Source organism: Protopterus annectens, chromosome 10.part0 (assembly GCF_019279795.1).
Source record: "Protopterus annectens isolate FY-2018-M chromosome 10.part0, PAN1.0, whole genome shotgun sequence".
Taxonomy (NCBI): Eukaryota; Metazoa; Chordata; order Ceratodontiformes; family Protopteridae; genus Protopterus; species Protopterus annectens.
In genome coordinates, this window is record NC_056744.1 from 1778674608 (window position 1) to 1778746696 (window position 72089).

A 72089-nucleotide genomic window follows, 5' to 3' on the forward strand; every position below is an offset into this window, starting at 1 on the left:
ACAGAAACTTTCAAGGAACAAGTCTCAGAGAGGAAGAATGAGCAGACAGGTCAAGCGTCAGATGCTACTTGTAAAACCTGGGTCGACTACATAGATGTTTCCGTCTGCCACCAGTTGTATATATCCATATCTGACCATTAATATTTTTTTATTTAATTGCAATTTGTTAATACTATTAACATACTTTAAATTACTGTTTATAATGTTACTGTTTTATCAGGTTTCAGTTCTATATTAAGCTATTTTAAGTGAAACAAATGTGCTTTACACAAGCTTAAGAAAATCTAACATTACATTGCATTGGAATATTTCTTGTTACTTGACTAATAAGTATTTTCCTTTCAATGGACCAAAAAGTATATTCTTGGTATTATAGTGTGGGACGGTCTTTGTTTTCATGGGAACTGCTTATGATGTGACTATTTGTGCAAGTTTGTAAATAAACTAATTTTCCAAACAGTATATGGCTAATAGGTGAAACAGACAGGTGCCAGTGTCTACAAACAGGCATATAAGAGGTAGAAAACGGACGTCATAATTACATTTTATCACTAATAAGGTAATAATAAGGTAATAAGGCTCCACCTAAGAAAACAGTATGCAACTCTGGAGATCATTATCTGATTAATGACCCAAACAGGTAAGAAGGTTCCAAAATAAACACACAGGAATCATGTCATAGGCTACACATGACCAGGTGAAAAGGTATGAACATTTGAAGAAGAGAAAAAAGTAAAAAGGGAACCTGGCAAAATCATACAGATACCATGGAGGGAAGAGCATATGGCTTGTTTTCCAAAAGATCTGCTAGGAACATGGGAACAATACTAGGCGAGTAATCACAGGGACCATAAGTGGCCTAGGCATATATACCTTTAAGTCATTATACTTGGAAGTTGTTGCCACACTTAATGAGTACTTAATTGATCCTATCTCCCAAATCAAGTAGGGCCTTACATGATAACTCTAGTGTAAATTTATATCTGTCCATTCAATCATAAAAATAGCCTTAAAGCAGGCAAAGCAGTACTTTGCTTGACCCATAGTGGTAAAAGCCATATGCCCACCATTCCATCCATCCATCCATCTAGCCATCCATCCAGCCATCAGTCCAAAACTTCTTTTTCCCATTTTGCACATGGGCTCAGGGTGTCATAGGCTGGGAATATGTTGAATATGTTCTAGGAATCTCTCCATCTAACGAATTTTGTTTATTTGTTGGTATAGGTTTAGTTCCCTACTATGGTTGTTTGTGAAGCCACTGGTTTTGTGAAGAAGTAGGACTTGAAATAGGACAGGGTCTTATAAGATAAAAAGCAATATACTAGTCATCTCAGAGTAGCCAGTAGGCTACTGACTATAAGGAGTGTTGTGCTAATCTATGATGATAGCTGAAGGATCTAACGGAGTGTTGTGCTAATCTATGATGATGAAGGATCTAACGGAGTGTTGTGCTAATCTGTGATGATAGCTGAAGGATCTAATGGAATGTTGTGCTAATCTATGATGATAGCTGATGGATCTAATGGAGTGTTGTGCTAATCCATCAGGATAGCTGAAGGATCTAATGTCTTTAATATTGTGGTTAAGAATTGCTGGGGACTTTCCAGTTAAGTGATATGTCTGGATTTGTACATACCAAAGTGGACATTGTATTTGATTATGAATCTGATAAGGGAAGAATACAGTGTAAGGATGATGTCTTTGGATTGTGAAGATATTCCCTTGGAGATTAACTGCACCAGGTAGAAGGATTTCCTGATTATGGTTGAAGCATGATGACTGAATGAGAGAGAGAGAGAGTTGTCTAAAGGTATCTTATGATCATCTCTGTTTGCAGAGGAGGACTGTTTATAACACATAAGACAGAAGCATTTTTCTGCCTAGTGCCACTGTGCTGCACTTTGTCACATTTAGTTTGAGACTGTTCGTGGTAAATCAGGTCTGTGCATATTCCAGCCCTTGTTTGAGCAGTTTAGTATAAGCAGATGAGAGGAGAACTGTGCACAGTTTGCAGTCATCAGCAGACTTGGGCAACTGCACTTCAAGGACATTGGCTTGGATGTCTGCAGAATAAATGCCAAACAGGATTGGGGCCAGCAATGTTCCCTGTGGCACCCCACTAGTTACAATGTTACATTTAGAGAGGTCCCAGTGTTGATTTCCGTGTCACCCCACTAGTTACAGTGTTGCATTCAGAGAGGTCCCAACACTGATTCCTGTGTCACCCCACTAATTGCAATATTACATTCAGAGAGATCTCAGCACTAATCTCTGTGGCACCCCACTAGTTGCAGTGTTATATTCAGAGGGGTCCCAGCACTGATCCTAGTGGCACCCTACTAGTTAGAATGTTACATTCAGAGAGGTCCCAGAACTATTCCCAGTGGTACCCCACTAGTTACAATGTTACATTCAGAGAAGTCCCTGCACTGTTCGCAGTGGCACCTCATTATTTACTTAGTTTCAGATGTGCAAAAGTCTATTATTTTGCTATGTGGAAAACAGTACAGTGATGTCTATGTGAGACTCCTGTGTCTGCAAGGGAAAGATAGGCTTACAGGAAATACTGTAAATCAAGTCTTACAAGCTTTCAATATTCTATAAGTCACTCTACATAGATTTACAGTTTTACATTCAGGTAATATCAGCAAGTTTCAGTACTTGGGATATATTGGTTAGTCAGTTTGCAATCCAGCAGACAATGTAGGGGGTACACATTAAGTTTGGTGGATAATATCAAAAGCCTTGGTCAGGTCAAGATAAGATGTTTGACTAATCATCACTGTCCAGATCCTTCGTAACCTTTTCAAAGAAGGTTACAAAGAATTTTCGTAGGTTCAGGAAACAGGACTTCCCCTTCACAAAACCAAGTCTAGTGGACTAAGTTGCTTATGTCTGCATAAATGAGTTCTGCTATTATGCATTCCATGGCTTTGCATATAAGGCTGATGAAGCTGATGGGGCTGTAATTACCTGGGTCTGTGGAGGAGCCACCCTTGTCTAGAGGAGCCATAGTGGCTGTTCTCCAGGAGTCAGGGACAAACCCTGTAGATAGTCTGAGGATGAACAATTTAAGGAGAAGCTTGGATAGTTCATACTTAGCACCAATGAGAATGCAGCCTGGTATGTTTTCTGGTCACAAAGAAAAATTATTTTAACATTTCAAAGTGATTCTAAGACCCCTGTTCCAAGATAATTACAGAGGAAACTACATTTTCAGGGATAGTAAGGAGAGCTGTGTTGTAAGATATGTTAGCAGTACATTTACCTGCCAATATACTGGCTCTGTCCTTGGGAATGGAACGTGATGTTGTTATGGATGAACTCAGTGTAGTGTTGAACAATAACATTTGTAGTTTCCTTTGTTATCTGTAGAGACATTAAGTTCATTTTCTGCTATACATTTTTTAATAGAGGCCTTAAGTTTCTTGCTAGCATGTTTCATTGTGGTTTCATTGTGGTTTTGAGATGTTGGATGTGAACTTTTTACGACTTTTAATTATTTTCCAGCTTTTGCTATACAATTTATTACTTGGGAGTTCTACCAGAGAGGTTTATTCCTGAATTTAGAATTATATTTAGGGCAGATGGGTGCAGACTTTTATATGCAGCTGTTTAGATGCCTCTAATAATTGTGGAAGAATCCAATAGCTCTCGCATTTGAGTCCATTTGTGGTTGATTGTTAGGAATTTTGCAAAGGTCTTCTACAAGTTTATAGCTATATAGTAAACTAACAATTACCAGGGCCTTTATAAGCCTAGCTATGCAATCCAACTGTGTCTCTATGTATCATGGGAATTTATTGGGGGGGGGTTATGTTAGGAAGTTTATAGAGGTTATGTTGGGGGATGTTAATTTAGCCATTACTGTCTTCCTCTGTCTATCAGAGACATGGGGACCAGACTCAAAGTGAATTTCCAATTTCCCATCCATTGGTCAAGGTTATGCTTAAATAGGATTAGGAATGGTCTCTGCTTCACATGGATGGGGAATTTGTTCCTAAGCATGGAGATCCTCTGAGACACATATCTGTCTCACCATCATATCTTATTTATGCCACGAGCAAAATTTAAATCCTTGAATCGAGTGGTTTTGATGCTGTTCATTTTGCGGATGTGCAAAAGGTCCATCAGAGCTGGACCTGAGGATACCTTGTATGCTGGCCATAGATCACTTCTTAGCAACCTGTAGGAGACAGAGTATAAAGATATGGCTTTAAGGCAATCCATATAGGTTAGTGTTTTTCTACCATGGATTCTTCTGCTAAGTGGTCAACTGTTGCATATGTCAGGTCAGGTAAATGCTGAAGACGGGCATTATATTCAATGATGGGTCTGATAAAGGCCAAATAAAGTGGCACTATGATTTTTGTGGACCTGGATGTCACATCCTTACTTATAAATTGGGCAAAGTAGAATGATTTTCTTACTACCTTGGCCACATTGCTGGCTACATATGTTCCCAGATCCCTGACTACCAGGTTATTTTTTAGGGGTATCTTATTAATGGAGTAATTAGTCTGGGTAGCAGTTTTGCTAAAAGGCACTATAATGCATTTCTTGGCATTGAGTTTTAATCTGTAACTATGGCACCGATTATTTGTCTGTGTTAGACCCTCTTGTAAGATGTCTGTGTCATGGGGGTAATCTATGATAGCCCCCAATTTGTGGTCATCAATGAAACTGGTCAGTCAAAAGCCCTTGACATTACCCTTTTCCTCCTAGAAGTATATGACAAACCGGTGTGGTCCTGGCATACGTCCCTGAGGTACCCTGCTGGTGACTTGTCTCTTAGTGAAGATGGCATCAGCAATCTTAACTTCCTGGGTCCTGTCTGTGACCCAGCTGGCAATCCAATGCATTATGTAGGGGTATGGCCCAATTCAGAGGGTCTGTCTACTATATCCAAGTGGGATTTTGTATCAAACACCTTAACCTGGTCCAAGTAGGAGGTATGCACCATTTTCCATTCATACATTGTTTTGGTGACTTTCTCAAAGAAGTCCACCATGTTTAGTAGGCATGACCTTCCTTTGATAAAGCCAAACTTGTTTGGCTCCAGTGTCTGATGGTGTTTATGTCTTTCATGATCATTTCTATGATAATTCATTGCATGGCCTTGCATATTAGACTAGTCAGACTAATAGGTGTGTAGTTTCTGGGTTTGGGCAATGGTCCACCCTTTTGAAGTAAGATAACCATTGCAGTCCTCCATTTCTATGGATCAAAGACTGTTTGGAGGTTATAGTTGAAAAGTGACTCAAGTGGTCCTAATATGTCATGCTTCAAGCTATTTATTTATTTATTCAAGCTATCCTGGGATATCATAGGGGCCCATTCAGGCTGTGTTTTTGGCCTTAGAGAGTGCTGCCAGGACCTGCTCCCTGTTAATAGTTGGGGTTGTTATGTTAGTAGGTATTTCACTGGGGGGGGCAGGGGTGCATGAGGGTGATGTTTGAGATGAGTTTGTCAGCCAGCACATACGCTATGTCACTTGGTCAATGAACCATTGACCACACACATGTGCTGCCTTTATGTTTCAAATATAGCTGTAGAAGGCCTTGTGGTTGTCTTTGGCCTGTGAGGCTATCCTGACCTCATAATTGGCCTTGTTGGAGTTAATTAGTCCTCTTACTTTCCTGTTCTGTTTAATTAGACAGCTCCTATTGTTATTATGGGAGTTATCCTTCCTGATTTCAGCTATAACTTTTTTCATTTAGTTATATACATCATTAAGGTTAGGATTCCCGCAGTGTGGTTTGTTTTTAGAGGGGCATTGAATTTTGACAAATTATCGCTTAATATGACGTAGGTTTAGAATAGTTCCTAACTGTTGCAGGGTTTGTTGGGGGTTACTGAGTTGATTTTTATTTAAAAAATCAAAAAGTGAGGACATGACACTGGGGGGGGGGGGGATTGCAGCACTCTCCCATACTGGTGAGTACCAGACCACATATGTTTGAATCTCTGGTGAATATGTACACTATCTGTTCAAGGATATTTGTGTTAATTTATATTTATGTTAAGTTGTATTTGTTATAAGCTGAAGTACAATCATTAAGCCTGATAGAGAAGGTAACTGATTTGTGATCAAATTTAACCAGGATTGAGGAGATGTGCGGTGGGTTACCCTCTCAACTGTCCAGATTTTTACAGAATGTTCAGATTTTTGCCTCATATTGTAGTTTTGTTCTTCCAAAAATTTGTGGTTTTCTGGCAATTCACTGAGGACTGAAGATATTAAATAATGACATAGATTTGAGTTTCAGACATCATAGCCTTCAGAAAATACATACTAACTCAAATCTTGTTATTCTAGCGACATTCTATGTTTGTAGGAGCAATATTTAAAATCTGTTCTTTTGTCCCCCCCATCGTGTTAGGCTTTGTCCTGATTTCTTGTATAAGAGGTTGAGAGGTTTGGCTATAGGGGATGATGAGGTTAGTAAAGACCAAGTCATCTATATTAGAGCCCTTAGAGGGCAGTTGTATAATTATTCCAGTGCAATGATATTAGCAAAGTCTGTCAAACACTGACCATATTCATTTTAGGGGTGAAAGTGGGTCAGTCAATGTACAGGTAATCAAGGACCCCAAACAAATAGGTTTTTGGTTTGATATTTAACTCCTGAATGGTATTAAGGTAATTTCAAGGCACTTCATAGGACAGTGATGGAAGTCTATTTAGCAATTAAGTAAAAGTTGGATTTGGATATCCAGAAGCACCAAGTTAGGGAACTGGGTAATTTAATCACGTCTCAAAGGGCTGCTAAAGCCTTGATCATTTCTCTGCCTAGCACTGAACTATATACCTCTGTAATTAATCGTTAATTACAACCCAGCACCCCACTATATACTATTATAGATGTGCTGTGTGCCCCCACATACATTTTCCTACCTACTTAAAAGACAGCTACACCCTAAACACATCTCTTTTCCCCTGAAAGCAGTTGTCACCTTAAAGAATGATCCCTACATTGCTACTGATTGCACAAAAAGCAAGGCTAAGAAGTTCTTTCCCTTCTGTGGCATTTTTATCTGGTTCAGCTTTCTCAGAGTACCATGATCGGTACTAATGAAATATCATAATACTTTCTCTAGATGTTTGCCTCCTGACCCATCTCATTTTAAACCAAAAAAGCTCACACAGCAAAGCATTTTTTGCTCTTTGTTATTTTTGTTATTTTATATCCACTGGAGCAAAAGTTTATTTACTTAATTTGTATTTCTGCTTTGTTGATTGGGTTGGTCCCAGTAGGCCTACGGCCTATTTTCAAGAAAGACCAGAGCTGGTACTCTTAGTGACCACATAAAATTTTGACAGGGTATCAGATACATTTTCCTACTCTTTTTAATAATTGCCATCCTCTGAAGGACGGCACATTGAGAAATACAGGATCTCCCCTATAATGCTTTACAGTATTAAAACTGAGAGATTGAGCCAAGCATCTGTGAAAATAGAACCCGGTCTTCTCATCTGTTAGCATCATAGGAAGAGTGTGTTACATGTTAAGGCACAGCACTGCTGTTAAACTGTGAAATGATACATCATTTATATAACAGAACAGTAATACAACAATACCACTATTGATCTGAGGCTCCAGGTATTCACATCTTTTCTAGTACATGCTTTCATTTACAGTTGCCTTCTTTAATTTATCTGGTACTATAACACTGTCGTGTCTTGAAAAGTAAGGTGTACAAAACAGTGGCCTAATCAGTACTGCAGTGAAAGCAGAGCAGCTAAGGAATCTGGAGGTGATAGAGTTGAAGTATCTGAGGTGGATACCTTTCAACTATACAGATTTTTGCAGAATGTCCAGAGTTTTGCCCCATATTTTTAGTCCATTATGCATAAAATTGTGTTTTTTTGGCAAATAACTGGCAAATCATTGAGGGTTAAAGTCAGAAAATAATGATAGACATTTGAGTTTCAGACGTCATATTATTCAGAAAATTCCTGCGAATGCAAAACCTGTTATTCTACCGATTTTCTAAATTTGTAAGAGAAATATTTAAAAAGTGTCCCTGTTTTGGGCCTTTGTTCCCCATTATTGGTGGCTTTGTTCAGATTTGTTGCTCTAACACTTTCCTCTTGAAAAACAAGCAAGTATACACCTCAAAATGATAGCTCCAGCAGAACACCAGAGCTGATAATTGGACTCGGATCATAGCCAGTACATTTTCTCTGTATGCCACTGGAGTTGGCTAATTCACTGTCTCTTTATGCAAACTGCTAAATGTCTGGGTACTTGAATATTGACTTCTAAAATTATCCAGTTCTTACATTTTAGCCAGAAACTCTTCGTGTTAATGTCTGGTAAGTATATGAATAATTCCAGTTAAACATTAGAAGTTTTGCTTGTCTTTTATAATCACTTGTTAACAGAATTAAGTGATTCCTGACAGTGAATTCTGTCTCAGAGTGCAGGCTGCATTATACAATATGGATCTGCCAATGACTTCACCATATAGTGCTGCCTGCCTGCCTGCCTGTGTTAGGAATAACTCTGAATTTATTGTTGTTGACTTAGTGATAGCCTCACTTATGTATGCATATTGGCACTAATTTTAGAGCAAGTAGTTAGGCCATTATTACATAGCAGTGTACAAGCAGTGCATACCACTGCCACATAAGGTATGCAGATAGTCATTTTAAGGGTTTATTGTACATAGTGGTGCTTATTATCCAGGGTCCAAATAACCATAAATACATACTTGCTGTACTGGAGAACCACAATTCCCGCCTCTCAGAATACAGCCAGCAACACTATGCTGCTTTATTCTTTCATGCAGCACATGTACATGGTGTACAAGGTTGATTCATAAATATGTCATATTAGCACATTATTAGCATACACTGCATGTCACTTATTTGTGAAGGAACCATCAGCCAGTCATACCCAGTGGACTATGGAGTATGCTACGAATCCATCCAGCTGTTTTCAGATTTGCAGACATGGGCTAACTATGCAATAGTGTGGTGAGGTGGGCCATTGCACTTTTCTCTAGAAACCAATGAACTTTTGCATGCAGTAATAAAACCAGAAGGACAAGTAAGCTGTAGGGCAATTGTGGCAGGCTAATGGCTGAAAAGGTGTGGTTTTCAGTGGCTTTGGTGGTTATTGCACCAATTAAGAATAAAGGCTTATGGCAACTGTAAAATAATGGAATACCAGCTTGTATTCTGCTATACAAAACTGAGTTTTATTGCAGAAAACAAGGAAAGAAACTTGATGCACATTTCTATTGTAATATGTTACTGGCAGTAGGACATTTATCATTTTAAATAACCAGCTGCCAATAACATTTTATAGCCCAAATCAGAATTACGGAGTAAATTACTTCTACAGAAGATATTTTAAACAAGCCCTCTCATGGATCAATTGCTACAGATATTTTGTGACATGGAAGATTATGTATCTTGCAGTCACTGAAGTAATCATATTTTCTTAGATTTGTTCCATCCTTTGGATAAGATCTTAGCCAAGCATTTATATGCCTGAACTGATGGTACCTGAGGTGGCTGTTAAATATTGTGCTGCATTTCTAAATAACAGCAAGTGTTTTTACTAAAATAAATTAAAATGTGTTTACAAAACAAAATAAACTGTCAATAATTTTTAACAACCAAAAAATACATAAAGTGAACCAAAGCAATGAAGAGTCCAAGTGTAGAATAAAATTAAGACTTTTAATAAAACTTTAGCGCCTTCACAGTGTATTATCACCACTGCTTCATCAGACGTAAAGACGTTAGACAAATGATTTCAATATATAGTTAAAACGTCACATGATCAACAGTACTTTTGGTTGTTACTGTTTGGATATTAAAGTGAACCATTCATCAGTTGAGGTGCATTATGTGTGTACTTCTGTCAACAATTTTTGCTGCACTTAATTATAGGAGCATAGGAGCAAAGAGTACTAGGCAAGTGATCACAGAAACCATAAGATGCCCAGCCATATACACCATAAAATAGACCACTGTAGATCAGTGTGTGTGTGTATAAATATCTTTAAGAACCTATCCAAGGGCTTGCACAAGTGTGTAAATAATGAGCATGTGCAAGGCTGAAGGACATTTTCTAGTAAGGTGTTCAGATGTAAGCATGTACGTGAGGTCTGTCTGTTAACCAGTTTGTTTATATTTTATGAAGCTGTTATCCATCCTGATGTGTTTGTATGTATTAAAGCATCTAAACAAAATACCCTGCCTGCTTGTCATTTATGTTAGAGACATGGTGTCAGAAGTGGCATGTCTAAAAAGGACATGGGGCCAGAAGGGATGCCAGATTCTTCAGTTTAAGTTCAAGAGGTACCCAGTTGGTATTAGCAGAATATACAGGAGTGAAGCATCCCTACTGCATGTGCAATTCACAAAACAGGTCAGAAATGAATTTCACATTTTAAAACTTGCTCAAATAATTTTTTATTTGCAAAATATGGAATGAGACATAAAGAACGCTCTAAACAATATTTAAATAAACTGATATGTTCAATATTGATAAAAATATTCAAATTACTATAGAAAATGTTTGAAATAAAGTTTGAATTGCATAAAACTAATAAAATAAGAGGCAACAACTCCATTTTCACTAAGCACATATTTTTCTTATTAATTAAAGATATCTGAGTTATCAGAAGTGTATGAAGTGTTTGCATGTTTATGCAGTATTACAATAAGCTTGTTCCACAAAATGTAGCCATTTCAGAGCATATTTTGCAAAGTAGTGTATTTCAAAAGAGTTTATTGTACATTTGAATGTTATTTCAAGTTGTGTTGTGAGAACAGCTTGTTAGTACATAATTACAAGGGCCATATTTTCAGTGTGTTTGTGCAAACTTTGCTAGCATGGAAGATGGATTTCAAAAACACAGTGCACTTGTGTTTGAGCAAGAGTATGACATTTTCATTCAGGCTGCATTTTCTCATAAAGATGACCATGCAAAGGCATTTATTCTGCTTAATTTAGCTGGATCATTAATCAAAGAAAGGGAATGTTCATTTGTGTATGCACCTACTATCTTTGCATGAGAGGGGGAAAACTATCATATTGTTTTACTGGCTGAGTCAAGGGAGGACCCTGAGTGCTTAAAATCCAAATTTAGAGAAATGTGTAACCCCCAGACAAATGTTACAATGGAAAGGCACTTATTTTATACAAGAGGTCAAAAGCCTGGTGAAACTTTTGCAGCAGTCTAAGAGGTTGAGAGGTATGCTGAGATTGGTGATAGGATGCACACTGTGGAACAGATGAAGAAATGAGGACATCAGAGGGAAGGTCAAAGTAGCTCCAGTTGCAGAAGAGGTCAAAGAAAACAGATTACAATAGTTCAGGTATAAGTGCTGGAAAGCAGAAGATGATTTGGTAAGGAAAATTCAGGAGAGACAGGAAGAAGGCAAGAGGAAATAAGGACGTTTGGCAAAGAGATGGATGGATTGTATGAGAGAGGGCCAGCAGCGGTCAGAAGCATGACTGTCAAAGCAGGTAGGAGAGAGGTGCTGACAGCTGATGCGGCATGCTGACCCGATGTAAAAAAATGTTAAAGGGGGATTGATGAGGATGATAACGGAACTACTTGTAGTCTAAGGGTGAAGAAAATGGATACTACTGAACATAGTAGGCTGAATGAGTTGTGTGCTTAAAACATGACAAAGAACCCTAATGAGGTAGTGTCACTGAAGGAAAGTTTAATGTTTTTATCCAAAGATTCTAAAAGCAGTGAATTCTGAGTGTGCCATTCTAAGTACGTGCAGATGAGGTCTGGCACAATATGGCAGGGTAGAAATGAGCCCAACGCCTAAGTAAGAGAGAATTATGAGAAAGATAAAACCCAAATATAATGATTACTTAGTATGTCAGAGACGTATTAGTAGAGCACAGAATATCATGATAAGACAAAAACTTGCGTTCTTCATTTTCGAGTGATAGTACTACAATAAGGCAACAGATTCATCTCTCATGTATCCATTAGGTGGTGACAACAGGCATTGTCACTGTTGCAGAAGTTCCCCAGAAAATGCGTATTCCACACTTTGTGGACTATCAAGGCATTTTTTGTTAAATGAATGCTTTTTTCCCTGTGCCTGCTGACCATTAAGCCTTCGCCTACTGGATGACCGTTCATTCTCCAGCAAGTAAATACCAAGATCCACTGGAGCAGTAGCCACTCAAGGGTCCATCATACAGGCAGACATCAGGGTCACTTGTGGCCTGAGTGTGCTTTTATTATAATGGCCTACTTCTGCCCCTTGAGGTGATGCTAGTGGTTGTGTCACTGCAAAGACAGCCTGTGCCTTTTGCTTCCACATGCACCTCCATGGCTATCATTACTGTCTTGAATGGCCATGCCTATGCCCTCCATGCACTATGTCCCTTGCAGCAGAAGATACGTCAGCAGGGCAGTGCTATGACCAAGTTGGAACTACTCCCCCCCAGGATGGTTATGTACATTCTCCCTGCCTGTGCTGTCAAGTACTCTGGCCAGTAACTGACCTCAGGTCACCTGGACCAAATTCTTTTTCTGCATGCAATTACTAAGTAAAGGGAGGAGGGTGTATCTTACTCCGTCTTCACTAATTAACAACTCTGATTATAGTAAATGTTTTACGGCAAAAGATTCTGCTTTTAACATTTGAAATAGTGGTCAAGGTGGAGGGGATCAGAATCTGCGATCAGCTAAGCTATCCATTCCATGGAATTTAAATTGTTCTGGTGGTCAGTGTGTGGGGCTGTGGGTTCTACTACTAAGACCGATTGCTTTAAATAAGGATGCTTTTACAACCTTCTTTTCCTGTTTTGAGTCATATTCAGAAAACTAGAAATGTGCTGCTTCCCATGTTCGGTTCAGCTGCATTGTACAGACACAATCAGAGAAATGGATCCACTTTCTGTCATTTTTTCTTTACTCTGTATTGATGTCTTTGGTATGTACTGAACCTCTTTGACAGGAGTCAAAATACACACTACACAGTTGGTGTCTTTTTAGTACAAAAACTTAATCCTGAAACTTCAAACTTGAAACTGGGTTACATACGGTAAGGAGATTTGATTTGATACTCAAAGTTATGTGGTGATTTTTATCTTTTTTTAGTTAGCAGAATAGCAGGAATTTAATGTTGTCTATTATTTTTCTTCCATGAAATTATGCTCAACAAAAAGAAAGCACATTTTTTACCCTGTAGCTTGCAATTTATTGTGGTGAGTTTAGAAACTATTAAATGTTGGGCAATGACAATTGATTATTTATATCTAATGTTAGTCTGCCTGTATGTCTGTCTGTTCTTGAGAGTTTTGGCATGGGTTAAGACAGTATGGCTACATTTTAAAAATGTTTTGCATTAATGGTACATATTTGCAAGGCAGTAGGCACAGCTTGCCAGTGTGTGTGTGTGTGTGTGTCTGTGTATGTGTGTTTGTAGGAATAATACTTGTAAGTATGTTTAAACAAGCTCTGTTACATTCACATGAAACTACTTATCTGATCAGGTGTGTGGTTATCAAACTATGTAGAACAGATATAGGGTAATTCTTATGAGAGATACAATAATGTTTTTGTTAAACTGAGATACCAAGGGGAAGAGGCAGATTATTTGAATGCAGCAGTTCCTGTTCACTGCCAAAGTCTGCACTTCTGTTTTCTCAGATGCTCTGGAGGAACATGGCAAACCACCCTCTCATAGCATCAAGCCAAAGAATGCTTATGCAGCCTTGTAATGTTCCTCTTATTTCATAAATTCCAAGCCAAAGGGTAAAAAGGTCACACAGACAAACCATTCAGAAAAAACTGCCAGAAGGACCCAGCCAAGCTAGAGTCTTCATTGTGTAAAACCTTAAACCTTCTGCTGTGAAGGCCCAAGGGATCTATGAGAATAATCCCCGAAGGGCATACCAGTGTTTCCCCTGTATGGTTTCTGAATGCCTACAACTTTTTACTTTTTATTTTTTAAGTCACTATGGGTATATTCAGGCCAATAAAGTCAAACCTCACTGGCTTTTCAGTCTTTGCACACCTTCATTCCCCAACAAAGCAAATTGTCATTGTAAATTTCCTGCTGTCTTCTGTCTCCTGACTGCCACTTCTTGTGTTCCTCTTATTTCACATACTCATAAATGTAAAATTGCAGTTTGACATTTTAAACCTCACTGTATATATGACACATTGCCTTGTATTAGTGCATAATAAGGACTGGATTCATTAACGGCTACACTAAATGCACACCATTCTGAGTGAATAGACAATACAAGCATAACTTCCACCTTCTTTCTGCTAATTTTAGTTTTTCTACTGATTTTCTTGCATCCTTAAATATCAAGGGGGATTCATAAATGTTATCAGAATGTTCAGACCACACCTACATTTAGTTTAATCTTTGAGTGAATAAACAGCACAAAAAATGCCTATTGTTCTTGAATACAGAGTGTATATACTTAGTGTAGACATTCATGAATCAGCCCATTTTACTGTAATTTTAAGCTTTACATTTTTACCACTTGCATTAGTATAGACATTCATGAATCAGTCCATTTTACTGTAATTTTAAGCTTTGCATTTTTATATATTGCATAAAATTGCCTATTTTGTTACTGGAGCTTTTTCCCCGGGCTTTCAGTAAAGAGGGTCTACCACATGATAACTGGACTCCCCTGGCCAACAAAAGCATTAAACAAAAGCAATAAATAAATAAATAATACATGACAATTTTTGTACTTTTTATTAAAATCACACACATCATATCAAATCCAACACACAGTCCAAGTCACCCATATTGCAGTATTCAGCCATATTCAGAATTTGTATATCATACACAAAACATCAAATTTTATATTATGTAGACACTGCCTTTCACATTTGTTTCATCCTTGCACTCTCTGGCACATGCTAATTTAAACTTTAATCTCTCTCCCTTTGTCTACCTTCCCCCTTTCATATTATAATGTTCACTCCCCTTACCTCATTTTTTCTACTATCCCCCTTCTCTCATCTCTCTGCCTCGCCATATTGCATCTCACTCCTTCTTTAATCCTTTTGCCCAAATCATATTACCCCTCACACTTCCCCAACCTGCATTACCCTTTATCCTGTCCTTTGGCTCAACATGACTGACATCCCCAACTTCCAACCCTTTAGTAATTTCCATGTTAACCGCCTTGCCACTAATAAAATGTCCCTCCTTTTCTTCATCCCTGCTCATTATATACTCGACATAAGCAGAACCACCATCTTTCCTGACATTGTATTGTATAACTCACTCTATACGGCTTTCATTGCCCTCCATTTTTTGTGTTATCTTGTATTTATTTATCTTTGCTAACCAGAGCAGAGCAGTGACTTCCAGACTAAGCCCAGGAGGAATGCCTAGATTAAGTGACTTGTGCAGAGTCACACAGTTGCAAATGGAGACTAAGGGAATCAAACCCTGGACCACAGGAAGCAGCATGTTAACAGCTCATAGTCTTAATCCTTTGTGCTAACTGCCATACCCACAACATGTGAATTTTATCTGTCTCTTTTCCCCCACATCTCTAACACTCTGCCTTTCTCTCCTAATAGGCATGGGTTCCTATACCACCAGTGGATCATAGAAAGTTACCGGACTAATGGACCTAGAGGCTTTTTTAAGTCTAACCATTCATATTCCAATTTTCTCAATTTTCAATGCCCAAGAACTAGAATGGCTTTGGTATATGCCTGTGCCTTAGGGCAGCATCTACAAGCTGTCAGTGTCCATCAGGGACACAAGTAAAGGCAACTATCCCTAATGTTAGATTCAAACTTGAACTGCTTTTACTGTTAGTCAGAGCATGGTGTATTAACACACTGAGCCACTGAAGAAGTTACAAAGATTCAAATACTGTATCCTTGGCACAGGAACTGATTAACAAGCCACAGCCTTAGTTTTATTGCACTAATGGACAAAGTTTTCTTATTTTTTTTAAACCACCACTAAGAATCTAACCCAGAGCCCTATTGTCTAAAGGCAAGCACACTGCTCATCTTGCCAAATGCAAGAATTGATATGAATGTAGGATACTGGAATTAACTGGGAGCAACTGGAAGAAACTGGAACAAGACTGGAATTAATGTAATTATCTGTTAATTACCCAGAACTGTATTGAACAGGTGTCAGTGTCTCCTTTATGGGCCAAATCTCCTTGTACATTTCAGAATAAAGTCTGCAAACACTGTAGTTTGGTTAAGAATGCTTTATTATGTACAGTTGAGGCAGATGCCAACAATATCCAAATACTGTCTCCCGTAACAGTGCTGATAAACTGAAACAATTTGTAGAACTTCTGTAACATTCCATAATACTGGATAAAAATGCTGATATGCCTTTCCTCCTGAACAATATCATTAATGTTCTAGAATGCAGGATATTGGACCTGACTTCTGCACTCGTACTAGACTGCCTGTACTGCAAAGACTTTCTGCAGAGCTGTCCAAATGAACTAACTTAACTGTCTCTGAAGTATTTCCTAATAATAATAATACCAAAACCCTGCACATTTCTACATGCCTCTTTAGCCTTGGTTCCCAAGCCTTTTAGCATACAAACAAAATCTGTTTGTACTCAAATGTACAGCACATTCTGTTCTTATCATCATCCTATCATATCAGTATTCTTGACTGAAGGTTATTTTCACTGATTGAAAGTGCAATCACTGAAACTGTGTGCAAACTGTGAAGCCTGCTTTAATATGGCTGCATTTCTAGACTTATGCAAAGAGAATATTGTATTTTTGTACATTTAAATGATACCTGATTTAACACCAAACAAGTCTCATATGCTGATCTTGCACTGGCCCTTTCAAAGCTTCACCATTTCCTGTAATCCTCTCTTCATTACTCACTCATAATTCATATTAGTTTACTGACTTATCCCTCAGATTATTAAAATCAGTCACTTCTTGTTCTACCAGATCTCTGTATATTTGCCTTATCCTCTCTCTGTCTATACAGCTCCATTCCTCTTATCCTTTCCTTGTTTCTCTGTTACTTTATGTCCCTTTCGACCTTCTTGTTTACTCCCCATATCCCAATCAGCATCCTGCTTTCTACCAACATGTCTTTTTCCCCAATTTGAAGGCCATATATTGCACTTTCTTTACCCTTCTTTGATCTGTTCTATATGTATCCACCTTTTTTCTTCCCACTTCTCCAATCCCTTCCTGAGTATATGATGTTGATGATGAATCATTGCATCCTAGTTCTAATCCTTTTTGATCCACTAAGTCTTACCTTCTCTTTCAAGATATTTTTCATTCTCACTTCCATTGTTTTCTCTATCTCCCTAAATATACATCTTATTCTCATATGTCCCCTGTTCCTAGCAAAACCTTCCATCTAATTATCTCATCAGTTTTTGCGCTGAATTTACTCCCATTGCACAACTTTTGAACTCAGGCCCACCCCATCTTCCTGCTGTTTCCATTCCCTCATTCTTTCTTCTGCTATCTTACTTGTCTTTCTGTTTAATACAACTCGATTGCACACATTTGGTATTCCCCCCCCTCCTACCATAATGCCATTGATTTAGTTTGTGAATGCCTTCCCCCAACATAATGCTATTAGTTTAGTCTGTGCATGCCTTCTCACGATAATAATGGCACTGGTTTAGTCTGTTCATGCCTTCCCCCCAGCATAATGCCATTGGTTTAGTCTGCCCATGCCTTCCCATCATCATAATGCCACTGGTTTAGTCTGTTCTTTCCTTTCCCCAGCATAATGCCATTGGTTTAGTCTGCGCATGCCTTCCCCATCATAATGCCATCAGTATAGTCTATTCATGCCTTCCCCCAGCATAATGTCATTTGTTTAGTCTGTGCATGCATTCTCCCATCATAATGCCATTCGTTTAGTCTGCGCATGCTTTCTCCCATCATAATGCCATCAGTTTAGTCTGTGCACGCCTTCCCACCATCATGATGCCACTGGTTCATTCCTTTTATTGCATTCCTTAACTCCTTCCAGTTTTTCCTCTAACATTCAGGTACTTGTTTCCTCCTTTTGACCACAACAAATCTACTGAGGTTTGTCACTACCCCTATGCTTTTTGAACTGAGAAAACATGCTAGGAACAAAATATTGCCTTACACAATGGCCTAGGAGCTCTGACTTGGTGAAATAATCTGAATGGTGTCACATGGCATTCACCAACATGAGGCCTGTAATTTCTATTTTCACTCCCTTCCTTATACTTTTTGAACAAAAACAAAATTAAAATTTATACATCAATTGCAAATGCTCCTCCTTAAACATTTAGAAAATGAGCACATTGTTTTAGCTTGCTATCTCACAGATTCTTAAAAAAACAAGGAACAATGAAGTAATTATTCCTCTTTCTAGGTCAATGGGGCTTCAGCTGGAATAGTACATACAGATGTGGGGATATTGTAGGGAAAAAAAGAAATAGAGATACACAGTACAGAACACAGCCTCTAATGTGGTGAAAGATACAAAATGAAAGACATATGAGGAAAGGCAGGGGCTGATTGACAAATAGAAATATGATTTGAGTTCACAAACTCTGAAGAGGAATCAATTTGAAACTCATGGTGTGAGGTAGGAAAGGATATTGATTTGAAACCTAAATGTCAAATGTCAGGCTGGATAAAGTAGTATTTCAGTGAGAGGGTGGTGGATAAATAAAATGGTTGTCAGAACGGGGCAGTGTAGTATAAAACAGATGTATCTCCTAAATTGGCATAATGGTATGTGTGTGTGTGTGTGTGTGTGTGTGTGTGTGTGTGTGTGTGTGTGTGTGTGTGTGTGTGTGTGTGTGTGTGTGTAAAAATTAAATCTCAAAGAGTTTGTGTGTCAGCTACTTGGGGCAGGGACATGCAGCACTGGTTTCACAGTGCCAATGGGGAGCCATATTAGGACCTGGGGAGAGGCAGATAGAGACACCCAGACCCCAGGCTGAGTGTGTGCCCTGTGTGCTCTTAAGGGAAATTGTGCTTGACGTATTGAGGTCTGCATCTGGAAATACTGAGTGTATCCATTTGTATTCCAAGTGCACATCCCTCTCCAGTGTCAGTGGTGAGGATTCAGGCTCCCTGGTGTGTGGATATCAATTACTGGTGAGCAATGGTGTGGATATTAATTGAACTCCTGTAGCCTGTAAGCAGTTTCCACTAAAAAAGGTGTATTCTCAAGCAGCCACAAAGTAGACATTCAGAGTTTCATATCACTATAGTTATATTAATTTACTTTTTGTTAATTTAGTTAGTCGGGGAGAGCAGGCAAGGATGTCAGTAGAGGATTATAGCAAACTGACAATGAACCAGTTGGTTGAGATGTGCCAAGCCAAAGGACTGTTGCATGCAAATGAAAATGAGAGGCTGCAGTGTTTGGACACCAAAAAAAATGAGAGGCTGCAGTGTTTGGACACCGAAGAAAATGAGAGGCTGCAGTGTTTGGACACCAAAGAAAATGAGAGGCTGCAGTGTTTGGACTCCAAAAAAAATGAGAGGCTGCAGTGTTTGGACACCGAAGAAAATGAGTGGCTGTAGTGTTTGGACACCAAAAAAATGAGAAGCTGCAGTGTTTGGACACCGAAGAAAATGAGAGGCTGCAGTGTTTGGACACCGAAGAAAATGAGAGGCTGCAGTGTTTGGACACCGAAGAAAATGAGAGGCTGCAGTGTTTGGACACCGAAGAAAATGAGAGGCTACAGTGTTTGGACACTGAAGAAAATGAGAGGCTGCAGTGTTTGGACACTGAAGAAAATGAGAGGCTGCAGTGTTTGGACACCAAAGAAAATGAGAGGCTGCAGTGTTTGGACACTGAAGAAAATGAGAGGCTGCAGTGTTTGGACACTGAAGAAAATGAGAGGCTGCAGTGTTTGGACACCAAAGAAAATGAGAGGCTGCAGTGTTTGGATGCCAAAGAAAAGGCAAAGCAGCATTAACATGAGAGGAAGATGCTGACCCTTCGCCAGGATCATGGAGGTCATGGGGAATGGAATAACCAAATCCCAGAAGCAATAAAGGTCAGTAGGTCAGTAAACTTCTTTCTCAGTACCAAGAACGCGATAATTCTGATTTGGTTTTATTCATATATTTGAAAGGGTATGTAAACAGTATAATGCTGGCCAAGGGGTCTTGCTATAGTTCCCGACCCCCTTACTCCATGGTAAAGCTGTAACTGCTGTTTTTAAATTGTCTGATACTGATTACTTAAACTATGAGAAAATAAAAAAAAATGTTTGTTGAAATGTTTTAAGTTAACACCCGAAGCTTACGGAAAAAAGTTTTGTGAGCATAGATGCAAGGCAGATGAAAGTATGTGTGATTATTTTGCAAAGTTAAGCACTTATTTTTATAGGTGAGTGAGTGGGTGTCAGGTCACCACTTTTCAAGGGCTGGCAGACCTCTTGGTGAGGGAACAAGCCTTTAGTACTTTGACTGAGGACATGAGAATCTGGTTGTCAGACAGAGAATGCAATATCACAGATGAGTTGGGGAAAAAGGAGACCTATATCAAGCAAGCAAGACATCACTGTACAGGAAAGGGATACCCAGTGCTGCACATGGATATAAGGGAACCCATGGTGGGCAGCCTAAACCACCCCAACAGAGTCCACCAGTAACAGGGGAAGCCACTAGTTCAGGTACATAGCCAGGATCAAGGGTTAAATGTTTTAAATGTAACCTTTGGGGAACTGTAGCATATAGATGCCCGCAGATGCAAGGTGGGAACCAAAAGGTGGGGGAACCAGCAAGTGGGAATAACAGAATGCCAGTGGTAAGTTGTCTGGAGACAGCAGGTGTACCAGACTACCACCAGAAGTATCCTATCTTGGTGGATGGAAAACAGTGTTAGCCAGTCCAGATTACAGCAAAGAATTTGTTGTGTAGGTGGAAAACAGGCTACTGCCAAGAGAGACACAGCCTGTGATATAAGCATTCTGAAGGGCACAGTGATTAAAGAGCAGTAGTACTTGCTTCAGCAGTCTACTCCAATCAGAGCTTTAGGAGGGACCCCATTCCAAATGTCTTTGGCCAGGGTTCACCTTGCCTGGGAGGGTGGAAAAGGAAGCAAGCAAGTAGGTGTGTTTGCGGATATCCCTGCAGATGTCTTGATATGGAATGATTCTAATAATGCTGTACCATGTGTTCATGCTGTTACATGCAGTCAGGCTTGGTGACAGGCATGTGGGTCTGGTAGCCTGGGGGAGACCCAGACAGACTGCCTCCCTGAAGCCAGGACTGGTGATGTGGCTAATTCAGGGAGAGAGTTACTCTGTAGCAGTGAGCCTGAAGATGACCCAAGGCTGCTGGCTGGTATTGATGTTCCTTTGAACAGGGTGACTGCAATGGCAGAAGTGAGTGGCAGTGCCAAGCTGACAGTGAGACACCGCTATCAGAGGATACCAGACTTCCTGTGGAAGGGAACTGGGAAAAGTCATAAAGATAGAGATGATACAGGCTCAGCTCTACATTACAAGGCTTGAGGGAGGTAGCTAGGGAGGCACCTGATTCTGAAGGAAAAGGGGAGTCTGTATACTGAAACAAAGGGTTACTGTATAGAGACTGGACCCCTGAGGGAGGGCTAGAAGGTGAGGTAATACATTGGTTGGTAGTTCCCAGAGCCTACTTTCTGGCACTTCTAGCCATAGCCCATGACATTCCTTTTGCAGGTCATATGGGCATAAAGCATACCAAAAGACGTATTATGCAGAACCTTTATTGGCCTGGGATTTCCAGTGATGTAACAGGGTACTGCAGGACCTGTGAGCAGTGCCAAAAAGTAAGCAAGGCAGGAGACAAGGTCAACACTCCTTTGATGCCTTTGCCTGTGATTGCAGAGCCATTTCAGAGGGTAGCTATGGATATTTTGGGGCCTCTGAGTACCCCAAGTTCCACAGGGAAAATAGTATATCCTAGTTGTAATAGATCATGTTACTAGATACCCTGAGGCATTGTCTCTGTCCTCCATTGAGGCAGAGAAGGTGGCAACTGCTTTGCTAGAGATGTTCAGGAGGGTAGGTTTCCCGAAAGAAATACTGAAAGACAGATATGCCAGTTTCATGTCAGACCTGCTGGCTTGTCTGTCAGAGTGTTGTGGGGTACAGCATCTAAAGACAACCCCCTATCATCCCCAAACTAATGATCTTATGAAGAGGTTAAACTCTACACTAAAGACCATGCTACAGGCATTTGCAGACCAGTTTAAGAGAGTGGACAAATATTTGCCCCACATGTTGTTTGCTTACAGAGAGGTACCCCAAGAATCCACAGGTTTCTCACACTTTGAGTTGCTGTATGGGCATAGGTTAAGAGGACTTTTAGATTTGATTAGTGAGAACTGGGAGGGTGAGTGTGAATCCCACAAAGATTCTGTTGTGGCATATGTCCTAAACCTCAGGACAAAGCTTAGGGAGTTCATGGGCTTGGTCCAGGAGAACCTGGCAGCAGCCCAACAGCAGAACAAGGTCTGGTATGACAGGAATGCTCAAGTCAGAAAGCATACCATGAGACAGCAGGAGATGGTACTTATTCCTGTCAAACACAACAAGCTGCAGGCACCTTGGGAGGAACCCTACAAGGTGGTAAGGAAGGTCAGTGATGTTAACGACATGGTAGAACTGCTATGCAGGAGGCAGGAGGCAGGGGCACAAATTGTACTATGTTAACATGATGAACTCTTACCATAATAGGGAGGCCCTTGTGCTGAGTATTTGCAGTGGATGGCCGGAGGAGTCTAAGGGGGATCTGGTGACTGATCTCCTCAGTGAGGCTCAGACTGACACCTCAGTGGAAGGGGTAGCAATGTTCCAGCAGTTATCCCCTACCCAGGTTCAAAAAATCTGAGCAGTGTTACAGGAGTTTGGTGGCATGTTCACTGGGAAACCAGGGTGCACCCACCTGGTGCAGCACCATGTGGATACAGGACCCCAAAGGCCTATTAGGCAGGCCCCTTTCTGGGTGCCTGAGCAATTTAGACTCTGAGGGAGGAGATATAGTAGATGTTGGAACAAGAAGAAATCCAGGAGTCCAGCAGTTCCTGGGTCTCCCCAGTGGTGCTGGTACTGAAGAAGGATGGCAGCACCATGTTCTGTGTGGACTACAGAAGACTAAATAGTCACACAGAGTCAGATGCTTACCCCATGCCTAGGACAGATGAAGCCTTAGAGAAGCTGGGTGGTGCTAAGTATCTTACCACTATTGATCTGACCAAGGTCTACTGGCAGGTGCCCTTGACTTCCAACGTTAGAGAGAGGTCAGCCTCTGTGACTCCTTTTGGCTTGTATGAGTTCACAAAGATACCCTTTGGGATGAAAAATGCCCCAGTGACTTTCCAGAGGCTGGTTGATGGTATCCAAGCAGGGGCAGGAGATTCTACCCTTGCTTACCTGAATGATATTGCCATCTACAGCCATTCCTGGAAAGAGCATCTTCATCTTGTCAGGGAGATGCTGGGTAGACTGTAAAGGGCAGGGTTGACCATTAAGCCCTGAAAGTGTCAGTTGGGTAGGCAGAGGTCTCCTACATGGGAGATAGAGTAGGGAGTGGTAAGATCAGGCCAGAACCTACCAAAGGTGAAGCCATTCATGCATAGCCTGGTCCTGTTACCAAAAAGCAGGTGAGGGCATTTTTAGGGACAGCAGGGTACTACAGAAAGTTCATCCCCAGTTATGGCACCATAGCTGCTCTCCTCACAGACCTGACAAGGAAAAACAGGCAGGATAATTTAGTGTGGAGGCTAGCATGTGAGCAGGCATTCCAGAAGTTTAAAGGTGCTTTGGGAGGACCCCTGTGTTAGCCAGTCCAGATTACAGCAAATAATTTGTTGCACAGGTGGATGCTTCAAACCATGGGGTGGGGGCTGTACTTAGCCAGGTTTCCTCAGAAGGAGAAGAGCACCCAGTGGTAAATCTCAGCAGTAGACTCCAACCCATAGAGGAATGTTATGCAGCTGTTGAAAAGGAATATCTAGCCATAGTATGTGCACTGCAGAAACTTCAGCCTTATCTGTATGGAAGGGAATTCACTGTAGTTACAGACCACAAGCCCTTAACATGGCTACATTGAGCCAGCCAGCAAAATGCCAGGTTATTAAGATGGAGCGTAGGATTGCAGGCATATAACATGACAGTACAACACCAGAGCAGGGTCAGCAATGCCAATGCAGATGGCCTCTCTAGACAGGGAATGGGGTAACATATTCTCAGATAGACTTATTTCACTCACACCACATTTGTCAAGAGTCATTTGAAAAAGTAGCTTGAGTCTTCAAAGGGGGGGGGGTGATGGTTGGAGGTACTACCAGCCATGCCAGGAGAAGTAAGGCAGTGGATGTATGACTTGTACCAGCACATCTAGCTGGAATTTCATGAATAATTATATGTAGTTTGCATGTCAAACTGATTTGTACAGATGCTTGTGCTGAAAATGTATTTCTGAGGTTTGCCTGTGTTAAACTGTATCAACAGTGCACCCTGCTGGAATGAAAATAAATGTACATATATTATTGTAACTGAATTAAATATATATGTTTTAATAGAGGATACTGGGACAGCAGAGGTTAACCAACTACCTTACTTTAAGGAAAAGAAAGGAAATGTAAATGAGCTGTTAAAGATTTAAAACGGCAACCCACAGTGCTGAATTGGACTGGAGACAGTGGGTCTGGAAGAAGCCTTTGTTCCTTAGTTCAGTAAAAAGAAGGGAAGCTCCTTACACACACACACACACACACACACACACACACACACACACACACACACACACACACACACACACACACACACACACACACATGCACTCCCCTGGGAAACACTCTCACAGATTACCTGCTCTACCAACTTTGCCCAGACAAAAAGGTAGATTCATTGCCACCAGTCAGTTACTATAAGGTTCTTAAAAGGGTACCCAATTATGCTGGGTGAAGTTAATATTAATACAAATGGTAATGCTGACCAAACAGCAACTTTTTCAGTAGTGGCCAGAATTATCACCAAATAAATAGAAGCATAAATAGTTTCTGCAAGGACCAGCCATAACAAAAGTTTTAAATATATTTAATAATAATAAAACAGCATGAAAATACTGAATATACATTTACAGTAAACCACAGAGTCTGAATCACAGGAAATTCTGAAAATAATATTGGTGGACAGACTCATACAAATAAAGAAAAATAATTTCTAAACTAAGCTTCACTATATTACTGACTGAGTCTAGGAGAATTATTACTTCCTAATGACTTACTTGATAGAGCAAGGCACAATGAAATACAGGAGCAGTCTTTATATTCAGGTTCCCCAAAACAGAATGCACAATACTCTAAGATTAGTCTCTGTAAAATATAATATCCAAGATGGCTTGCAGAATGACCTCATCTGGTCACCTGACTCTAGTTTCTCACAGTATCCCCTTTTGAAGCTGAGACAGGAATTTAGCATAGGTGGCTACAATACACATCTAAATGTTTATGGAAGTGCCTGGGGCTTCCTGTCTTTTTAGTGAGCTAATGAACAAAGGCTTCTTCCAAACCAACTATCTCCAGTCTTATTCAGCACTGTGGGATGCCATTTTAATGGTTTAACAGCTCATTTACATTTCCCTTATTTTTCTTAAAGTAAACTAGTTGGTTAACCTCTGCTGTCCCAATATCCTCTATTAAAACATACACATTTAATTCAGTTACAATAATACATGTGTATTTCTTTTCATTTCAGCAGGGTGCACTGTTGATATATTTTAACACAGGCAAACCTCAGACATACATTTTCAGCACAAGCATCTATACAAATCAGTTGCTATACAAATGGCATATAATTATTTACAAAATTCCTGCTAGCTGTACTGGCACAAGTCACATATCCGCTGCCCTACTTTTCCTGGCATGGCTGGCAGTACCTCCTATTATCACAAAGGGGACCAAATATAGAACCATGTAGCATCCAGAGTGACAGGTAAAAGCTGAGAAAGTTCTTGTTGCCATGTGACAAGTTGCTGATGGGCAGATAAGTAGTTATGGAACTGGGCTAGAGCAGAAGGGCTGAGTTTTAGGGATTCTAGTTCATCAAGGAATTTCTGGTGAGAAACCGTGTCAAAGGGTTGCTAGAGACCTAAAAAGGTAGAAGAAACAAATTGTCCATTATTTCTCTGGTAGTTAATGGTGTTGGTAAAGCTTAGGAAGGCAGTTATGGTGATGTGGTAAGGGTGAATCCCTGTTGTGTACTAGCTAAGAGTTATTGGATAGCAGATAGTTTAAGAGTTGCATGTGGATGCATTTTTCGAGAATTTTGGAGAGGGGGTTAAGATAGCAATGGATCTGTAGATAGAAAACTCAGTGAAGTTACCTTCTTTGTGCAGAGGAAGAATATAAGATATTTTCCAGCTTGTGGGGATGTGCTGTTCTGAGATGGAACTGTTAAACAGGATAGTTACAGGGTAGGCAATAGCCAGGGCAGCTATTTTTAAGAATTCTGTAGGTAGGTTATCAGCTGCAAGAGTTGTAAATTTCAGTTTGGAGAGTAATTTTTTAATAGTGAAAGTGTGGACAGGTTTGAAGGAAAAGGAGTCATTGGTATTGCTGAATAAAACAGGTATATTCTTTATTTATTTATTTAACATTTGTTGACCGGGAAAGTTTGACTAGGAAAGAGCCTATTTTCAGCGGAGGCCCAGGGAGAAATGCTCCAAATGCATGTCTTTGGAATAGCCTTAGGTATAGTTGGAGGAGTATTCTTAAGCAAGTTGGTGAGAGAGAGTACGGAGTTGGTAAAGAAAGTATTGAATCACGTAGCAATGCTGTTAGTCTGAGGTGGAAAAGGGGGTGGGTAAGGATGAGTTACCAGGTTAAAGGAGTTCTTTTATTGAGGAGCAGAATTTTTTGGGATTGTTGTAGTTCTATTGTGTGGTAGTATAGTAAGCTTTGGTGTCAAGCTTGATTTGGGATTTGGCTTTGTGGAGAAGTTGTTTGTAAAGTTTGAGATTAGCCTGGTTGTTATTGGAAAGTCAGTGACCAGGCTTTGCCTCTTTGTTTTAATACATTTTTAGTATCTTTAGATAGCCATGGAGTATAGTAAGATTTTATTCTAGCAGTTCTGCAGGGTGCTAGTAAATTTAGAGTTTCAAGGAGTGTTGTTAAAATAGTCTACAACAGAGTCAAGGGGGAGAGTTTTGAGTGGGGACCAGTCACAGAGATGAAGGAGTGAGCAGAAGGTTTGAGTACTGAAGTTCTTTTTTTTTTGCAAATTAGGCAGAAGTAAGATTGTCTGGAAGGATTAATATGGTGTCTGAGTGAGAAAGTGGGAGATGGTCACTAATGCCATCAGGGGGGAAGTCTGATTGGAAGGCTATGGAGGGTTTGTAGTGAGTATCCAATTGAGTATTGACTCCCTTTTGGTGGTTTTGTCGTTTCTAGTGGGGGACTGTATAACCTGTGAGAAGCCATGTAAGTTGATGAAATGTGTGGGGGCATCTAAGTTATAAGATAGCCAATCAGTATTGAGGTTACCCATAATGATAGCTTCTTGTGAGAAACATAAGAATATCCAGAAAAGGCTGTCCTCAATTGTGTTGTGGTTATTGCCTGGGGGAATGTAAATAGCAATGATCATTATCTGTTTGTTTGAGTTAATTTCCAGTTTAGTGCATAATATTTCAGAATTGGTAGGTGGGGGTTGAGTGGATTAATAGGTTCCAGCTTTAAATTTTGTTTGGACATTATTGCTACTGCTCCACTCTGCTTATTTTTCATTGCTGTTAAGTTTAGGTTTTTGGCAGGTTTTGGTTGGTACATTGATATCGGGGCTATACAGGGTTACAGCAGCATGGAAATCATGGACTTTAGTTCATGTTGAGTAGCAGAAGGTTAGAGCCTTGGGGGTTAGGTATATCATTAGAAGGAGTTGGGACAGAGTGGTGGATGATGGAAAAGAGTGGTTGGGGCCTGGGTTTGGTTGGATTTCTCCCCTGAGAGAGAGAGAGAGTGGATGCCCTAATAGTGGATGGGTGAGAGTGATGGGAGTATGGAGTGAGGGAAGCGAGATGATTTGGGGGACAAAGTGTTGGTAAGAACTGGGTGGGGTACTAAAGATGCAGGGAATGTATGGGTTTAAATAGAGGAAGGGAGAGGGTAAAGGAAATTTTGTGTTAAGCACAGTAAGGGGTGTGTTTATCTAGGAGGATAGATGGGTGAGAGGTAATAGTAGGGTGTACTAGGTGGAATACTGAAGAGAGGTATAGATATATGAATAAGATTATTGGTGCTAGGATGTAAGTGAGAAGAAGTAGGTATTGATATAGCAGGATAAGGATAATAGTGCTTAAGTGTGGGGGGAGTGTGTGGTATGTCTTGGAATGTGATTGGGTGAGGTCAGGGGTGTGGCTAGACTGAGATAAATGTAGAGGTACTGGGGGCGGGTGGAATTTAGGGTCAGGGTAGGGAAGCAGAGAGAGCCTGAGTGTATCAACAGCGATTGGAGCTGGATGGACAAGATCATAGGAAATTTTAAAGAAACAATCACTGAAACCATAAGGAGAAGCTACAGCTGAGTTTTTTACTTAAACTGAGGGAGAAAAGTGGACAACAGCAAATAGAAGTTAATTAAGGTAGACAGCAAGGGTTGAAATCTAGCAGGAGGAATGATTCAATGGTGTGCTAGCTGCAGTTAAAAACAGGTACTTGCAGGAAGAGAAGGTATAACATACATTAACTTTTGCTGGTTTTTGCTGCACTGGATAGGCTGGGTTGAGGAGATGTTTATTGTTCCAGGCTTGATGGAGGGGGGATCTGCACCATTTTATTTACTGGGTAAACAGTCTAGATGAAGGAAAGAATGAATGTAGGCTAGTTGTGAGAGCCCAGCTGTTGGTAAGAAGTTTTCAGATAATCAGAGAGATAGAGAGGAGATAGGGAAGGAAAGTAGTTAGAAAAAGAGAGAAGTTATTGCTTGGAGACAGCAAGAACCAGCTATAGCTAGAAAGGAAGGTGAGGTTAGGGTAAATTAGTAGCTGCGAGAGAGGGGGTGTCTGTAGCACTATGAATAGAGAGAAATAGGCATTAAACAGAAGTAGAAAATGGAAGGAAATGTTTGTACAGCTTCATACACGCATAAGGTCCAAGGTTCAGTTCTGACGTCTGGCCACTGTCTGTGTGGAGTTTACATGTTCTGCCTTTGTCTGGAGATCCCCCTTCCAAAGCATGCTGGGTGTTTCCATCTCAAGGACTGAAGGCACTATGTTCAACCCTGACCTTCCAGTAAAACTGAGAGGTTGGCCAACAGAACGCACTAAGAAATGAACAGTCATGGGGGCAGCACACATCCTAGTTGGTGCCCATCAGATGGAGTGTTGTGCAGACCAATCACTTTTGGCATTAATTGTGGTGTGTATTCTCTAGATTAGAAGACAAGGACCACATGCTGTGTGTGTTACATCAGGGATCATAAATCCACTCAGCATTGTAAAAACTGACTCTTAGTGATTTGATCACATCAACTAGTGTCACCAAAAGGGGCATATGCGTGTGCTTGTGTTAAGTAGGTTTAAATAAGGTACCCATGGGAGGGGTCAACACATCCCTGGTGTCTTGCATGTGCCTGCCTCAAAGCCTACAGACCAGGATCAATAAGCTAGTGGCCAGCTGTCCAGAATGGATTACCTGGGATAGCTCTGTAGTCTTTTTGCCAAACATGCTATTTTTATAAATTGTTTAACCTGATTAGTCCTACTAAGTCTATGGCTTGTTTTCAGGAGAAAGCTAAGTTGGTATTCATGCTGATTAGAGACAATTTGGCCAGGGTGTCAGGAAAAATTTCCTACACTTTTCAAGTGAATAGAACCATACTATAAACTGACATTTCACTGACTGTGGACATTTTCTTGCTCCTGAAACTCACAACATTTCTAGGAGCTGAAAAGTATTTATTCAGTCCAATAATGTAGAAGTGTTACCCCCTTGCTTTAGGATGTGCTGTTAGCTGCATTACCATAGTTTTCAACCCAACCAATGCCAAAGTTCTGGTAACATTTCATGATACAGTGAATATTTTGGTATTTTGTTTGAATTATTTTAATTTTGTTAAAATGGTAGAAAACTCCAGTAGAAACAGTGAGCCATTAGAGTGGTGACCTTGAGTCATACACAACAAGAAGATGATGGAATTCACATGCAAGTCTTCAGTGTTACATGGCCCAGAGTGAGAGAGGGAGCCCTAGCTGCAACCCAAGCAACCTGAGTTTGACTAGTGAGTCTGGCACATGAACCTGAGTTTGACTAGTGAGTCTGGCCCATGAAACTGAGTTTGACTAGTGAGTCTGGTACCCAAAGAGCCAACTGTGGGGGTCAGAACAGTCGCAGTATTTTACCATCTCACTGATTCTGAGGGAAGGCTGAAGTCATGAGCAGGGATGCTAGCCCTGGTGGTGATGTTGGGTTATACATCCCATGGCTACAGTATATTCCTTTGACCAAAGATATGGATACTGCACTCAAATGCCTCAATCTCCCCTTAGGTAATAGGTGAGTTACAGATTTGTTAAGGGGGGGTTCAGGAGTGAATCTCAGCATCAAAGGCTGAGGGGGACACCAGTGTCAGATGATGGTCTGCTCCATAGGGGACAAAATATTCTAAAAAAATAAAAAAATAAATATGTCTCTAGTGTTCTATTTCAAAATCTGAACCTTTGTAATATACTAAAAATAGATCTAGTTGTTGCGGACATGAAGTGGGAAAACTGGACTACAACTTTAAAGCAGTGCAGACACACACAAAAAATAATAATAATGGGATGTTAAAATATCTAGATGTAATGCTAAAACAAAACAGCTACTTTCTTTTTAAATTTAAAACATATACAATGCTCAACATTTTTATAAATAGTTGTGGTTAAAGGGGAGGCTGTTTTACTTAGCTAGGACATAAAACATCATTTTTGTTGAAAAACTGACTTCAGTTTCAATGAGGGTGAAAAGACAGACAATGAATTTTCTTTTTTCACTTTAAACCTGAATCCCTGTGTTAGGTATACACCAGAATCAGACTGGTGACATCAGACGGGGCAGGTCCAGCTGAACATTATAAAAGAGAAGGAGAGTTACATGAGACAAATATTCTGCTACAGAAGAGAGTCTGATCTGTAAAGAAACCATTTCCTCTGGTTCTGATACGATTGTCAGAAGGAATCACAGTCTCCATTACAAAGGTATGTCATTTTTGTTTTGTTTAACTATCTGCTACAATTTCTGTTCAGAACTTAAAATTCAGTAATTATATGTTTTTAATATTTTTGTACATAGTTCAATATTTCAAATGTTTAATTAGTACAGTTATTAAGTTAAAGCTTTCTTCACCTTTCACGTTATGATGAACTCACCCATGTCTGAGAACTTGTTCTGTCTAGTTCTGTGTCTCTTAAAGAATGTATTCTTGTACTAGACACTTTTATAATTGTATACTGAAGTACTATAATTTGTCTTGCATTCCAGAATTACTGCCTTCAGTGTACTTTTGTCTCAGATTTGGCATTTTTAACTTGTCCGTTACTGCATTCTCCAAACAATTTTACACATCTGTTCTGTGCTTCATTCCTTTAACTACTCCTTTTTGTTTGATTCTTACCCTATGATATGTTTTAATGTTTCTAGTGAGTTCTGCGGATAATTTATTTCCAAAATCTCTCTGTATTACAAAATGCTTTTCCATGCTTTGCTTCTCATGTTAACTCTTAGTTTTTAGCATATTTTTAACAAGTCTTCATTTGTAGGACTGCCATCTTTTTGTGTGTGGGCATAGTGGGACATTTCTTACCAAAATATGAGATTTTATGGACAAACCACACACTGAGATAATGACAAATACTTACTTTCACTTTATTGCCAAGAACTAGTAGCCTCTTTTGTAGAATTTCCTTTTCCGTTATTTTATATCATATAACATTACATGGTTTTCTGTGGTATTTTGAGAGAAGTTGGAAGCCGCTTTATTTCTTATAAAATATTAGGACACTTATCAATGTAAGTGTTTTTTTTTAAATGCTGTAATTACCAAAATTAGGACTGCCTTGAGAAAAGCGGGATGGGTGGCAACCCCAGTCATCTGTGCTGTTTTGTATTCTCTTTCTCAAAAGATCTGTTTTGCTCATAATTGATTTTGTTTGGCTTTTTTTCTCTATATCTACCTTCCATCTGATGTTCAAATTTTTCTCATATTTTATTCCAGTCACATTATTCTTTGCATTTCCTGATTATGACAATAAAATACATTCATAGCATGAATTCATATTGTCTTCCTGGGAGCTTTTCTTACATAGCTTATGCGACTTTTTGTCATACAATTCTATACACTTTCTTCTCACTAATGGTGCATCTATTTTCAAAGAAGTAATCATACATTTAATGATAACTTTTACATTTTGTTTAACCAATTCTTAGAAAAGACATCCAAACATCACTTGTAAAAGTTTGCAAGGGAAAAACAAAAGATAATCAAACAGAGGGGGAACTAATATGCTTGTTTTGTAGATAATATTTAAATGACTTCGTTTTCTGAGTTTTATGATGAATTTGTCTGCTTTATTACTGGTGGGTTAATGTGCAACTGCAAATCATTTCAAACGTAGGATGCACCAGAAGAGGTCAGTCTTCTCTTCTCACCTGTTCTTCGTCCGTTGTCTATGTTTCATTCAGCATATATTAATTTTAGTTACAGAATTAAGCCATTTGCTGTGAAGGATTCATAACTACAATATTTTTTTTGTTAAGCACTTTGAGCTCTAGAAAAATGCTGCCCAAGTGTTTTATCTCTAGGCTGTTCCTTTTGTATACTTCAGTTTTATAATTATATTGTATTAATTAAACTCTAATAAAAAGCAAAACAGCTGAATGTTATGAAGTGATAAAGAACAGAGACAAAATTTTAAATCATGAGCTATAAAGTAACTTGATGATATTAATAATAATATAGTTACTTAAAACTGGCACAAACATTGCTATACTGTGAGATATCTTTGATCTGGCCTGTCAGCATCCAGGTGTTCATTTATGGTTGAAAGTTCTGTGCTAGTACAATAATGTCAGTCATTTCCAGACATTTTTAGACAATCTGACATCTGAATATTTACCAGGTTGTGTTACATTACATCATATCCTTTCTTTTTGGAGGCATGGGTGCTGAGCTTTGCCTCCTGCCTCATAGCCTCTCCCCATAGCAATGATAGTTTTCCATTGTATACTATATTCAATACATTTTTTAGGTACATGTGTGCCCAGTGAATGTACTAATGGCTAGAAAGTCAGCAAGCAACACGTCCTAAACATTTTAGTCTTGATTTCCCTACAGAGGAAGCTTATAGAATTTAACATAAATTTAAAAAAGGGGGGGGTTGGCATAATGGTTAACCTCTTTATCTCACAGATGCGATGCACAGGATTTGATTCTGACCTGCAGACTGATAGCCTAATATTTATCTATGATCTTATTTAGTTATAACAAGTAATTCCTAATGACAAATAGGATACAAAGCTTTCTAGAAAACTGGGAGCTTGTAAAAAGGAAGAAAGCAAGGTACATTTACAGACTTTCAGTTCTGACCATTGCTTTTAAATCTAGGGGGAGTAATTAAAAACAAAATGAAGTGTTTTGTAACATAAGAATTTCTCTAGGCAGATCAAAACTTGTTGCAACCTGTCAGGTCAGCAAAAGTGATACTAGTAACTGCAGAAATGGGAACTTTCTGGAACGATAAGGCTGGGTGTGTATCAGAAATAATGAGTAATGCTGTTTGTGCACCAGATGGACTGCATGCTATGTAGGCATCACCTGTTCCACCACAAGGTAACTGTGGTTTGATCCCCACCAAGCAAGTGAGGACATGTTACTGCTAAAACATGTTTTCTATTATACTGATCCTGGGAAAAAATGTGAGGCTAAGACAACAGTAGGTGCTATCCACACCCCGCTAAAGGTGGTAATAACAGAAACTGCTTGAGAATTTATTATTTTCTAAACCTTAGATTTACAGATTCACATTCCCACAAAAGGTTTGGCTTCTTAAATGATGAAATCCAGATTTTATTTATTTATATTTCTTAACAAGGTGAGTCTAACTGGGGCATAGCCGCTTTTCAGCAAAGGTCTGAGAAGAAGAATTCTACACATCAGTAAAACACAAATTAGAGAACAGGCATTTTACATCAAATTCTTAACAAAAGGAAAAATGTGTCACTGGTATAACAGCAGTTAAAAGGTAACAACAAGAATTATTAAACCATACATTTTTACAAAACTGAGTTGCAGTCTAAGAGGTGTGACACAGTATGATGCATTTGTTGCAAATTCACTGATAATTTTATCGGGGATGACATGTTGCAAAAATATGATGACAGAAGAGTTAGGAAGAACATACTAGATACTCAAGGTAAAGGTCACGAATAGGAGCAAATGCTGAAGTGCAGAAGTTTAAGAGCAAATGATAAAGTATAAGGAAGGTCACGATTTTATGTGAACCACAGGGGGTAAAACGCTTATTAAGAAAATTACACTTTTAAGGATGTGCGCATAAAAGCCAGGAGCAGGCTTTAATATACAATAATAGGAAGAATTATTTTCAGAGATACTTAGAGCTGTGCAACAGTGACTTATTATTAAGTTACCCGGTCACCTGAAATCTGAGTCGGATCATGGCCAAATAGGGCCCCAAGCAGGGTAATGGATCAGGGGCCCCCAGCAGCTCCCTTAGCCACCCCACAGCAGCACCCCTGCAGTCATTCCAGTGTCCCATTACTGGGCTATTTCTCCTTGGTATACACACTGTTCAAACCTGCCAGTGTGCAGCATATTTCTCTTTGCATCAAAGCCCCCCACAGCAGCACCCCTTCCTGCAGTCATTCCAGTGTCCCATTACTCGTCTGTTTCTCCTTGGTATACACACTGTTCAAACTTGCCAGTGTGCAGCATATTTCTCTCTGCATCTACAGTGATTACAGATATTTGGATTTAATTTCAAACTTTTAATTAAAATTTTATAGCACAAACACACACACACACACACACACACACACACACACACACACTGAGGACTGCACCACAATCAGGAGACTGCCTTGGTTGCCTAGTGCTGGATCCAGATCTGCCTGTATATGTATGTTTTGAAGGATGCAAATACACACATGCAACACACACACACACACACACACACACACACACACACACACACACACACACACACACACACACATATGCACGGACACACAAAGCATGCACACACACACACACACACACACACACACACACACACACACACACACACACACACACACACACACACACACACACACACACACACACACATATATATGCACGCATACGCAAAGCATGTACACGCACACACACACACACACACACACACACACACACACACACACACACACACACACACACACACACACACACACACACACACACACACACACACACACACAGATGCATATTTTTACACTGTAAAATAAGACACAACTCAGAAACCCATTCTATGATGAAGAATTAGTAATAAGTACTGACTCTTGGAAGTTTTCATTCAGTACTTAAAACAAAGCAGATGCAAATTTCATTTCATCTTTGAGTAACATCTCTGAGGGTTGGTGAAAGCTTGGTGAGGGAAGGGTGTTCTACTATGTTATTGCCAGAATGCCATGGTGGTGCAGGTGCTAAGAAGTTGGGATAGTACAAAAACTGTAATATATGTGTGAATCACATCTTCAATGAACAGCTACAGAAAAGGACAGGAAAAATCCTGAAGCTGTTAGAAAAATGATGCTGTTACGTTGCCTTAACTTATGTGGTTAGATGTGATTCTTGACTGGCAACTTCCAAAAGTGAATTACAAAATATAATTAAGAAATGCAGCTATGATACATCTGCATGGTCAATAAACAGCTACTTGATAGTCAGTGCTGTTGAGGTGTATGTTGGGTGTCAGGCACTGGGAAGGTCACAGTTAAAGTAGGTGAGAAGGTCACAGTTAAAGTAGACGTAAGGAAAATATCCTTGTGTAAAAAATAATGAACATCTGGAAATAAATGTCTTATAAGCTAGTAAAAGGTTGACCTGTTCAACTATTTAAGGTAGGATGGAAACAAAATTTATGTAAGCATGCATTTATTTGTTAATATATTTGCAATTTGGTGGGCACAGTAAAGTCAAGTCCCTTTTTCAGTGATGACCTGGCAGGTTTGATATGGTGATAGAGGTTACTGGGGTCATACAATATGCAGCTGAAAGTTCTGGTAATCAAATGCAGCACTGTATGATATATATTTTGTGAAGAGTTAATGATAGGAGGGAGGGTTCTCACCAGGCAATCACACATCTCCTTGCATCCCGTATGTTTTAACACCAATTCCAAATTAGTAGGCCGAGTCCCTTTCCTTGGAAAACAGTATGGTTGTATTTCAGCCAGCAAAGTATCTGTCTGTCTTTCTTTCCATCTCATTTCAATTTATATTATTTGTGAATTTTGCAAGTGAAACAGCACTTTGATAGGAACATCTCATCTTTCGATAACTAATAATTGAACAATATTTCTATACTTTGTTTTCTTCTCGCAGTCTAGCCTTTACAGTGAAGCTGTTCTTGTATGCTGTCAGTTGTTAAATTAAAATATAGTCCCTGTGGTCCTTATTCTAATGCTATATACATATATACAGGTGTAATGTTTATTCTATAATGTAGTACAGTTGAATAAACTACTTAAATAATGCAGTACGAATGGTTGAAAAGGGAAGCAATCATTTTCATAATAAATAAATACTCAGTTCCTCTAACAATGTACCAGACTGCATATTAGACTACAAAAGTGTTCAGAATGTAGTCTTAATATCTTGCAAGATTGGTGAGGTGTTGACACCATTTAGATAAATGCAAAAATATAAAGTCGCTACTGCAGTTATGTAAAAATATTAAAAGCTGTTGTTATTGAAGTGAAGTGGTTTTAAAAATGTATTATGTTCTGTCCCTTTACAGCTTTACTAAACATTTTCTTTGACATACAAAATGGCATCAGCTGGTTTGCAGATCCTCGGCCTGGCTCTGTCCGTGATTGGTTGGATTGGAGCGATTGCATGCTGTGCAATACCCATGTGGAAGGTCACGGCTTTCATTGGACAAAGCATAGTGACAGCCCAGACCATTTGGGAAGGTCTGTGGATGAACTGTGTGGTACAGAGTACAGGGCAAATGCAATGCAAGGTGTATGATTCGATGTTAGCTTTGTCGCAAGAACTTCAAGCAGCCCGTGCTCTGACCATTGTGGTCATTATTTTAGCTGTCTTTGGAATCTTTGCTGCCATTGCTGGTGGCAACTGCACCAACTGTGTGGAAGATGAGAACACCAAGGCCAAGGTCTGCATAGTGGCAGGGATAATCTTTCTTCTGTCTGGTGTACTTCTGCTTATCCCAGTCTGCTGGACTGCAAATGTTATCATCCGTGATTTCTACAACCCACTGGTACCTGAAGCCAATAAACGAGAGCTGGGGACTTCCCTCTACATAGGATGGGCAGGTGCTGCACTGTTTCTGATTGGTGGGGGCCTACTATGTTGTAACTGCCCAAAGAAGGACCATTACTCAGCAAAATACACTTCCAGTAAAGCAAATCAGCCAAACTATGTGTAATATATACCTTACCAGCAAATATTGGTCAAGAAGAGACTTTTACTTATTATGAGCTTCAGTGTGTCTGTGAACATTTACGAATAGTAGCTGTTATGGCAATGTTAGGTCTACTAAAGGGATATGCCTCCTTCTAAAATATTTTTGTCAGTAAAAATAATTAAAAAAAAGAAAAATGCTTCCTGAGTCAGAAAAGGAAGCAAGGCTGTTTAGCAGGCCCTGCTCTGTTAACACAGAATCCAGAGCTCAAGAGATCAGATGCTTGTTGTATGAATTGGAAGCTAAATAATTCTGACTCTGTGCTTGCTGTTTGACCCTGAAGTATTTAATTACTCTCCAGCTGCAAAGCTTGTGAAATACAGGGCCCTTAGGAACAAGTGTTTTACCACAATCTGCCAGTGTATTGTAGTGATGGAAAGTGACAAAAGGGTATACATAGAATGTCCTTGCAATATTGGGATATGGTCATGGTTTTGCCAAAGTGCTATTTCTTTATTTTGATAAACAAAATGAGGCTACAACTGAAACATTGGGAAACTTGGGGGGGGGGGGTCATATATCATTACATAACCAAGGGTGTCCTTTTTTATGTAAACAGACTAGGACATTTGTAAAAACACAGCACGGATCACATTCATTTCAGAGATGCATAACATGCTTGTCATATGTTTATGATGTAATTGTTTTAGAAACTGCTAATGAAATCAGCATGAAGTTACAAGGATGCTGAATGCTCTTGAATATGTTACATCATTACAAGGGCAATCACCTCGCGCTCATTCATGACTTTTTATGAAATTATGAAACTTTTCTGATGTACAGACAAACAACTGTATTTCATGTCATAACAGAGCTTGTAGTCATATCACATATTTGTCCTGGTAACGCTACACCTCTCTGGTACAGTACACTGCTTATATCATTTATGTGACTAGGTCTAGTTATAACTCATTACCTATCATTAATTATTTTATACTATGTATTTTCTTTAGCTGTAAATAATGCCAGCTTCAGTGTTGTTAAAATATAAAACATTTCATTTTGGCTAATGTACTTATAAATATTTCAGGTCAGATGTGACAGCAGGTGTTATTTACTGCAGTGAAAGTTCAACAAACAACTGAGTGGTAAACTACATTTTCTGTTCTTCTAAGAAATATTATTACATTTTTAAAACATTTTCTTATGTGGATTAAGAACATTTGTGTGCATGGTTCTTTTTTTGTACAAACCCAAATAAATATTTTTATTTAACTAAAAGCAACTTATGAATTTATTTCACATTACACAACGCATTCATGCTAATTCTACCTTTAAGGTGGTATAGGTGAGTGTGTGTGTGTGTGTGTGTGTGTGTGTGTGTGTGTGTGTGTGTGTGTGTGTGTGTGGACAGGAATGAACACATGCATGGACATGTCTATGTCAATATCAAAGGGAGAGAAATGAAAAACTTATAACTCCCAAATTGTTTTCTTTTTTGCCTAGTTAGTACCACCTCACTTAGCTTGTGTATCACTCATTACTACCTGCTACACTACTATACATAACTGCATTTAATGAGTTCATCCCATCCCCAGCTACCTACTGTTAACTCACTTTGCAAGTAGTCTCACGTCTCTGTGGAGGCTAGCAACCCCGTTTCATATGTTTGTGATTGAATGTGCCAAATTCTGTCAGTTTGTGCTGAAGGTTGTGGTTATGAGCTACTAACAAGCTGCACCATGTAGTCAAGAGCACATGATTAAATTCCTCTCAACTCTGCCTACTGTGTAACCCTGAGCAAGTCACTTGACCATACATTGCTTCTCACCTGCTGCTGTAAAGGGAAAGTTGTGCTTTATTTGCTAAACTAATGTATAAAAAGAAAAAAATACTCTGCAAACATGGAATCATCAATTCATGGTATGAGTTCACTCCCTGTAAGACATTGTCCTGTTCGATTCTCAGCTAAAGCGTCTTCTGTGTGGAGACATGCGTGAATGGGTGTACCTTCATTGAAGGTTGTGTGTCAAGGCTGGCAACCTGGTATGTAAAAATCTACTGCCAATCATTAGCGGACCGGAGTTCCACTGTGGTGACCCCTAACCGGGAAAAGCCGAAAGATACAACTACAACAATAGTTTTACAGAGCAAAGATAATACAAGAAGCACTTAATATGTCTAAAACAGTACAAGCCATGAAACAAACACATATGACATTTAGTTTAAACCCCTGGATGATCTGCCGTCTGCCAGATGAAGATTCTGGAACACTGCTCATTTTTCAGGACAGTTGTTTACTTAAGCCAATGCAGAGAAAGCCCCATCAACAATGCTTCGGCTGAATGACCATGTCAAAAGGTGAGGCATCTGCTCCAACCAACAGGAAGTACAATTGCCTAATGAAAATGAATTTGAGTACAACTGTAACATCCATTCAGAAAGTGCACTTCATGTGCAAGAAAAGTTACAGAGAGCTTACAACTCCAAGATAAAGTTGTAAATCTGAAAATCTTATGTAAAACATATAAAAGCTGAATGCTTTCTGGAAGATGCTAATGGCATAATAGGTATCTTATGCTCCCAGTTTGGGGTTTAGACAATTCATAAACAGGCATCATGCACACAATTATTATTATTATTATTACTAATATTTTGCTCAAGAGAAATATGAAATCTGGTAAGGATGGAGTAATGTTCACCCAAATAGTCATGAGTGTGAATTCTTTTCCTAGAACTTTATTACATGCAGAACATCAAAGGCTGCCTTTTAGTTTCTGACCACTACTGGTGAAGGTTGGCATAGCACACTTAACAGTTTTAAATATCTCTCAACTGTCAAGATTTTCACAGAATGCCCAGATTTTTGCTTCATATTTTTGGTCTGATTCTCATAAAATGTATGGTTTTCTGCCAAATCACAGAAGACTGAAGTCAGTAAATAATGACATATATTTGAGTTTCAGAATTAATATCCCTCGTAAAATGCATATTAACACAAATCCTATTGTTATAACAACTTTTTAAGTTTATAAGAGCAATATTTAAAGTCTGTTCCTGTTTTTGGTTCTTTATCCTCACATTAATTTAGGCCTTGTCCAGATTTCTTGCACTAAGAAATTGAGAGGTATGCCACTTTGTAGATGCATTAAAGAAATCACTGTCCGGTACCAAACCCTGGGATAAAAGACAAAATTTACATATTTATTTATTTATGTTTTTAATAAAATAAAATAAAAAAAGTAAATAAAAAAACTGTAACATGATCTCAGGTGAGCCAAGAAAGTGCTCATAAGCCTACATATTTATTTATTTATTTATTTTTTTAATAAAATAAAATGAAAAAAAGTAAATAAAAAAACTGTAACATGATCTCAGGTGAGCCAAGAAAGTGCCCATAAGCCTACATATTTATTTATTTATGTTTTTAATAAAATAAAATAAAAAAAGTATTTTATTTTATTTATTTTATTTTACATTTGTTGACCGGGCTAGTCTAGCTGGATACATATCCTTTTTCAGTAGAGGCCCGGGGAGAAAAGCTCCCAATAATAAGAAAGTTAAACACTACAATTTGATAGAAATCTTACATTGTAAAGAATAAGAAAACAGTAAAACAACAGTATATACATGCTAGTAGAGAAAAATCATAGGTTAAATTGGTCACATGACATAGGTACATAAGGAGGAAGTAAATTCAATGATAATAGTTTGTGAGAGAGAAGTGAGTAGGATACTGTGAGACCTATAGGAATTAATCTGGGTTTGGACATGGGCATAACCAGCGGGACTTGAAATATTCTCTAAGATTGTTTTTGAATAGAGTGAGTGAAGTCATGAGTCTAAGGTTGTTGGGAAGGGAATTCCATAGTTTTCCAAGAGAGTTAGCGTAAAGAGCTTCGCCGTCTGTATTGTTAGATTTGATGGTTAGTACTTGAATACTATTTGATGACCGAAGGGAACTTAAGTTGGTGTAGGGGGTCAGGATTTTGGTCAGTGAGGGGGTTTTGCCAGGTTGATTAATTATTTTAAATGCTTCCGTTAGTTGATTAAATTTAAGAAGATTGGGCAGTTCTAACCAGTCGAGTTTCTTGAGGTTTAGGCAATGGTGTGTACGATAAGGTGTTCCTGTTATGAATTTGGCTATGTGGTGGTAGGTGGTAGAAAGGTTATTGAGCTCACGTTTATTAAGGAAGGAAAATATCGGGGAGGCGTATAGTAGCGTGGAAAGGAGATGCGTATGGGCAATGGTTAATTTTGCGTGAGGAGTAAGAAAGTTCCTGATTCTGTACAATGAACCTAGTTTCTTGTTAACAGATTTAATGGTTTGGGAAATGTGGAGATCGAATTTGAGCTTATGGTCAATAGTGACAACTAATAGCTTGGTGTGGGAGACGGGCTCTATGATGGTGCCATTAGAGGATTCCACAAAAAAGGAGCTAGGATTAGCTGGTTGCGACATTAGGGCTAAGGAAGTGGTAGACGAGGGGAAGAATAAAAGTAACTTGGTTTTAGTTGGATTTAGTATGAGTTTCAGGTCAGAGAACCATTTTTCAACTTTGGCAAAACATTGTTTGGTGGCTGCTTGAAGTTTCTGGAGAGAAAGATCAGAGCAGATCAGGGTAGAGTCGTCCGCATATTGGATGCAGGTGGCTCTGGGGATGATAGTGTGAAGATCATTTATAAAAACAGAGAAAAGAAGGGGACCAAGTATGGAGCCCTGTGGGATGCCAATGTTGTTATGGAGTAGTTGAGATAGACTATTTTGCCATTGGACTGCTTGTTGCCGGTCAGAAAGGTAGTCCTTGAACCAGTTTAGTGCCAAGTTGTCCAGATGAAGGGTTTTCAGGGTGTGGAGTAAAAGCTGGTGGTTGACCATGTCAAAAGCTTTTGAGAGATCAAGAAAGAGTGCAGAGGATATAAGTTTTTTGTTGCGGTTGCTATTTACTGAGTTGACAATGGAGAGGAGGGCAGTGGTAGTACTATGATGGGGGCGAAAACCATGCTGGGTAATGGACAGTAGATTATTGATGGTGAGGTAGTGTAGGAGTTGTTTGTGAATACACCGTTCCAAAATTTTGGCTATTGGAGATAGTATTGCGATAGGCCTGCAGTTAGATGTTTCAGTGGAGGAGCCTCCCTTATGAAGTGTAATGATGTACGAAATTTTCCAAATAGGGGGGATGGTGGTCTCAGTTATGGATCTGTTAATCAAAATTGATATGGGATAGGCAATGACATCAGAGGCTAATTGGAGGTATTCCACTGGGAGACGATCGGCCGCAAGGGTGGACGGTTTCAGTTTTTTTATTAGGGTACGAATATAGGAGGTGGATACTGTTTGTAGGTTAAAGGAGCGAGGAGGTGAGTCATGAGGAAGAGTTAAGGATGGAGACGAAGTGGGTAGATGGTTGGCTAGGGACTGGATGGTCTCTGTAAAAAAAATATTAAAGGAGTTGGCTACTTCTTCTGGTTTTTTACTAATGAGTTTCTCAGGTATTGGGGTAGAAGATTTACCAGGATGGAGGAGGTTGTTAAATCCAGCCCAAAACTTTTTTGGGTTAGACTGATGTTTATCCTGGAGGTGACAGTAATACTGTTTTTTATCTCTAGTAATGTCAGATTTAGTGGAGTTTCTAAGCTGTTGGAATTTGATACGATCTAGGGGAGTTTTGGTAGCTCTCCATTTATTCCAAGCTTGGTCGCGGAGTTTAATTTTTGCTTTGGTTTCTCTTGTTAGCCAGGGAGCTATGCGGTCCTTGGTTCTAACAAGACAATTTGGGGCGTGGGAGTCGAGAATGTTTAGGAAAGTGTCATTGAAGTATGACACACTCTCAGATAGGGGAAGAGTAGTTAGGGTAGACCAATTACAGATTTTTAGTTCTGCTAGGAATAGCTCTAGGTTGAATTTTTTCTTGTTTCTAATAAGTTTATGTAGGGGTGGGTAAGAAGAACAAAGTTTGTGCTTTATAATATAAGTGACAAGGTGGTCGCTAAGGTCGTTGGGGAGGGTACCGGTGGTATAGTTATTAGCATCTTTATTGGTGAGAATCCAGTCAATCATACTCTCTTTTGCTGTGAGTTACCAATTCTGGTAGGAGCTGTGATATTTTGGGAGAAGCCATAAAGATTGATTGGGTGGGGATTAGTCTTTGCGGAGCAGTGGGACCAGTCAATATTGAAGTCCCCTAGTATAATGGTTTCTTGAGGGTAGTTTGCGGCTAACCAACTTAGAGTTTGCTCAAGGTTTTCAAGGTTTTTCCCTGGTGGGATATAGATTACTACAAGATTGATACATTTTTGGGAGTTTAGGCAAATCTTTAGTGCAATAAGTTCAATATTAGAGACCTGGGGGGGTGCAAAGTGTTCCTAATGATGTTAAGTCTGTTTTTAAACATTACAGCTATTCCCCCGCCCTTCTTGGTTATTCGATCGTTCCTTAGGATATTATAGCCAGGTGGAAGAATTTCTTCGTCCTTTGTGGCGGGTTTGAGCCATGTTTCTGAGAGACACATGATATCTGGGGAATATGTGGCTATCATAGCATGTAAGCTATGTATTTTGTTGTTTATGCTTCTTAGGTTGAGATGAAGAATGAGGAGGGAGTATGGGGTAGTGTTGAGGTGGCAGAGTCTAGATGAGAGGCGGGGCCTGGATTGGGGTGAATGTCTCCATGTTGAGTAATACATTGTTTTAGGTGATCTAAGAATCTTTGAAGTTTATATAGTATTTTAAGGTTAACTTTATTAAGTAAATAAAGTAAGTAAAAAAAATAAGTAAATAAAAAAACTGTAACATGATCTCAGGTGAGCCAAGAAAGTGACCATAAGCCTACATATATATATAATATACATATATATATATATATATATATATATATATATACACACACACACACACACACACACACATATATATAGATCTATATGACAACATTGACTTTTTGGAAAGTCAAATATCATAAGGGTAAATTCTTAAATCCCCATTATACTGCAATCTCCATACAAATGCTTTGACTTTTTGGAAAGTCAAACATATTTTTTTTACTGAGCTGTGGTTTGACAATGCAGCGACTTGACTAGTATTATAGATCTTACTCTAGGCATTCTTTCCTATAAGTCATTTGTTTACTAGAGTGATGTATATTTGTCTGTAGTAAGTTAGAATGCTTTATTGTACTTGTCGAGGTTGAGAGGCTGAGGGGCTTGCATTGAGCTGCACTGTATGATTCTGTTAGCAGTGAGCTGAAATACAGTCCTGGGCCATTATTTATGTATTTATTCATTCATTCATTCATTTGATTAGAAGCAGACATATGAGGTGTACACAGATATACAAGTGGCTGCAATTGATAGTCACATTTGTGTTTGGGAAGTGCAATGGATTACATTATATGGTTCTGACAGTAGCGAGCTGAAATGCATTCTTGTGTCATGATTTATGTATTTGTTCATTTATTTGATTGTAAGCAGATGTGAGGTATACACGGTGTGCAAAGTGGCTATAACTGCTGGGTACAATGAGTGTCTGACTGTGTATGAAAATATCTGTGAATTCATGGGTATGGAAGGGGGTGGCTATAAATAAAAAATACTGTGTGTGTGTGTGTGTGTGTGTGTGTGTGTGTGTGTGTGTGTTTGTGTGTGTGTGTGTTTGTGAAATTTTTATAACGTATCTAAAGGTAACACGTTGACCACAATTTCTTTTACTTTGCATCTCTGCTGAAGATTTCATTGTGCATCATAAATGTCTATCTTTGGTGGTTTGCACAGGATATGTGTGATAGTAACTGGTCAGTGCCACACTGGCACCTTACAATTTCACAAGACTTGGTTCTTTACTTGTGTTCTTGGCTGTGATTCCTTCTGTGTGGAATGTACATGTCATCTCTCTTTGTACGTGTGTGTATGTGTTTCATCAGACATCAGAGGTTTGCACGGTCAATACAATGGCTGAAATTGATAAGAACAGACACCATCTGTGTATAAAAGTGACTTACCCCAATTTGCTTGATTACAGTAAAACAGTCACTGATCCAGCCTGGCAGAGCAATGGTACACATTATACTTTATTTGCAGAAATTAGTGTAAAATGATGTCTTGTTTATGATTATGGCTTGTTCCTGTACATTTTTATGGGGGAAATGTTGCAGACTGTTTAAACATAACAAGATAGTCATGCTTTCTTTCAATTTCCATTGTATACAATACATGATCATCTTTGTTGGTCTTAGTGGTATGAGTGTGACAGCATCTGGTTATTAGCACAGTGATGCAGTGAGTAGCATTGCCATCTCACAGTGCTGGGTTCTCTGGTGCAGTTCTTCACTGTGGCTTCTGTGCAGAAGCTGCATATTCTCCCTACCTCTGTGTGGGGTTTATCCGGGTGCTCTGCTTTCCTACTAACACCTCAAAAGTATGCTATAGACAAACTGGCTTTCCTACAGTGGTTGTGTGTGAGTGTGTCTATGTCCGTTTGCCTCTTGTGATAGATCTGACTTGTTATGGGCAGGATTTGGGGGGTTGCAATATGGTTGTTATTTCTATAACTTTTCTCACAGTCATATTTCTGAGGTGTCTGCAGAAGTTTTTTGCCTGTGGGTTGTGTACAGCTTTTTTATGCATTAATGAATATTAGCAATATTTGCATATTAATAGCAATATATCAATAATGATACTGGCAGCATTAGGAAGCAAGGTGGCACATGGAATCTGGCATGATTTGGTGTATGTGTACAATGACACCATCACTGTCAGACGTGCAAGGTTTGAGTAACTGAAACGTTTTCCACTTTATTATGAAAATTCTGACATAGTTTCTCTAATTTTACTTGTTTATGCTTTGTTAACTAAGAAAGTGAACTGATCTAGGGACTTTTTTGGCTAAAATGGTAAAAAAAATAATGAGTAGAAAGTAATAAATGTACTTGGCAATTAAAAAAAATAATAAATAAAGCCAAGTTGTGACATGAAAGAAATAAAACATAAAACAATATTTACAAGAATGAATACATTATTAATGTCTAAATATACACTGTAAATGCCATTATAAATACAGAATTGCATGCAAGCATATTGCAGGCTCACAGCACTGTAAGATCTTATTACAGTTTAATGGACTCAGCAAGTGAATGTTTCATGGCTGTATGTGCCCACTAATAATGCTAGCATAGAGTGTGACATATTGTGTTAAGGGGTTCCTATACAGACAGAGACTATTAAACAAATAATTACAGTAAGAGAACTTGCGTAAGATAATCATACTGTTTCCTTTTAGGTGCAAGTTATTAATGTTAACAATATTCTAATAGCAATACTGATATGTCGTGAATAGTGGGTTTTACATTGGGAAACAAGTTGGCATCTGTAAGCTCACATGATGTGGCATTGCCTGCACAACGAAACAATAACTGTAGGACGTAAGAGACTAGAATTACTAAGGAATGCAAAAAGTGATGAAAAATATAAATATTCTCTATATTTCCTTTAAAAATAAAAAATGGCGTGTGATGCTATTACTTTGAGGCTTATATAAGGCTTATATAAGTGGTTGGTATTACTACAATGACAGTATAACGTGGCAGGTATATTACTACAATGACAGTATAATGTGGCAGGTATATTACTACAATGACAGTATAACGTGGCAGGTATTTTACTACAATGACAGTGTAATGTGGCAGGTAATTTAAATGCATTAAAAGCCACAGATGAAACCAGCAGGTAGAGGTCGGAAACGTAAAAGAGATAAATAGTAGAATAAAACAATCTGACCACCACACAAGGGAGGCAAAACATAAAAACAATATAATTTATTAAAACAATAAGGTGAGCGCTTTCACTACAATTAGTAGCTTCTTCAGACCATCCATTACTAAACTTGTAGCCATTATTTAAACTGCACATTGATCTGAACAGAAATTCATTAACCAATCACAATTAAGCGTTTGAACACACCTCTATGCAAAGCGCAAATCACATTAACAAATACAAACATACTCTATTTAGCACAACGGCACAGTATAAACTCAAAAATCATAAAAACCTCTCAATAATACATAAATAAACAAAAAAAAAAACTATAAAAATAACACATCTAAGTATAAAATCTGATTAATGTGCTAAATTCCAAGTTTTTAACATTGGCTTCAGAGATACTTTTCCGTTCGAACCAGGATAAGTATCTGCTTTCATTGATATTATCCACCTTAACTCGGTACATTCAGAATTAGATTTTAAATCACTCTGTCTTGAACCTACTTTCATCACTTCTATGACTATAAATCTAAATATATGATCAGAACCCTTATTAATAACATGTTTAGCCAGTGCACTACGTTCATCTAATTTCTTAATATAATTAATATGTTCTAGTATTCTTTCCTTGAAACTACATCTTGCCTACATAGTAAGCTTTACAGAGAAAGCAGTCAGCATAACAGATAGCATGTTTAGTCCTACAGTCTGCATAAAAATTTAACTCAATCCTACATTTAGTAGCTGGACATATGATAAAACTAGTAGACCAAACATAAGTATGCTCTCAACACCCTCTACAGGGGAAAGTACCTAACCAATCAGATCTAATGACATTTCTCCTGTTATCAAAATTCCTATAACACAACTGTCGCTTCAAATATTTATTATTCCTAAATTCAAATTTCGGCCTGGAACCTTCACTTGACTAACTTCTTCATTAGTTAGTAACACTGGCCAATATTTCTTAATAACATTACATATTTCTGGAGTACGACTGGAATGAGTGAAAAGTAACCGTAACGGATTTTGTTGGCTTACGGGTATTGACAATGCCGACCTATGGAGCAGTATATCCGGAACTGCTTAGGAGATGGCAGCCATTAAATATCAATTTAAGCTTTGATGATATGCATTTATTAATAGAGTTTTTCAAGCCAGAGGAGGAAAGGTTATTTGCTGAAATTAAAACTCCAGAATAATTTATTTTCTAAGTTGCTTCTGACAACTTTAGGAATCAGCTAGATGAGTTACATGATAATATTACTGCATACGAACAAAGATTGCAGCTGGCTAAGAAGAGAAAATTACAATGTGATTTAAGTGACTTTTACAAAAGCTATGTTTTTTCATGGCCTAAATTAAGGAGGGACATGCGCCCTGGAATTTCAGTGGGATGAGAATCAGCGGTTAATATCAGCAATGGGCTGTGAGACACTGATGTCATACCTGTGAACGATGTGCTTATATCACCAAACTGGAAGCAGTGCACGCTCCAACTAAGACCAGATGAGCTGGTCAAGAGGAGAAGGTCAACACCTGCAACTCACTACAGAGAACATACAGCCCTCTAAAACACTAACCATCACAACCCACACATAGAAGGACAAACCATGAACCCACCTTCAAGGAGGCTCTCAATAAAAACTTACCCAAACTACAGAGACCTCTGAGACAGAAATGCACTTAACCACCACAACACAACACCAGTCCCAGAACACACAGCTCACCATCACAGTGTGCCCCTCAACCTAAGCCCTTAAGGCAAAACACTTTGCCCAAAGTACTAATAGGAGACTCAATTGTGAGGCACACTGATGTCCCACTCACTAGGTTGAACAAGGAGAAGGTGACAGTTGTCTAGCAGGTGCTAGGATCTGCCACATAACACATGCACTCAGGTCACTCCACAACAAGTACAAATATGACTTATCATGGACTCGTTATTGTCCATGTGGGTGTGAATGACCTGACACGTACCTCCCTGGACTACATGAAAAGAGATGTGATGGAACTCTCAGATTATGTGGCCCAGGCAGGTATGACCCTAACCCTGAGCAGTATTCAACCATCACCCAGAATGATACCACAGTATGGGAAGAAAATGATTGACTTCAACAACTGGCTAAGTTTCTGGTGTCATTCTAAGGGGATCCAGTATCTTCCTGCCTGGGATGACATGATCAACAGACCTCGATGCTTTGCCAGAGATGGCCTGCATCTGCCACCCCTGGAATTCTGGGTACTGGCTAAGGATCTTGCCACCCCTATTGTGCATTTTTAGGCAGTGTTCCAAAGACCAAAATTCCACCATAATAGCTACAAACAAATGCAATCTGGGGGTCATGCTGCTTAGTGCTAGAAGTATAAATCTCAACATGCTATCACTCGAAGCTCTCCTCAAAATGGAGAATGTTGACATCTGTGCTGTAACGGATACCTGGTTTAAAAAGGCAGAAAGCACCCCTCCACTCCCAGGCTACAACTCATTTCATATTTATGGCCCCAGAATATGGCCAGAAGCTCCAAAGAATGTCTCCATATTCTTAAAGGATGTGCACACCTCTAGACTGGTAACCCAGCATAATGCATCCGAGATACTTCAGGTAAAACTAACACTGGGTAAGACAGCAATACAAGTCATAGCCTGTTACAGAACCCCAAACATGTCCCTAGACTCTCACTCCAAGTTCCTAAGCACCCTGGAATCTATCAAGGTCCAACCCAATACTCTCATACTGGGTGACTTCAACTACCCTTCCATCAACTGGGAAAACTATTCAAGTACCAATATGCAGGCCTAACACTTTCTGGAATTTATCAATTCCAATGTCCTGGACCAGCTCATTCTGAACCCCGCTAGAGAAAGCAATATCCTTGACCTGGTTATCACCAACATGGGAGACCATTGCTCCACACCTATAGTCAATCCCTCCCTGGTTAAATTCGACCACAAACTGATCACCACAGAAATCACCATCCCAACCACACCTCCCACTAAGTTGGCCACCCTGAAAAACTTCTCTAAAGCTGACTTTGGGCTCCTAAAAACAGAGATGGCTAACTTCTCGGCACCCATGCCAATGGAAATTAGCTGCATGACTGCCGAATCATACACCAATGCACTGTCCGAGCATGTTCACAAATGCATGGACCTTGCCATACCAAATAGAACTAAGACACTCTCCTCCATAAAAAGGAAGCCAATCTGGTGGTCCCCAGCCATCAATAAACTCTACAACAGAAGGAAGAAACTGTTGCAGAAAAAAATGAAGTCACAAGTCTGGAAAACCTCCCTTATCAGTCTCAACAAAAAACTGAGATCCCTTATCAAATCCTCTAAAGCCAGCTATGAAGGCAGAATTGCAGCTGACACCAAAAACAACCACAATACCTTCTATAGCTATATCAAAAACCTCCAAGGCAATACCCAGATTTGCTCTGAGTTATTGTGCAATGGCACCTCCTATACTGAGCCAACAGATATAGCCAACATACTGACCGACAGATTCAGTGCATAGATTAGATTAGTACTAGGCTAACTGCCCTTGCGAGCCATTTTTAAGCCTAACCAATTATCCCTTGTGAGACTCAAACCCTGCACCTTGTGTTTGTAAGGCAAACACTTGAACCATTAGGCCACCCTCCCAACACAGCTTTACCCCTCCCCCCAGATCCCTATCACAATACCAGAAGAAAGCCTGGTAACCCACCATTTCGGTGGCAGAGGTAAAAACTGCACTTTCCAAAGCCAAAAATACAGCATCCATGGGACCTGATAATATCCCTGGCTGCATCCTACATGAGCTACAAAATGAAATAGCACCACATCTGTGCGCCTTGTTCAGTCACAGCCTTACCTCAGGCTATGTACCTAACAAATGGTTCACTGCTACAGTCATCCCACTCCATAAAGGGGGAGCAACTACAGACCTGGGAACTACCACCCCATTAGCCTAACGAGTCTGATATACAAAGCTATGGAGCACATCATCATAGACCTGCTTAACAAAGATAGAGGCAATCTCCAAGCTCTTGACCCCACACAGTTTGGCTTTGTCAAGGGGAGATCCTACCTGCTGAACCTGGTTGACTTCTTCGAGGTAGTCACCGAGGCTGTGGATGAGGGTGAGGCAGTGCATAAAGCCTACCTAGACCTGGCCAAGGCCTTTGATACCACTCCCCACTCAGGTATCATTGATAAACTCACCAAACTAGGCATCAATACTTACATCACTAGGTGGGTTGCAAATTGGCTCACAGACAGGACCCACAGTGTGAAAGTTGTGGATTCCAAGTCAGACTGTCAACCAGTCACAAGTGGAGTCCCACAGGTTTCTGTCCTGGACCCTCTCCTGTTTGGCATCTACTTCTCAGAAGTCCAGGCCAACACAGAAGGACTCTGGCTGACCAAGTTAGCTGCTGACTGCAAGCTAGGAGTCATTATCTACTCCCCAAGTGATGCAGACATCCTACAAAAGGGCCTCTCTGAGACCAATGACTGGTTTCGGAACCACGGCCCGAAGCTTAACGTCAAAAAATGTGTTATCATCCTCTTTGGAAAGAACTCAGTTCCCATGAATTACCACATTTTTGGGGGCTCAATGAACACTGAAGGGACCATAAGAGATCTGGGCACCCAGGTCGACAGCCACCTCACCTTCAACCACCACATTGCCACTGTGGTCAGAAAGTCCTTCTACGTGGCACATCTTATAACCAACGGTTTCACATCCAGGAAGAAAGAGGTCATCATCCCTCTATTCATCCCTAATTAGACCAGTCATCGAATATAACACCCCATTTGGCATGTACCTGACCAGATACCTCCAACAGCTGAAGAGGCCACAAAAGTATCTCACAAAAAGGATCCTAGGCCTTAAACACATGTCCCGCATGGATAGACTAAAGAAACTTCAGCTGTTCTCAGTCTCTTATTGTCTGTTTAGAGGTGATATCTGCTTGACTTACAAAGCCATATCTGACCCAGCCCTACTTGAAATGCTACACCTAAAGAAATCCCAATCCCCCTGCGCCACATGCTCCAGAGATCACAACCTCATTACCACAATTAACAGAACATGCTGGAGGGACAGGTTCATCTCCCAAATACTGCCCATACTTTAGAATAAGCTTCCTATTCATGTCAAGAAGAGCACCTCACTGGCCTTCTTCAAGAGAAATCTTGATGAGTGGATGGGTAACAGAAAGTTTAACCCAGGGATCACTCCAGTTGCCCTACTTGATAGGGACTCTGTGAACTAACATTGGGTGGCACGGTGCCTGGGTAATTTTTTTGGGCTAGGCTTGTAAAGGCTCCAGGGCCATTAGCCTAGTACACACCTATGAACCTATGAACTCCTGTTAGTAATAACTGGATACGTAGAACAGAGACAGTTATTCCATCTACCAGTATGTTGCTGGTATCCTCAGATGTATCTACCTCAAATCTTCAGTCTGTATGGCCCAAGGAGAAGAAGAATACATTGAGAGAGAATGATTCTAGGGGAAATAACAATTCAGGACTTAATGATATCTCTAATGGAACTCGAGTTGAATGTAATAGAATATTTAGCTGATGTTAGCACTTCACAGCTTGTACCTCAACTGCTTCCTTTATTATTTCTGGTCGGAAACATTTTTCCTCTCAAAGATCACCTACCCATCAAAGAAATTGAAAAGAGGCAGATCCAGGAGTCGTTCCCTGAAGAGACCATTCCAAACTATGACATAGAGTCAAGGGGACTTCAAGAGATGGAATATAAAAATTTAGTATTTAATTTATCGTCCTGCGAATTGTCATCAGAACAGGTAAATGTTCTAAACAAAGGCTTGCCTTTATTCCTGCAAGGAAAATGGACTTAATTAATACTATTATTGATCTGAAGCTTTTTGCTAGGAACGCTTCATTGAAGTTGCTATTCCCTGGACAGGATATTAATTCTAGAGCTGTCTTTAAGAAACCTAGCTCTTTTGTGCCTGATATACATCCTGTTTTGAATACGTTTGTAGCTATATGTGAAAATGAGTTATAGCAAACATTGTCTCAGGATTTTAAATGTTTATATCGTAATTTAACATATGATGAGAATAAGGTGTTATGAGAGTCTGATTCATTAGAAATACGACCTGCAGATAAAGGAGGGGGATTGTTGTGTTGGATTGTTTAGACTATATAGGTCGTATGCATGATATGCTTAATGATGAATCCACTTATTTGAAGTTATATAGGTTTCAAGTTGATGGTATAATAAGGAAGGTAGAATTCTATGTTTATGATTTGTTAATGACAAATCTTATTGATAAAGAATTATATGATTACTTTATAGCTGAATATCCACTGACACCACTTATGTATGGGTTACCAAAAATACATAAAGATGCATTAAACCCCCCTATGTATCCAATTGTCACCAGCTAAGGCTGGTTAACAGAACCTTTATCCATTTATGTTGAAAAATTACTACGTCTGATTTTGGATAATGTATCTAGTGTTCTTAAGGATACAATGACCATTTTATATGATTTGTTTATATGGCAGAAGGAACACAGTGATTTATCTGAGTTTGATTCTGTATACAATACAATAACAATTCATTCCTTGAAAATGTAGTTTTTTATAAATGATTTGTTGACAATATATTTATTTCATGGAGAGGTACTAGGGAGAGTTTTGATGAGGTTTTAGATTATTTACATAGTACAAAGTCATTTTCATCATTTAAATGTACTTATTCTTGTTCATCTATTTAAGCCGCGGTGATGCATTGGTAGCATTGTTGCCTCACAGCAAGAGGTTCTCCCGTTCGATTCTCGGCTGGAGTGCCTTCTGTGTGGTGTCTGCATGTCCTCTCCACGGTCGAGAGGCATTCAAAACACATGAGTAGAATGGGCGTGCCTTTGCTGAAGGTTAGACATTGAGTTGGCACCTCGGCACCCGTAAAAAAATCTACTGCCAATCATTAGCGGACCTGAGCTCTGCTGTGGCAACCCTAACTGGGAAAAGCCGAAAGAAGAACAACATTCTTATTCATTTATTGATTTTCTAGATGTTTTTATTAGTAAAGATAAACAAGGCTCATTTGAGAGTAAAGTGTTTAGAAAACAATGTAAAAGGACTAATATTTACATAAATCTAGTATGCATCCTAGGCGTATCTCAAAGAATGTTGTTAAAGGTCAATTACTGAGAGAGAGATGCGTTTGCATAGTAAAGATGCATTCGCTGAGCGAGCCCTTGTAACAACCTCAGAGTGGTTTGTTTCTAGAGGCTATTCTGTCTCTGACATTGAAGATATAAGTCAATTTGTACTGTCCCATAGAGATACTATTGCCAAACCTTATTTTAGTGAGCAGGGTACGATCTCTGATAATTTAAATAGACAACAACAAAATCAGTTATGGTTGCTTTTCACTCTAAATAAATGTGTCTTACTCTATAAATATTATTCATAACAGAACATGCATTCTCTTATATATACATTTTTAAGTCAGAATTGATTTTATGTTTTATATTCATTCACAGGATGTAGCATTTTCATGCTGGATTTACTTTACTTAGAATTGTTACATGTTTTTTATGCTTTGAACCTCCATACTTAATTATTCTAATTAGTAACAGATTGTTATATAAAGGATTCAGTTACTCATGGCATTTGTTCTGATGAAGTATCTTACAGCTTCAGACAAAAGTGCTTAACCTTTCATATGTTTTATGTTAATAAATAGTTTTACTTGCCTTCAGATTTTGGACTTTGTTGGATACTACTGGCATTTATATTGGATGTAGCACAGTCGTGTGGGGTCAGTTACTTGCTCAGGATGGCTTTTTAACTGTTTACTTGATTTCCACTTTATTAATATAAATGTTATTCTACTGTTTAGACTACTATCTCTTGAACAGTACATCATGTGTTAGGATTGAATGCTGTTAGGGAATGATTGGAATCTTCAGTGAAAACTCAGCGTTAGATGTACCAGGTTTGGGTTAGTGAAGAGTAATTGTAAGACGTTATTAAAAATATGAAATTATTTAATTATGCATATTAATAAAACAAAAATGGTGTGTGAAACTAGAAGGCCACAGGACATACACAATCAGGGGGTGTTAGAAACAAAACAGCACTACACAAACTAGGGTAAAAGAAGCACAGCCACATATATGAGTATTCATTCAAGGTATACTGTATTAATGTTAACAATATTCTAATATTGATCATAATATCTCAAGAACAGTAGATCATACATGATAGCAATCTAAAAGTTAACAAGATCAGTTGGGCATGCAGAATGAAAATCAGAGAGGGATGTACTAAAGCATTAAGACATATTTGCAAAATAGGTATGAAAATAAACCATATTCTTCATAATTACATTAATTATGCAGAAATACAGTTTGATATAGTCATGGTGGGATGGCATATGCAGTATGTGGGTGTTAGTAAAAAAATGCATTATAACATTTTGGGTAATGAGAAAGTGTTCAGAGATATAAAATGTTTGTTTGGTGAAACAGTTAATTTGGTATATTTTCGTCCTGAAATTCATACTTGAAAAACAATATGATCTAGAGGAAAAAGTGATTCTCTCTTACATTTAGCATTATGGTCCACAACTGTGCCGGTTGTGTTTGTCATCTAATAACATGAATGGCTCTATTTTATTATTTTAAAATATTGTGTAAATATGATACACATAATTTGCATTTGTTGTGCAAAATCACAAAACAGCAATGTGCTACTCTCTTATTGTTATGCACCACTGTGAAGCTGTTGAGCAGACAAATAATTCTCACACTGATATACTGGTCCTATCTTTTATGGTCACAGAAATATAGTCTTTTGTTTGACCATTATAAATCTTGGCAGGTAAAATCATTTTTTTCTTTAATAAATTTGAAATACAAATTCAATGTCACCAGACAGAATTTTGATAACAAAACCAATGAATAGCCCAACAACTTTTCTATTTTGCATTTTTTGTCACAAACACTATTTGTGAGGTATTACAAATCATATGATATGTGCTCTTAATAGAGAACTGGGGAGAAAACTCTCAGGAAGGAAATGGTTTACTGAGTGAAATGACTTTAGGAGGTACGAGGATTAATTTGCTTCCAGCTGCTCCGGACTGAATAAGTAAACAAGAAATTAAAATGTCAAATAAGTTGCACTTTTTCTTTTCTGCTCAAATACAATTTTTTTTGTTTTGATTTTCTATCTAGTAGGTATTACATCAACAGAATATGCAATCAGACACAAGACAAGAATCAGAAATATTATCCGTCACATAGTTTGATCTTGGAAAGTCGCGCATGTTTATACCACTCTTGAGTTCTGATATTCTTATTAGTTCCATTAGATAACTCTCTCCTTACGAATGCATCTTTATGAAACAACACTGGAGTTTCAGGGAATTTGAAGGCAACAAGTCTATAGAGTCACGTGTTATGAACTTGTTGTTTTCTGTGACAATATTAAATTACAATGTGTATATTCAGACTTTCTGAAAGTCTTTAAATAAATAATAGGAACAATTGCAGGGCAAACCCCAGAAACATATCAACAAACTTTATAGTTAAAGGTAAAAAATTTTGACCAAAAGTAAGAAGAGCGATTCCCAGAGTGTTATTGCACTTGTCACTGAAATAAACAAGCAACTCAGGAGCTTAACAAAATCCACTAAAGCCAAGTCTGGGGCTAAAATAGCTACCTAAACCAAAACAATCACAAGGCATTTTTTGTTGTGTTCGTAATCTCAAATGTACAATGTTCCAATGCACTGTGCTGATTGTGACTGATGTTACCTACACTGAGGCTGAAGATTCAGTGAACCTACTGGCTGATAAATTTAGCTGTAACTTTATTCCACTCTCCTCTCCACCTGTACCTCAAGATGTGTCTGAAACTGGCTTGTCTCCAGCTATCATACAAGACCAAGTCCTAAAAGTGGTATCAAAAACTAAAAATACTCCATTGATGTGTACTGAAAATATCCCTGGTTGCATCTTTAAATAGCATGAAGCATGTTTTAGCCACACCCCTAAAAACACTGTCCAATCTCAGCCTTCATACAAGTTTTGTACCAAGTGAATGCAGAACAGCTACAGTCATTTCCCTGTGTAAAGGAGGATCTTTAACAGAGCCAGTCAATTAAATATCCATAAGTCTGACCAACCTCATATGAAAAAAACATGGAAAGACTTATAGAACTAATCAATCAGGACATAGGGAACCTCTAAACAGTGGACCCATCTCAGTTTGGATATGTCAAGGGTAGGTCATGTTTACTCAACCTGGTGAACTTTTTTGAAAAAGTCACTAAAGCAATGGATGAAGCAAAATGATACACACCCTACACCTCGATCTGGCTAAAGCATTTGACACAATTCCCCACTCAGACATTGTGGAAAAGCTCATTAAATTGGGAATAAACCATTATGTCACCAAATGGATTGCCAAATGGATCACAGATAGGGCACCAGAAATCAAAATAGGGGAAGTTAACTCCACAAAGACACCAGTCACCATAGGAGTCCACCTGGGGTTCTGAGATAAGACCTCTCTTATTTGACATCTATTTTTCAGAAGGAAAAGCCAATACCAAATGGCTCTGGCTGACTTAATTTGCAGATGACTGCAAACTAGGAGCAGTTATTGATTCTCCAAATGACTTAGCCATCTGTCAGGAAGGTTTGTCCCAAATAAATAACTGGTGTCAAAATCATGGACTGAAGCTAAATGCCAAAAATGTGTAATTCTATCCTTTGGGAAGTAATCTGTCCTAGAGAATATCATATTAACAATATGTTCCTAAGAGATGACCCAGTTGTTTGAGACTTGATAACTTATATGGACAGTTGCTTAACTTTTGACCAACATGTGTCCTTTGTTATAAGAAAATCCTTTTATATTGCACAACTTAGAAACAAAGGCATTGCGTTTAGCTCTAAGGATGTCATTCCCCTCCTTTACTCAGTCCTCATTAGGCCAGTCATTGATATTAATTCCCCCTTTGGCATGTATCTGCCCAGACACATGCAACAACTGGAATGCCCACAGAGATGATACCTTGCTAAAAGAATACAAGACCTAAACAACATATCCTACATGGACTGACTAAGAGCTCTGTCACTATATTCAGTGTCCTATAGCCTGCCAAGAGGTGATCTGTGTCTGGCATACAAGGCATCCTCCAACCCATTATTGATAGATTCACTCCACATCAGAAAGTCAAATGGCATCAGAAATATTCAGGCTAGGGATTTAAACCTGCTCTACAACATAAACAGAATGGTTTGGAGGGACCAGTATATCTTGCAGAGGACACAGCTACTATAGAACAGACTCCCCATCCACATAAAATAAAGTCCATCCTTGTCCACATTCAAACACAACTTAGACCTATTGATAGGAAACAGAAACTTTACCCCAGGACTGCCCCCTTTACTACTAATGGACATAGGCAACTTCTAAATGCTCTGTCCTATTCATGGGTCACCACAAAATATCTATGGTACAATCCCACTTGTTCTCATCAGGGGTAATATATCATTATCAACCATGGGAAAGATAAAGCCAATCTCTAACCAAATGGGATAGGTTATTTTGAGCACAAAAAGGGAAATTGGCTAGGCTTAAAATGACCCTCAAGGGCAGCTAGCCTAGTACTTACCTATGAACTTATAATAGCATTTGCTTTGATCTTTCACCTTTCATGGAGCATATTTTTAACAGCTGTATCTAATCATCTTCCTTTCTAGTGACAGCATAGGTCTCTCAGAATTTCTTTGGTCTTCCAGACCAAAATATTTCAATTCCTAATATTCCTCTTTCAGATAATGTTGCTGGCTATTACAAGCACTTCTTTTAACATACATCTTCCAGATTTGCACATGCAGTAAGGCAGAGTGTATTTCACAACTTGAACCTGAGCTCCTTTCATCACATCTCTTCTAGAAAACAAACCTGATGTTTTAAATCCTACACTAGAATGCTAAATTGTTTGCCTCTGTTTGGAAGCCTGGATCTATAAGAGAACTTTGCTTTGCATATTTCCACATGCAGATAGCTTTGACACATTCCTCCCTCCTTGGATCAGACCTGCAGCGTTGATTGATAGTGGAAGTTGAAGAAAAAACATAACTGGTCAAACCTTAACAACGCCCAACCCATCTCTTAGGAGTAATGAGACCACACAAGCATAGAACCAATGGTGTATACTGCCATGACAGCTTCCACACCAAAATCTATTTGCCATCTTTCCTGGTAGAACCTAAAAATGGGATGTTCAGCCCATGATCTTCAGACTATCTAGGCCATCTTTCCTGGTAGAACCTAAAAATGGGATGTTCAGCCCATGATCTTCGGACTATCTAGGAATCTCATCCTAGACAACAGTCATGCACTTCCAGAAGCAGATGTCTATACATTATATTTTGGACCATGCCTGAAATTTCACAGTTTTCATATTACCATGTTTTGCCACAGTCTGCATCTCTGGGCTCCACAGATTTCTACACATGTCCCACTATGTGAATTGGCACTGTCCAGGTAGTGTATTCTGAAGAGTCAGAAGAACTTCATATCTTCACGATTAGTCACTAATGACATCACAATATTGGATCTCTTTTTATTTCTCCACCTTTTTAGAAATAGTGCCTTATATCGACTCAAAATTACAGGTCTTGGATCTTTCCCCCTTTGGGCACAGGTCTTGCAGTATGGATTAATTTTTCATGGAGATATATAGATCTCATCAGCCCAATACCTGACAAAATTAATTTGTTCAGCAAAGTATATATTTCTACACACTGTATTGTCTCTTAGAGCTAGTGCAAATCATAGGTACTGCAAATTCATTGTATAATGAACAATCTCTTTTCACTTCACAACTGGCAATCTTATTATCTGTCAGCTGTCCATATCCCTTCACTTAGACCAGTTCACACGTAAGACTTAACTCAGAAGTCTTGTCTATCATTGTTTTGCAAAATATCACATTTCTTGGTATTGAAACCTCTTCAATTGTTTCTAATATCAGTCTCACAATTAACGGCAGTCTACATTCAGCAGTTATATGTTTAATTGTGCGTTTTTTCATATCAAACCAGGTAAATCAAGTGTATGAGCAGCCTGCTCTCAAGTAATGGAAGCGAACAGTTTTTAAATTCATAAAGCAAGAGTAAACTAAAAAGGTGAAAAGCTGCATGCCTGCATTTGTTTGTTTGTGTGCTTGCATGCATGTTTGGAAAAGGTGTGTGTGAGCACGTGCATGTGTGTGTGTGTGTGTGTGTGTGTGTGTGTGTGTGTGTGTGTGTGTGTGTGTGTGTGAGTGCACGCGTGCATGCACGTGTGTGTGTGTGTGTGTGTGTGTGTGTGTGTGTGTGTGTGTGTGTGTGTGTCTGTGTGTGTGTCTGTGTTATACATGAAGCAAAGCCAGAGAAGGCATAAAGAATGAGGGTTAGTACAGGAAATTTAAGCAATAATCTGGGAACCTTACCACTGATGATGTGTTCTTTACTACTGATTATGTGCTCCTATGTTCAGTCACAGAACATCACATTTGTGACATCACATTTACATGTTGTTGATGTCTTACAACATTGGGGCTTTCTTTTTTGAGGTATTGTTCTAAGATGTAAGGTCATGCAACTTGGACAAAAGGAAGAATATGAAATTCTTATTTTATAAGAGTTTTCTGTTCACTGAGTTGTAGTTAGTGCACATGGAGACTGGTAAGAGCAAGGTACAGGGGAGTACAGCCCCTACACAGCAATTATTTATAGTGTTTCCATACTACAGTTGCCTTATTAGCTAAGTTTCTAATGTTTTTTGGGTTAGGTGTTTCAATTGTGGTGTTTTGCATCATGACTAAGGAAGATGCAATGTTTCATAATAGATTCATATTGTCCTCATGTATGTCTTTCGTGTGGCAGGTGAAATTTATGTATATTAAAGAAAAGAACTCATACAATTGTCCAGGTAGGCCTCAAAATAAACTAACATGCAGCTTAATAGTGACACCATTATTTCATATGTATACCATAGCAAACTGGAAACCGAAAGATGCTTGGAAGAAGGACAAGAAAGCTTTTGGGTGTTTGTATGTTTAACAAGTCTAAATGCAAAGCTATATTTGCAGTAACACAAATGTATATATATTCACTTCAGCACTGTACTGGAACTGTGCACCTAATTGTGTATATTAATGTATTTTAGATGGTAGACTATCCACCTTCACAGGCTGTTTGCTTTTACAAGGAGGGATTGTGGTTGTGGAGGAGTGACATGTATACTAAATGTGCCACAGGGAAGAAAGCAGCCAATCAAAACACAAGGAAGTTATTTCTGAACCAAGCAAATGCAAGGAGATGATTTTCCAATATTGGTAAATTGTAAACTACCAGAGTAAAACAAGATCCACCACATAAACACACCAGAGAACAAACATCCACTACATATGCAAGGCCTGAGAGGTGTACATGGTGCAGATATTACTGCATGCCCAGAGGTGTTATGAGGTACAAATATGAATCTCCACGTGTCTTATTCCACCTATCAAATGGACATGTTTTTTTTCTGTTTGAATTTTAGATTTAGTAGTTTATGTATAATAATTATATGTTTTGCATTTTATTTTCATGTAAAGTCATTATTTTGTCCATTGTAACTAACTGATTGCTGTGCAGGGTTATAACTTTTTAACTATGAGGAATTTTGGTATGAAATGTTCAGGGAAGTCATTTAAAGAATTCCCAAACTACACTGCATGTGTTCTATCATACCTCAATTGAGTTCATGGCAGCTATGAGTCCTCACAAGCAGATGTTCATATCAGCACAGTGTTTTTCAAATATCTATACGATTTTGTAGGTAACACATCCTCAGAAATACTCACAAGCTTAATTATTTTGGTGTCAGTGCCAAGAAGTGAATGACAACTATATGAAAGCAGAAAGCAGTAGCATCCCTCATCACTTTTTTAAGTTGAATTAATTGATGATATGCTTATTGTATCCCTAAAGATATTCAGATGGGTAATCATTTTGACATTATCTCCCAAGAACTGAAACACACACACACACACACACACACACACACACACACACACACACACACACACACACACACATATATATATATATATATATATATATATATATATATATATATATATATATATATATAAATAACACCACAGTCACTTTCCTACATTGATTTAGCTGATGGTATTGCTTGTTGATTTTATTTAATTGGGTCACTGTGGTAATTTTTTATTTGAGTTTTATTTCTGTTTTAGTACACATAAAGTATTTTATATACTATACCTTCAGATTTACCTCTTAGGTCAAACTATTTCTGGCAGAATGCTAAGGAAGCATTCTTTTTACTTCGTATTTTTAATTTTTTTGTTTCTTTCCAAACTGTTTTATTTTCTTTTTGTGATGGTTAGGGCATCAAATTTTAAAGGAAGTTATCTTTACTATTTTGGGTGTATTTTACTGTTCCATATCAGGTAATATATTTGTTTGTTTTTAGTGTGTTTTTTTTTGTTCCTGTAAAGGGCATTTCATTTGTGTCACAGTGCTGACTCCTATGTTACTTATATATGTGTTTCTGAAATGTTTAATTCTAGAAGTGCAAATTGAGTTGTGATTTGTTGTAGGGATTGGGGGTAGCAGTATCAGATAAGAACAATGAACGCAGACAAACCTGGTGCAGGGATAATGGCAACAATGTAATATTAGTATGAAGACTGATCAATAACTCAGAAAACTGCAACAGAGTGAAGTTACAGTTTAACATGTTGGAAAGACTGCCAAAGTGTAAATGCCAGAGTGCAGTTTTTCAAGAATGAGTATGCCAAATGTCAAAGCTGACGAAAGGTTTGGCAAGAGCATTCATCAAGTATGGAAGGAAGAGAAAAAAATCTCCTATAGACATGAAATCACATAGTTTTGTATTTTGGTGCAAGTAATACCGGGGAGATGAGGAAAGGAGACAGATGTACAGCTCAGCATTAAACATGAAAGAGCTACATCAAAATATGGACAAAAAAGTACAAATTATTGTACACAGAACTGTGATGAAAGAAAGTTACGAGACTGGGAAGAAGAGGACAAGGTGTATAAACAAAAAAAAAATTATCTTGTTGCAGTCTCAAAATAAACATTCCACCAATTAATTTAATCTAAATGTGATACAGCAAGGGAAAAAAAAGCAATAACACCAACACATTGCATGATGCCTACAATGACAGATATCAAATCAAGCCTTCCAGTAGGAAAACAAACAACAGTATGTAGCTAAGTGTAAACAGCAGAACACTAGAAAATAAACATAACAAGGGACACCCAACATAACTAGACCGACTCAGCAATGTTCCAAAGTAAACCAAAGCAAAACTGAAAGAGACTAAATTCTGACAAGTTCCCAGGGTTAAATGAGACTGTTAATATAAAATGCTTTTTAAAAGAGCAAAGGCTGAAAATTTACTATTATCTATGCATTAATTTTATGCATTTAATTGCTACTGAGTAAAGTGTTTGTTTATGTTTTATGATAACTTGTATTTAATTGTGTTTAATTGTACTTGACTGTATTTACTGGTCCTTTTATAAGGGAGGGACAATTGGATGTGATTAAATTTCATTGGTTAATAGTTGTTTAAACAGGGGAATGGTATGTTTTGTAAAATTTATTCTGAAGAAGTCTTTCAAGACGAAAGTGTTCATTAAAGCTCAGTAGTGGTAAATTCACACCTTGTGTGGTTTTCCCTTCTGTGGCTTTCAGGTGGTTTTATTTAAGTCCCAAAGTAGGATTATATGGAGGGGACCTCAATGTAGATTATGCAAAGCAGGTACAGGAAATAAAGAAGCCTAAGCCAACAATGATAGAAACTCCAGAGATGGCACATGATATGTCCCATAATACAACAAAGCTGTACACCTGCATAACACTAAAGTTCTCAAGATCAGTCCAGTTCAGTGGCTAAAAGGCATAACATCAATGGAGAAAGACAAAGGCATGTACATGCAGCAAAATACAGGCACAGGTAACAACTCAGGTAAATCCAGGCATAGGGCACACACACTAGGGCCAGCATACTACAGGCACAACAAGGGCAGTCCATATTGATGGATGGTGCTATAGGTAATCCAGCTGGTAGGAAGGACACAGCCCCAGAATAAGATCCACAAAACTAGGGGCAACTATGAGCATGGGAATGCATAATCCACAACAGGGATGGCATGAATTCCAAAATGTAGAGCCTGATGGGAGGTCCATTTCCATGAAATAAATAAATCCATTCAGATGTTAGATGAAGAAGGCCATGAAGTATACACAGCTATGTTCCAGATAGACATGCACATTGCAGTGCTAAAATGCAGTCAACTGTATGGCAGGCTCACAGATGTCCAGCCGTAGAACACTGCATCTGACACATTAATGGCAATCACAGACAAGTACCCCAATAACAGTAGCAGCAGCTAGGCAGACATTCCAGATAAGAATTCAAAACAGGCACTGCGGTCTACAACACCATCAGTCTAAGGGGACATACATACAATGGTGAATGTTCTCTTATAGGTATAGTTCACAGAAGCATCTGATGGGGTGCACATGTTATTATACATTGGTTTGTGGAACATACATGGACAATGAAGGGTAAGACAGGCATGTGAAGGTGGATACAGGACAGGGTGAGGAATAGAAGGACAAAGTGTGGCCACACAATGATCCATGTGTCCAGTTTTACAGACATCACAGCTGCAGCTGGTGGGCCACAATCACAATAAAATCATTAGTACAATATGAAAGCATCCATGACAAGAGTTGTCACTGTGTATCATGGAGTTGTGCAAACCTGCATCCTTTAGGAAGGAGCAGAAACTCATGTATGACAGACTCTGACAACCTCTCCATATGGGTGCATCCCAGACTAATCACCTGTTGCACCTCCTGCTGGCCAGCAGTGCATGAGGAGCACATAGCCCATAAATGCCTGCGCCAATGCTCCACACTAACCCGACTGCATAGCAGTGAAGCCATGGGGCAGCAATGCCACTGACAACCATGCTTCACACTAACCTGATTGCATAGCAGTGAGGCCATGGGCAGCAATGCCACTGACATCCATGCTCCACACTAATCTCAGTGCATAGCAGTGAGGCCATGGGCAGTGATGCCACTGACATCTGTGCACCACACTAACCTGACTACATAGCAGTGAGGCCATGGGCAGCAATACCACTGACATCCATGCTTCACACTAATCTGACTGCATAGCAGTGTGGCAAAGGGTAGCAATGCCACTGACGTCCATGCTCCACATTAACCTGACTGCATAGCAGTGAGGCCATAGGCAGCAATGCCACTGACATCTGTGCTCCACACTAATCTGACTGCATAGCAGTGAGGCCATGGGCAGCAATGCCACTGACATCCGTGCTCCACACTAACCTAAGTGCATAGCAGTGAGGCCATGGGCAGCAATGCCACTGACATCCGTGCTCCACACTAATCTGACTGCATAGCAGTGAGGCCATGGGCAGCAATGCCACTGACATCCGTGCTCCACACTAATCTCAGTGCATAGTAGTGAGGCCATGGGCAGTAATGCCACTGACCTTCATGCTCCACACTAATCTGACTGTATAGCAGTGAGGCCATGGGCAGCAATGCCACTGACATCCATGCTCCACACTAATCTCAGTGCATAGCAGTGAGGCCATGGGCAGCAATGCCACTGACATCCGTGCTCCACACTAATCTCAGTGCATAGTAGTGAGGCCATGGGCAGCAATGCCACTGACATCTGTGCTCCACACTAACTTGACTCCATAGCAGTGAGGCCATGGGCAGCAATGCCACTGACCTTCATGCTCCACACTAATCTGACTGTATAGCAGTGAGGCCATGGGCAGCAATGCCACTGACATCCATGCTCCACACTAATCTCAGTGCATAGCAGTGAGGCCATGGGCAGCAATGCCACTGACATCCATGCTCCACACTAATCTGACTCCATAGGAGTGAAGCCATGGGCAGCAATGCCACTGACATCCGTGCTCCACACTAATCTGACTGTATAGCAGTGAGGCCAAGGGCAGCAATATCACTGACATCCATGCTCCACACTAATCTCAGTGCATAGCAGTGAGGCCATGGGCAGCAATGCCAATGACATCCGTGCTCCACTCTAACCTGAATGCATAGCAGTGAGGCCATGGGCAGCAATGCCACTGACATCCGTGCTCCACACTAATCTCAGTGCACAGCAGTGAGGCCATAGGCAGCAATGCCACTGACATCCATGCACCACATTAATCTCAGTGCATAGTAGTAAGGCCATGGGCAGCAATGCCACTGACATCGATGCTCCACACTAACCTGACTGCATAGCAGTGAGGCCATGGGCAGCAATGACACTGACATCCGTGCTCCACACTAATCTGACTGCATAGCAGTGAGGCCATGGGCAGCAATGCCACTGACATCCATGCTCCACACTAATCTGACTCCATAGGAGTGAAGCCATGGGCAGCAATGCCACTGACATCCGTGCTCCACACTAATCTGACTGTATAGCAGTGAGGCCAAGGGCAGCAATACCACTGACATCCATGCTCCACACTAATCTCAGTGCATAGCAGTGAGGCCATGGGCAGCAATGCCACTGACATCCGTGCTCCACACTAACCTGAATGCATAGCAGTGAGGCCAAGGGCAGCAATGCCACTGACATCCGTGCTCCACACTAATCTCAGTGCACAGCAGTGAGGCCATGGGCAGCAATGCCAATGACATCCATGCACCACACTAATGTCAGTGCATGGTAGTGAGGCCATGGGCAGCAATGCCACTGACATCCATGCTCCAAACTAATATGACTGCATAGCAGTGAGGCCATGGGCAGCAATGTCAATGAAGTCTGTGCTCCACACTAATCTCAGTGCATAGCAGTGAGGCCATGGGCAGTAATGCCACTGACATCTGTGCTCCACAATAACCTGTCTGCGTAGCAGTGAGGCCATGGGCAGCAATTCCACTGACATCCATGCTCCACAGAAATCTCAGTGCATAGCAGTGCGGCCATGGGCAGCAATGCCACTGACATCTGTGCTCCACACTAACCTGACTGCATAGCAGTGAGATCATGGGCAGCAATGCCACTGAAATCCGTGCTCCACATTAATCTCAGTGCATAGTAGTGAGGCCATGGGCAGCAATGACACTAACATCCGTGCTCCACACTAATCTCAGTGCATAGTAGTGAGGCCATGGGTAGCAATGCCACTGACATCCATGCTCCACACTAACCTGACTGCATAGCAGTGAGACCATGGGTAGCAATGCCACTGACATCCGTGCTCCACACTAATCTGACTGCATAGCAGTGAGGCCATGGGCAGCAATGCCACTGACATCCGTGCCCCAAACTAATCTCAGTGCATAGCAGTGAGGCCATGGGCAGCAATGCCACTGACATCCATGCTCCACACTAATTTGGCTGCATAGCGGTGAGGCCATGGGCAGCAATGTCACTGACATCCATGCTCCACACTAATCTCAGTGCACAGCATTGAAGCCATGGGCAGCAATGTCACTGACATCTGTGCTCCACACTAACCTGACTGCATAGCAGTGAGGCCATGGGCAGCAATGCCACTGAAATCCGTGCTCCACACTAATCTCAGTGCATAGCAGTGAGGCTATGGGCAGGAATGCCACTAACATCCATGCTCCACAATAATCTCAGTGCATAGTAGTGAGGCCATGGGCAGCAATGCCACTGACATCCATGCTCCACATTAATCTGACTGCATAGCAGTGAGGGCATGGGCAGCAATGTCACTGACATCCATGCTCCACACTAATCTCAGTGCATTGCAGTGAAGCCAAGGGCAGCAATGCCACTGATGTCCATGCTCCACACTAATCTCAGTGCATAGTAGTGAGGCCATGGGCAGCAATGCCACTGACATCCAGGCTCCGCACTAATCTCAGTTCATAGCAGTGAGGCCATGGGCAGCAATACCACTGACATCCATGCTCCACACTAATCTGACTGCATAGCAGTGAGGCCATGGGCAGCAATGCCACTGACATCCATGCTCCACACTAATCTCAGTGCATGGTAGTGAGGCCATGGGCAGCAATGCCACTGACATCCGTGCTCCAAACTAATATGACTGCCATAGCAGTGAGGCCATGGGCAGCAATGTCACTGAAGTCTGTGCTCCACACTAATCTCAGTGCATAACAGTGAGGCCATGGGCAGCAATGCCACTGACATCTGTGCTCCACAATAACCTGTCTGCATAGCAGTGAGGCCATGGGCAGCAATGCCACTGACATCCATGCTCCACACAAATCTCAGTGCATAGCAGTGAGGCCATGGGCAGCAATGCCACTGACATCTGTGCTCCACACTAACCTGACTGCATAGCAGTGAGATCATGGGCAGCAATGCCACTGAAATCCGTGCTCCACATTAATCTCAGTGCATAGTAGTGAGGCCATGGGCAGCAATGCCACTAACATCCGTGCTCCACACTAATCTCAGTGCATAGTAGTGAGGCCATGGGTAGCAATGCCACTGACATCCATGCTCCATGCTAACCTGACTGCATAACAGTGAGACCATGGGTAGCTATGCCACTGACATCCATGCTCCACACTAATCTGACTGCATAGCAGTGAGGCCATGGGCAGCAATGCCACTGACATCCGTGCCCCAAACTAATCTCAGTGCATAGCAGTGAGGCCATGGGCAGCAATGCCACTGACATCCATGCTCCACACTAATCTGGCTGCATAGCAGTGAGGCCATAGGCAGCAATGCCACTGACATCCATGCTCCACACTAATCTCAGTGCACAGCATTGAGGCCATGGGCAGCAATGTCACTGACATCTGTGCTCCACACTAACCTGACTGCATAGCAGTGAGGCCATGGGCAGCAATGCCACTGAAATCCATGCTCCACACAACTCTCAGTGCATAGCAGTGAGGCCATGGGCAGGAATGCCACTAACATCCATGCTCCACAATAATCTCAGTGCATAGTAGTGAGGCCATGGGCAGCAATGCCACTGACATCCATGCTCCACATTAATCTGACTGCATAGCAGTGAGGGCATGGGCAGCAATGTCACTGACATCCATGCTCCACACTAATCGCAATGCATTGCAGTGAAGCCAAGGGCAGCAATGCCACTGACATCCATGCTCCACACTAATCTCAGTGCATAGTAGTGAGGCCATGGGCAGCAATGCCACTGACATCCGTGCTCCGCACTAATCTCAGTTCATAGCAGTGAGGCCATGGGCAGCAATACCACTGACATCCATGCTCCACACTAACCTGACTGCATAGCAGTGAGGCCATGGGCAGCAATGCCACTGACATCCATGCTCCACACTAATCTCAGTGCATAGCAGTGAGGCAATGGGCAACAATGCCACTGACATCCATGCTCCACACTAATCTCAGTGCATAGCAGTGAGGCCATGGGCAGCAATGCCACTGGCATCTGTGCTTCACACTAACCTGACTGCATAGCAGTGAGGCCATGGGCAGCAATGCCACTGACATCCGTGCTCCACATTAATCTCAGTGCATAGCAGTGAGGCCATGGGCAGCAATGCCACTGACATCCATGCTCCACACTAATCTCAGTGCATTGCAGTGAAGCCATGGGCAGCAATGCCACTGACATCTGTGCTCCACACTAACATGACTGCATAACAGTGAGGCCATGGGCAGCAATGCCACTGACATCCGTGCTCCACACTAATCTAAATGCATAGCAGTGAGGCCATGGGCAGCAATGCCACTGACATATGTGCTCCACACTAAGCTGAATGCATAGCAGTGAGGCCATGGGCAGCAATGCCACTGACATCCATGCTCCACACTAGTCTCAGTGCATAGCAGTGAGGCCATGGGCAGCAATGCCACTGACATCCATGCTCCACACTAACATGACTGCATAGCAGTGAGGCCATGGGCAGCAATGCCACTGACATCCATGCTTCACAATAATCTCAGTGCATAGCAGTGAGGCCATGTCCAGCAATGCCACTGACATCCATGCTTGACACTAATCTCAGTGCATAGCAGTGAGGCCACGGGAAGCAATGCCACTGACATCTGTGCTCCACACTAACATGACTGCATAACAGTGAGGCCATGGGCAGCAATGCCACTGACATCTGTGCACCACACTAATCTCAGTGCATAGCAGTGAGGCCATGGGCAGCAATGCCTCTGACATCTGTGCTCCACACTAATATGACTGCATAGCAGTGAAGCCATGGGCAGCAATGCCACTGACATCCGTGCACCACACTAATCTCAGTGCATAGCTGTGAGGCCATGGGCAGCAATGCCACTGACATCCATGCTCCACACTAACCTGACTGCATAGCTTTGAGGCCATGGGCAGCAATGCCACTGACATCCATGCTCCACACTAATCTCAGTGCATAGCAGTGAAGCCATGGGCAGCAATGCCACTGACATCTGTGCTCCACACTAACATGACTGCATAGCAGTAAGGCCATGGGCAGCAATGCCACTGACATCCATGCTCCACACTAATCTCAGTGCATAGCAGTGAGGCCATGGGCAGCAATGCCACTGACATCCATGCTCCACACTAATATGACTGCATAACAGTGAGGCCATGGGCAGCAATGCCACTGACATCCATACTCCACACTAACATGACTCCATAGCAGTGAGACCATTGGCAGCAATGCCACTGACATCCGTACTTCACACTAATCTGACTGTATAGCATTGAAGGCATGGGCAGCAATGCCACTGACATCCATGCTCTACACTAATCTGAATGCATAGCAGTGAGGCCTTGGGCAGTAATGCCACTGACATCCATGCGCCACACTAATCTGAATATATGGCAGTAAGGCAATGGGCAGCAATGCCACTGACATGAAGTGGGGCAGAAACTGGGATGCCATACATTCTACACAAATCACACTTAGATGACTCCCCTTTGTCATTGTCATGGAACATCCCTTTATGGGTCCATAATGAGAGTGCCACTCACACAATAGGTCATATGCCACAGTTATGTCATCTGGCAGAAGCAATGCCAATGCCTACACCTGTTTAACTTCCATCTGGAAATTAGAGCCCCAGAATTCCACATCCAGAGATCTAGCATCTGTATTTAATGCTAAAGTACTTGGCCCAAAAGGAACAGGCAGCCATGGGGTGTGGGTATTGGGGTATTATGTACTACCCTCTCCAAGTCGATTAGTATATAATGAGGCCATGCTAGTCAGATTATTAATCATGGCTTTAAACTCTGGATGGCACTTTGTGGACGTGAGACAGTATACTAATGGACCATAGTAGACAGTTTGTCTAGCACCAATTGCCCATGAATGCTTTATAGTCAGTGACAAACTGTATGGATGGAGAGAGTGCTGTCCATTACCCAAATGGTGTTTTCTGCAAAGTGCTATATATTACCCTCTGTGATAATCATTTAGAGACAGACCCTATGGCTACCCTATCTCAACTTCTAAACACCTTCCTGGACATCCACCTGCTCTGTGCCCATGTCCTTGGCTGTGATGTCCGCAAGGCTGCCTATATTTCTGCTGACTACCTGATTTATCTTCCTCCTTGAGGAATGTGAGAGTTGTTGCATGGCTCTCTTCAACAGCATAATGATAG

General features: G+C 40.0%; 1 protein-coding gene across 1 annotated transcript; it reads left to right on the plus strand.

Moving 5' to 3' along the window:
• Positions 1-31046: 31046 nt before the first annotated feature.
• LOC122814013 (claudin-4-like) lies at positions 31047-38899 on the plus strand. The gene is made up of 2 exons (XM_044086595.1): positions 31047-31175; positions 36992-38899. Exon 2 carries the CDS (start codon positions 37022-37024, stop codon positions 37640-37642), a length of 621 nt encoding a protein of 206 aa, XP_043942530.1. The 5' UTR covers positions 31047-31175; positions 36992-37021; the 3' UTR covers positions 37643-38899.
• Positions 38900-72089: the final 33190 nt, after the last annotated feature.

Excerpts from the sequence above, each read along its gene's own strand:
- LOC122814013 (XM_044086595.1), top strand. The coding sequence starts at position 37,022 with ATGGCATCAGCTGGTTTGCAGATCCTCGGCCTGGCTCTGTCCGTGATT.